The following is a 72,089-nucleotide window of genomic DNA, read 5'->3' as shown; positions in this document are numbered from 1 at the left end:
TTCACTAGTTGTCCCCCATGCCTGGGATGCTCTCCCTCCTGACTCCTCTGACTTCCTTCAAATTCCAGTTAAAATCTTATCTATAAGAAATCTTTCCTAATTTTACTTTAATGATAGTCCCTTTTCTCAGTTCATTATCTCCAATTTATTCTGTATATACCTTATTTGTAACTAGTTATTTGCAAGTTATCTCCCTTTGAGATTTATGATTTCTTGAAATATATTTCTGAAAAACCAGGCTTTGATAAAGTCCATTGAGATTCAAATAGAGTAATCAATCTGGCTCTCACTGATTAGCCAATAACAGGCCCCAGTCCAAGTCCCACTTGCTCATTGTTTAGGTTTTGATGGCTCATGGTAAATGCAGAATAGCTATCGTTTCTGTTCTGGCTAGAAACTCTGAGGGTCTTCCCCTACCTGGTTGAATTTTTTTTTGTAAAGGCAAAGTAGACCATCTTTTACCTCAATCTTTACCTAGCTTTAACTACTGAATGGGTGTTGCTTCAGACACTGAGACCTGGGAAAGACCTTAGCTTAAAAAGGCCAGGGTCTCCCACTGCATCCTGGGCCATCAACAGTCATCCTGAGCCATATCTTGGCACTGGACTCAGATGACTATGGAGGAGAGAGTGAGGTTACTGACCTTGAACAGCCCTGCCTCATTTAAATATAATTCACTTGCAAGTCAAGACATCACCCTCCAAAAGTCATTGGTCTTCTTTGAGAAAAAAGTATGAACAATAACAATCTTCCAGCCCCTTGAGAGCATGTGATGGAGGAAGCTAAAAAGGGTTAATAGACAACTTAAGATCTGAGCTCTAAGACCTGAGCTCTAAAAGGATAGCTAACCTATCGACTGTAACTAAACAGGGTTAACAGATAATGTAAGAGCAATAGTAGCTAAAATGGTTAACAGAGAAATGTAGGTTTGTGTTCTTACAGTAACCAAGAGGGTTTGAGTCCCTATCAACAAATACCATCAACAGAAACAGTAACCAGGGACCATTAACCATTATTAGCCATTAATATTCCTACATGACAAGACACATGGAAACCAGATCTTAAGTAAAGAGATATCAAAAACACAGAGACCAGCAGCAACACCAGACCCAAGATGGCAGCCAGCAGGAGGCTGATGAAGGAGCTGGAAGAAATCCGCAAGTGTGGGATGAAAAACTTGGTAACATCCAGGTTGATGAAGCTAATTTATTGACTTGGCAAGGGCTCATCGTTCCAGACAACCCTCCATATGACAAGGGAGCCTTCAGAATCTAAATCAACTTCCCAGCAGAGTATCCATTCAAACCACCTAAGATTACATTTAAAACAAAGATTTACCACCCTAACATCAATGAAAAAGGGCAGGCCTGTCTGCCAGTCATTAATGCTGAAAACTGTAAGCCAGCAACTAAAACTGACCAAGTCATCCAGTCCCTCATAGCACTGGTGAACAACCCCCAGCCTGAACACCCCCTTCAGGCTGACCCAGCTGAAGAGTACTCTAAGGACCGTAAAAAATTCTGTAAGAACACTGAAGAGTTTACAAAGAAATATGGGGAAAAGCGGCCCATGAACTAAATCTTCCAGGATTGATTCCAAGAAGGGAGAGCGGAGATCTGGAGCAGTGCATTTCCAACACCCTGCGACCAGGACTCTTTGGGAAATTGACAGGGGCCACCTCCTGGCGTTAACTTGTGGCAGTTACTAACTTCCTACCATTTTCTTAATCAAAAGTGGTCTAGGTAAACCTGTAAAGAAAGGATTAAAAATTTAAGATGTTCTAAAAAAAAAAAACATAGACACAGAGATCCTCTGGGTCTGACAAGTTTAAGCATGTCTTTAGGAACATGTGCAGAAAGGACCAAATGTATCCTTAGGTTCACCTTATGATGTCTTAACCCCAAAAACACACCTCCAAGGAAAAAGGTACCCACCTCAGGGATGTCTTCAGACCCTAGGAAGTCCAAATTAGGATAAAACCTCCCATGAACCTCCTACAAGGAGGAGACTAAGATAATGAAGAGAAAAACTACTTTTCTCACTAAAAATATAACCATTTCCATAACTCAAATTGAGACAACTCCCTGGTGTTCTCCCTGTGGTCATCAGTCTTTCAATAAAACTTGGGAAACGGAGTCACTGAATCTTGTAAGTCTTTGGGATTCCTTCACAATCAATTTGATCAATTAAATCATCTGTACTTCACGTGGACTGGTTTTTGTCTTTATTACTCAGTGCTTAGTACAATGTCTGGGACATAGTTGGTACTTGATAAATGCTTACGTATTGACTAACAGCATGTCAGGTACATCCCTTTTGTTGGAAAAGAGTGGCACAGAATAGGTGGTTATAGATAGATTAGGATGAATATCACTGGTCTATTTGTGTGTTTGAGTATACTCATACTAAATTCTTTTTGAAAGATAATTTTCAAGGAGCTGTTGTGAAAGAGTTACAGGAAAAAAGAAAAAAAAAAGAGTTACAGGAAAATTTGAATTAAGATTAGACTCATTGGATCCACAGGGAGAAAACTAAAAAGTTTTCTACTACAATTCTGAGAGGAAGCATGGAATAGCACAAAGAACATTGGTTTTGATGTCAGAGAACCATGTTTTTTAATCCCAGTGCTGCTAAATACTAGATATTTAACTTTGGGAACTCACTTAATCTCTCCAGGCTTCAGTTTCCTTATCTGTGAAATGAGGAGGCAGTATGAGATCAGACTGTTTATTCTCATGATGCAGTAATCTGGGATAACGCTAAGAAAGTGAATAAAATACTCAAACCCTTTGAAACAGAGCTCCTACTGTTTGCCAGATACCCCAAGTAGGTCAATGAATAAATAAAAGTCTATTGGTCACACAGACATACTATACAGACATATACACATGTATATATAACACACACACAAACACACACAAATATATATATATATATATATGTATATGTATATATATATATATATACTCACTTTTTTAAGTAGCAAAGAACATCTATCCATTTAGGGATGGCTAAATAAACTGCAGTACAAGAATGTAATGGAATATATTATTGCATTCTAAGAACTCATGAATACAAATAACAGAGTGAAGTATAAGAAGACTCATGTGAACTGATACAATATGAAGTATAATCAGAAAATAATATACACAATTATGACAGCAATGCAAATGGAAAGAACAACAAAAACAAATTTAAAACTGAATTCCAGGGTCATTTTAATAATGAAAATTGACACTAAAGAAGAGCTGTAATAATTTACCTCTTTTCTCTCTTTGTAGAAGCAGGCAGTTCCGTGGGTAGAACACAACATAAATAGTACTGTACAATTTGATTAATGTGTTAGTTAATGTTTTTTTGGTGAGGCAATTTGGGTTAAGTGACTTGCCTAGGGTCACACAGCTAGTAAGTGTTAAGTGTCTGAGGCCACCTACCTGCCCCTGGTTAATTTTACCAAACTGCCTTCTCTCCCTTTCCTTTTATTTGTTATAAAAGGTATCTCTGAGGTAGGAAATGGGAAGGGATATATTGGTAAGTGGTGATATTTAATAATCAATATTTAAAAAGACCTTCATTATTGACCAGTGAGGGCCAAGGCCACTGAAGTTATTAGTTTCCTATAACTTTCTTAGAGCCCAAAGTAGACAACTTGTCCTTTTTGCCATCTTATCTGAAGATGTGCATATATAGATGGCACAGTGAGTAGAGCACTGGGGCTGATTTCAGGAAGACCTGAGTTCAAATTGACTTCAGATATTTACTAGCTGTGCGACCCTGGGCAAGTCACTTAACCCTCTGCCTCCATTTCTTCAACTGCACCTACCTCACAGGATTGTTGTAAAGATTAAATGAGATAATATTTATGAAGAGCTTTGCCTAATGCCTGACATGTAGGAGTGCTTAATAAATACTTTTTCCCTACCTTCTTTCCTGTGTGGCATTTTAATGTTCTAATAAATCGATATTGAATGTTCTCTTAATCAACAAGTACTCATTAAATACTTACTATTTGTCAATCATTGTGATAGGTTCTAGAGATACAAATATTAAAAAAATGAAACAATTCCTGACCTCAGAGAATTAGTTCTGCTTCTCCCAAATTCCTGAATTTATTATCTTTCATCAAACCAAGAAATTTTTGTTGAGTGTCCACAGGGGGCCTATGCCCATATATATACTAGCAATATACTAGGCATTTAGAATACATGCTCAGGGGCAGCTAGATGGCATAGTGGATAGAGCACCGGCCCTAAAAGTCAGGAGTACCTGAGTTCAAATCTGGCCTCAGACACTTAACAGTTACTAGCTGTGTGACCCTGGGCAAGTCACTTAATCCCAGTTGCCTCACTAAAAAAAAAAAAAAAGAAGAAGAAGAGAATACATGCTCAGTCCAGTAGAGTTTGTGATCTAATAAAAAGAAATGATCAATAAAATATGCCTCTTAGGCATCATTTTTTGTGTGTGCCATATTGGACAATACACTACCTTTGATATTTGCAGTGACTACGATTTTTTCCCCTCCAAAAGCTCCATCTGTCAGTGGTAGTAGGTGTGGGAAAGTTCTTCCTTTCTGTTTACATCTCACTGTAGTAATATGGAGGGAGAAGAAAAGAGATTTGAATAACCATTCTTATCACTTCCTTTTGGCCTGGGTGCTAATGAAAGCTTCAGTTTCCAAAATTATTACTTTAAGAAAACTAGTAGTTTGTGAGAAGCACAGGAGTTAATGGACAAGAAACTATAGTACTTCTTAGTCTCCAAATAAGGGAGCTGTGAACATGCTAAGAATATTAACTGCCAAGGTCTATGCCATTATTAGAGCATTCGCATATCCTAGAAAAGGTATAATTAGGAACTTTTTTTAAGGTTAAGTTCTGATACCCTGGAGTTATGTTCTTAGGAGGTAAGTCTGATTCCTCTAGAGAGGAAGTTTCAACCTCCTTCCACCTGTGGAAAGATATGTATTTAGCAAACCAGACCTCTTTTTCCAGCATTCCTCTCCTGGGAACACACAGATAATAGTAGAAATCAATGTCTACCTATGTAACAATAAGTTATGGATGGGATACAATAAAATCTATTCCATAATTTGAAGAGAAATCAAATGTTGGGAAAAGAATGAAAATTATCTCAAATAGAAGAATACCCGCTAATACTGTATGGGTATTACTTCTGACAAATAGATTTCAATGTAAATAAATATGGAAAGTGCAATGGACCTGAATACTTTTAAGCAAACTGAAAAGTTGGCATCACATGATCCATACCTTCAAAACTAGTATCATTTAATCTAGTCAATAGACATTTACCGAAGAGAGAAACTAGGTGATATAATGGATAGAAAGCAAGTATTCAAATAAGAAAGATCTGAGTTCAAAGTTTGTCACAAATGTTTGATAGCAGGGCTGCCCTGGACAAGTTATTTGACTTCTGTAAGCCTCAGTTTCCTCATCCATAGAATGGGAATAATAATAGCATCTACCTCAAAGTGTTATTATAAGGATTAAATCACATAATACATATAGAAGCAGTTTCCAAATATTAAAACATTATGAGGGGGCAGCTAGGTGGTGCAATGGATAAAGCACCAACCCTGGATTCAGGAGTACCTGAGTTAACATCCAGCCTCAGACACTTGACACTTACTAGCTGTGTCACCCTGGGCAAGTCACTTAACCCTCTGCCACCAAAAAACAAACAAAATTATGTAAATGTTAGTTATATATTTATCAGTTGCTTGTGTTGTAGTAGTCTACATTTACCAAGTGACTTGCATTGGAATAGGATGCCTAAGGTTCTAGCGGTTACCACCCTCTGAGGTATGATGTAAAGCCCTGGCACAGCCCCACTCAAAGTGGATTTGCCTAGATTCCCATGGTGAATGGTATGCTGTACCATTAGCTACTTACTACCACCTTATCTTTCATTAACATTTCAGTCTGTGGGTAGTGGCCCATTCCTGTAATCCTAGCTAGTAGGGAGGGTTAGGCTCTTGGAGCCTCAGTACTTCCAGCCTGAGAGAGATAGGAAGACTCGGTTTTTTTTAAAGCAACAACAATAACTAAGATTATAGGACTATGGTGGGCATGCTGATTTTAGCAGAGAAGGCTGTTGACCAGAAGAGAAATCCATATATAATAATACCGGCATAACTCCCTCGACTTATGGTGTTAAAAATCTTGGTTGAATATACAGTGTAAATCTTTCCTTGGCTCTAGATTCAGGTTTTTCAGTTGATTTCAACAAGCATTTATTAAGCACCTGGCACATGCTAGGCATTGGATGAGGTGCTGCGGAAATAAAGAAAAAGAACAAATAGTCCCTTCCTTAAAGGAACTTCCATTCTACTGGGGGAATACAACATGTACAGGGACAAAGTGAAGACAAATTCATACAAAATAATTTGGGAGCAGAGGAGGCTCTGGTAACTGGGGGAATAAGTGGGGGATGTTCTGATAAGCATAGAGCACAGCTATTTAATCCCATTTTACAGATGAAACTAAAGTTGACAAAAATTATGATTTGCCCAAGACAATCCTGCTATCTAGCATCTGAGACAAATTTTGACTTAGGTCTTCCTTATTTCAAGTCTTTCTTTCTATCCATTAAGTCACCTAGTTCTTCAACTCAGTAATGATGAATCTTCATGCATGGAAGTAACACCTTTGTAGGCTGCAAGTAGTAAGACTACATGCAGCCAGTCAGTCAGTTTGACTGGAAGGTAGAATTTGTGAGGTAGCATTTCAACCTGAAAAGATATAATAGAATTTGACCATGAAGGGATTTAAATGCCAGTCAGAGAAATGTATATTCTATCCCTGAGGAATAGAGCTAAAGCTTCTTGAGCAGGAGAGTGAAATAGTCAGACCTGTAGTTTTGTCATTGTTGTGGAGCTATTTGTCAGTCATGTCTGAACTTTGTGATGCCATTTGTGGTTTTCTTAGGAAGGATACTGGAGTGGTTTGTTGTTTCCTTCTCCAGATCATTTTACAGATGAGGAACTAAGGCAAACAAGGTTAAGTGACTTGCCCAGGGTCACACAGCTTGTGTCTAAAACTGTATTTGAACTCAGGACTTCCTGATTTATAGGATAATTAGGTGGTGCAATGGATAAAGTACCAGACCTGGAGTCAGGAGTTCAAATCCAGCCTGAGACACATAAGCTGTGTGACCCTAGGCAAGTCACTTAACTCTGTTTGCCTCAGTTTCCTCAAGATGGAGAAGGATAGCAAGCCACTCCAGTATTTTTGCCAAGAAAACCCCAAATTGGGTCACAGAGTCTGACATGACGTAGGTGACTCAACAGCAACTTCCTGATTTCAGTCCTGGCACTAGCCTCTGCACCACCTAGCTACCCCAACCTATGCTTTGGGAATACCAATTCTGCAGCTACATAGAGAATGGATTGGGGAAGGGAGGGCCTGGAGGCATAGGCTAATTAGAAAACTAACACAATAGTCCATATAATAAGGAATGAGAGCCTAAACCAGATTGGTGGCCTTGGAATTAGAGAGAAGATGAAGGATACAGGGAATGTTGAAGTGACAGCATTTTTAAGACTTGTTACCTTAGTGAATATGGGTGGGAAGGGTGTGAGGGGAAGTGAAAAATCAAGAATTACTCCATGGAAACTAATCTGAGTAACTGAGTAACAGAAATAGAGAAGTTAAGAGGACAGATGGATTTAGGGCAATAGATAATGAGTTCTATTTGGGCATATTGAGTTTGAGATGCCTATGGGACATCCAGTGCCAGAGTTGGAATTTTTCCCTTCTCAGATAAGTAAGTCCATATGCTAACTTGGAAACATCAACATAGTTTAAAGGTGTATATGTACTACCATTTCCACTGCCATGCCATAAATCTGATCCCTGCAGCCATTTGTTGATTGATGTTAAATTAAGAATTTCCCTCATTCTTAAACATATCTCAGGACTGTTTTGTAACTTTAATATGGTCCACAATTAAATAAATCTCCGTCACCAACTTAAGGAGGAAAAAATAAGCTGCCTGAGATATTACTCACATCCCCTTAATGAGGGATAGTAACAAATACTAATGCCAGGTTGATCTCTTCTCAGAAACAGCAGAAATAGCAGCAGCATTATCTTCCTGAGGGAGGATGAAGGTTTTCAATGCTCCAAAGCTTCTCTATTTGCTAAAGAATTAAAAGAACCCCTTACAACCAAGCTCTGTGATTACTCCTGTTCCAAATTTCTCTCTCAAAATGTAAAATAAAGACTCTTTCACCAATCATAATCCATTGGCCTATGCTTTTGAGCATTTGGGACTCATCAAATGTTTCCTCCAAACTAATGAGTTAGCAAAAATACACACTGAGTTCTGGAAGATAAACAACATGATAGTACTCCCAAGACCTTTCAGAAACTAGCTCTGCAATCTATCTCACCTCAGCATCAATGAAAATGGTAATTTCCATCACAACATGAATCTAATGTTAATTATTCTGTGGTGTTCAGTTTAAATTTCATTTCTACCATGTCAGTAAATTTTAAATGTGGGGTTGAAGCAGAAAATGGCCTTTGTTTATATATGAAATACTGGTCATTATGTCCACTGATGAAATCAAATCATAACAAATTATAAGGTCAAGAGTTCCTGACAGAGCTTGTCAGAAACTCTAAAGTTATATTGTTGTACTTTCAAATCAAACTACCAAATCCTTTGTTGACTCTGAAAAAATTAAATAAGGCCATAAAGGGAAAAAAGATCATAGTTTTATCAAATCCTTATGTTACTTGTAATGTGTCTTATTCATCTTATATTCTCAGATATTCATCCACTAATAATTGATTTGGGGAGTGAGTTTGTTGTATTTCATGAATGTCCTCATTTCTTTTCAAAATTGGAGTTCTAGACTTTAAATGCTAACTTCCTTAGTAAAAGGGCTAAGTTTTAGAGAAATCAGTATATTTTTTCCAGTATTATTTGTAAAATATGTTTTATGTTTAATTTTCCAGATTATGGTTTCAGTTTCTCATTTCCCATAGCTAGCTATTTCTTAATGTTAAGACCTCAAATTATGGGAAAATATTAATCCACCCAAAGGTTGTATTACTAATGACAGTTCAGAGTTCATGATAGAAAAAAGACATCTGGAAAATAGTTATCAGTCTATCTCTGAATGAGTTATGTGCTCCATCTGAATGGAAGAATACAAAATAGGACGATGTTATAGGGCTCTGAAGCTTGCAGACTAATGAAGTTGGCATGCCAAAAGAACATGAAAGAGACAAAACAACAGCATGGAAGCATATGAAGATTCTATTAATCATAAAAGGAATGGCTAGAACTATACTTCAAAAATTCAGGTATTTGAGGGCTTATCAGTTGTCTCCATTGGTATAGATGACAATCAAGCCATAGTTTCTCATCTTGTATAATTCTTGTTCATGTTCTTCCATAGGTCTAGCATGAAGAATATACTACTGTGCTGAAGGACTCCATTCTTGTTTTAAATGTCAAAAATGCATCAGATGTCCAATCAATCACTAAACATTTATTAATCCCTGCTCTGTAGGGAAGGTGGCCTTTAAGGAAGCTTCCAGCTCTATTATGTAAGGAATGTCCATTTGCTACTCTCTCTCTCATTAGAGGGCTCACTCACCTTCCAGCTATAATTTTTCTGCCCTTTACATCTCTTTGTATAGAGACGATCTCAAGGTAAATATATGGTGGCCTACATGATCCCTTCATCCATTTCTGTTACACTTAAAGTTACCTGTATCTCTGATTCTTTAGAAATCGTGGAGTTCCAAGATGTACAACCATATAACATTACCAGTGGAACATTAGTGTTAAAAAAGATGGATCTTTGTGCTTGTGCATAGCTTGAGATCATTAAAACTATGGAACATTTCCCCTAAATTTCTCTACTCTTTCAATAACCCTGTCGGCTGTCATAGGTTTAAGTTTTATATCTATGTCAATGACTCCCAAGTCTATATATCCTGATGAATTCTCTCCCCTGACCTTATGTCGTACATAACTACTTACACATTGGACCTTTCAAACTAGATATCCAGGATGCATCTCAAATTCAATTTTTCCAAAACCCATCCTTTCCAACTTTCCATTTTCTATTTGCAGTACCACTATCTGTTTATTTTCCCATATTTGTAACTTTGTCATTTTCTTGAAATTTTGACCCCACATCCAGGACTCAGCAGCCCATCTATCCAATTGTTTTGCCAAATGTTGCTATTTTTACCTTCATAGCATCTCTCATATATGTCCCCTTCTCACTATTCACATAGCTACCACCTTAGTTCAGGCCCTTATTACCTCCTGCTTAGATTATTTATTTTTTTTAAATAATAAACTTTTTATTAATAGTTTTGCATTCCAATTTCTATCACTCTCTCCCTTCCTCCTCTCCCCCCTCCCTGAGGCAGCAAACAATCAGACATAGGTTATGCATGTATGACTATGTAAAACATTACCGTATTTGTCATTTTGTATAAGCAAATTTGATTAAAAGAAAAAAAAATGAAAGTGAAAAATAGCATGCTTCAGTCGGTTCCATAAATATCAGTTCTTTCTTTGGAGGTAGACAGTATGTTTCATCAATAGTCCCTTGAGATTGTTTTAGATGATTACATTGTTGAGAATAGTCAAGTCATTCACAGTTCTTCATCAAATAATATTTCAGTCTCTGTGTACAATGTTCTCTTGGTTCTGCTCACTTCACAATATATCATTTCATACATGTCTTTCCAGGTCTTTCTGAAATCATTCTGCTTGTCATTTCTTATAACACGATAATATTCTGTCACCATCATATACCACAGTTTGTTGAGCCATTCCCCAATTGATGGGCATTCCCTTGATTTCCAATTCTTAGCCACCACAAAAAGAGCTGCTATAAATATTTTTGTACAAATAGGTCTTTTTCTCTTTTCAGAGATATCTTTGGGATATACATTTAGCAGTGGTATTGCTGGATCAAAGGGTATGCAGAGTTCTATGGCCCTTTGCCCATAGCTCCAAATTGCTCTCCAGAAAGGTTGGATCTTTTCACAACTCCACCAACAGTGGATTAGCATCTCAGCTTTCCTCTAACATCAAATATTGTCCATTTTTATATATTTGTTACTCTGATTAGTGTAAGGTGATACCTCAGAGATGTTTTAATTTGCATTTCTCTGATCAGTAATGACCTAAGAGAATTTTTTCGTATGATTATAGATAGCTTTGATTTCTTTGTCTGAAAACTGCCTGTTCATATCCTCTGACCATTTATCAGTTGGGGAATGACTAGTATTTTTATAAATTTGACTGAGTTCTCTATATATTTGAGAAATGAGGCCTTTATCACAGATATTTGTTTCAAAAATTCTTTCCCAGTTTTCTATTTCCCTTGTAATCTTTGTTACATTAGTTTTGTTTATGCAAAAGCTTGTTAACTTTATATAATCAAAATTATCTATTTCACATTTAATTTTATTCTCTGTATCTTTTTTGGTCTTAAATTTTTCCCCTGCCCATAAATCTGACAGATAAACAATTCCATGTTCCCTTAATTTGCTTATGGTATCATGCTTTGTGTGTAAATTACGTACCCATTTTGACCTTATTTTAATATATGGTGTGAGATGTTGGTCTATACATAGTTTCTGCCATACTGTTTTCTAGTTTTCCCAGCAGTTTTTGTTAAACAATGAGTTTTTGTTCCAAAAGCTTGGATCTTTGGGTTTATCACATACTATATTACTATAGTCATTTACTATAGTGTAATTTCTATCTATTCTATTCCACTAATCTACTGCTTTACTTCTTAGCCAGTACCAGATTGTTTTGATAATTACTGCTTTATAATACATTTTGAGATCTAGTACTACTAGACCATCTAATTTCATATTGTTTTTCGTTGATTCCCATGATATCCTTGAACTTTTGTTTTTCCAAATGAATTTTGTTATTATTTTTTCTAGCTCTATAAAATTTTTTGATAGTTTGATTGGTATAGCACTAAATAAATAAATTGACTCAGGTAGGATTGCCATTTTTATTATATTGACTCTGCCTACCCATGAGCAATTAATATTTTTCCAATTGTTTAGGTCTGACTTTATTTCTGTGAAAAGCATTTTGTAGTTCCAATCATATAGTTGTTGTGTTTGAGGTAGATTCCCAAGTATTTTATATGGGCCAGCTATATCAAATGGAATTTCTCTTTCTATCTGTTGTTGCTGGACTTTATTAGTAATATATAGAAATGGTGATGATTTATGTCAGTTTATTTTGTATCCTGAAACTTTGCTAAGGTTGTTAATAAGTTCAAGTAGCCTTTAAGTTGATTCTTTAGGATTTCTTAAGTGTAACATCATATCATCTGCAAAGAGTGATAGTTTTGTTTCCTCATTACCTATTCCAATTCCTTTTATTTCTTTTTCTTCTCTTATTGCTATAGCCAAAATTTCTAATACAATATTAAATAATAGAGGTGATAATGGGCATCCTTGCTTCATTCCTGATTGTATTGGCTATTTAGCTTATACAGATAATGCTTGATGATGGTTTTTAGATAAATAGTACTGTTAAGGCTAAAATTTTAGCTAGTCTGTCTAAAATATCTAATGAGTGGTTGCCAATAAATTATAACCTTTAGCAAGAGTTAGACTTTTAAGCATTTATTAAGGAGAATAAGAATTTGGTAAAGAGAGAGAGAAAGGCCTACATTCATCTATCCATTAAAGGGAGAGCACATTTCTAGCTCCCTTCTCCACTAGAGTCTTCAGAAAAAGAGCCCAAGTCAGAGCGCCAGGCTCCCCCTTCTCCCTTCCACAAGCAAACATTACTTCCTGAGGCCAAAGAAAACACTCATGGTCTTGCCATCAGAGACCTTCACCTCATAGTGGAGCTTTTCTACAGTAAGTCTCCAGCAGGTAGCGTCATTCCAATCATTACAGTACTTATCATTTTAAGGTAAGTTCCTTTTATTCCTATACACTCAAGTGTTTTTAATAGGAATGTGTGCTGTATTTTGTCAAAGGCCTTTTCTGCATCTATTGAGATAATCATATGATTTCTGTTGCTGTTGTTATTGATATGGTCAGTTATGTTGATAGTTTTCCTAATATTGAACCAGCCCTGTATTCCTGGTATAAATCCCACCTGGTCATAATGAATATATATATATATATATATATATATATATGTGACATATTTCTGTAGTCTATTTGTTAGTATTTTATTTAAAATTGTTGCATCAAAATTCATAAGTGAGATTGGTCTATAATTTTCTTTTTCTGTTTTGATTCTTCCTGGTTTGTGTATCAGCACCATATTTGTCTCATAAAAGGAATTTGATAGAACTCCACTTATTTTTTCAAATAATTTATATAGTATTGGGAATAATTGTTCTTTAAATGTTTGGTGGAATTCACTTATGAATCCACTGCCTAGATTATTTCAACAGCCTTCTGACTGGTCTTCCTGCCTCAAGTATCTCCTAACTTTAGTCCATCCTCTAATGCCAAAATTATTTTCTTTAAGGACAGATCTGGGGGCAGCTAGATGGTGCAGTGGATAGAGCACCGGCCCTGGAGTCAGGAGTACCTGAGTTCAAATCCGGCCTCAGACACTTAACACTTACTAGCTGTGTGACCCTGGGCAAGTCACTTAACCCCAATTGCCTCACTAAAAAAACAAAAAACCTTCTTGATTGATTGACTAATTGCTTGAAATTCAATTCTTCAATCCAATTCTGAGTTTAGTTCATTGTAGATCTGTTGGTGTATTATGTGAATGAATTGGATATTTAGCTTCTTGTCTTAGTATGAACCTTGGTCTCATTGGAGAGGCCCTGCCATGCTGTGAAAACTGATGGAATCAGTACAATATTATCTACAAAATCAGTATCTGGAGTTACTCATTATATAGAAATAATCCATCTTCCATTTAAACCTCACACAGAATACTATATATGACAATGAAGAATAGTTTTGTTAAGCATATATCTCCTCATTTTATGCTATGCTAGCTACTAATAATATGATATGCTCCTTCTACCCTCCTCTTCCCTTTTTACTGATGAATTAGGTCCCCAAAGCAGATTGGAAGATGAAAAGCCAAAATTTGTCCAGATCCTCCATAGCTCAGAAGAGCCTTCTCCAGCCAAGGGAGTGTGTGTGTGTGTGTGTGTGTGTGTGTGTGTGTGTGTGTGTGTGTGTGTGTGTTCCAGTGCCCATGAAGAAAAGGTCAAAGTCAAGGTACTCCCCTTCCCAGCTCACAAATGACTCCTCAGGGGGTTGGTTATTCTGGCTCACCACTCACTAGAATGTAGAATCTATGATTGAAAGGATCTCTGATTTTATGCAAGCCCCAGAGGATATGTCCAAGTATCTCAGTCAATCCATACTTCTTATCTCACTTAGGGAGGTATCTAAGTCTTATTTATACTTAGTGAAGAATAAAAATATGAGATATGTTTTTACCAGGAAAAGAAAAAATTTATCAGGACATAGTATCTTTACTTTAAGTGATGGGGGTTAATTGTCTATGCTGACTCCAACCCACCCCCACCCTTTACAGTAATAAGAAGGTCATAGAACAGTTATTTCTGAGGTTACATTTATCAAGGAATATTGTAATATCTTAACACATGCATGAGCGATCTCTCAGATAAGAGTATTTAAAAGTGAATTTTGTGCTACCAAGTCTATCTGTTTTGTAATCAATTAATAAACGGTGGGTTTCTGTATTCTCTGTACCTTTCAAACGACCTGTCAACCATAAAGACTCAGCTTGCTGTATGTAGAGAATCATTTGAAAGGCCAATCCTTTCCCTTCTCATATTTTTATCATTGATGCCTTCACCATATATGTAGATCTGCCCTAATTATCTTTATTCTCCACATCATTGGCAAATTGATCTTTTTAACACAGGAGTTTCGCCATTTTCCCTTCCCTGCTCTGGAAATTTTAGTGGCTCCTTATTGCTTCTAGAATTAAATATCATGTGCTCTGTTTGGCATTGAAATTCTTTCATAATCTGACTCCAGTCTACTTTTTCAGTCAGATTATACATTCCTCTTCTTCATATGCTCTACATTCTATACAAATTACCTGTGCTTGCTGTTCTGTATGTATGACATCTTGCCTCTTACTGCCTATTATGGATGCTTAGAATGGTATTCCTCATCATTTCTGCCTCTTGGAATCCCTCACTCTCTCCGTAGGACCCACTATTGTTAGATGGTATCTATCCGAGGTTGCCCAACAGTTGTCCCATGTTCCCTGCCTTTCTGCACAACTATCTGATACTATCTCTCCACCTCCTGCTTCTGTTTCCAGTAGACCTTTGCAAATGGGAAGTGCCAAGCTCTTGGGGACTAGACATAGAGCACAGAGGCTGTCTGTGTTTTGGGAGCTGGGAATGAAGAGTGTGTGAATATATGTGGGTAACTATGACTGTCAGAGGGTATATCTGTTTGAGTATGTGACAAAGTTACCTCTCAATAAAGAAAACTTTCTAGATGAAAAATAAATAAAAAGAATAATATTTCACCAGTATTCATAGATGAATGTAATTAGAACTACTTCTGGCCAAATTACAATGGATAAGTCAGCCAACAATCATTTAATTAAGCATTTAATATGTTCTACATGTTGATCTTATATTACTATTAAACAGGTATTTTTTGAGTCCATAAGTCTCCTACCCCAATAATCTACACCATCACACACATACCATACACACACAGACTCAAACACATTTAATGGTAAAACAAAACAAAACAAATGGTAGCAAAAGTCAGCTCTAATTTTTGCTTTTGTGGTATGAGGAGAGTGAATAAATCTGAGGGAAATAACATCTGTGCTTAACTCAATCTAGTCATAAAACAAATTTGTTGCTTCTGTTCACATTCTCTTCTCACATTCTGTATGAATCTCATTTTACCTAGGTATCCTTTCCCTAAGAACATGGCCTTTACGAATTGGAGGAGGAAAAACATTAAAAGAAAGGTAAGAGGATTTTTTTCCCCCTCAAAGAAAGCAAGTCATGTTCTTTTATCTAATCTTTGTCATAGTGTCTCAGTAAATAGAACTTCTTACAAGCCAAGCTTAAAGGAGAGAAAGAGAGGGAGGGAGGGAGGAAGGAAGAAGAGAGAGAGAGAGAGAGAGAGAGAGAGAGAGAGAGAGAGAGAGAGAGAGAGAGAGACTAGGTGTTCACTGGTATTTTCTTTCAGAACACTCAAAATAACAAAGAGAACATCTTAGGCACATGACAAAATTGCTGCAATTATTTATGATAGGTTGAACCTATTCAAGAGACAGAAATTGTACCTGTTGTTTCAATGAAAATGAGGAAATATCTTTTCTGAAATTGATAGTCTTAAAGAATTACCTATAACATTGAGAGATTAAATGACCTAGCCAGGGTTAGATAGCCAGTATGTGTGTTAGGTGACACTTGAACCAAGGTCTTCCTGGCTTCAAGGCCAGCTTTCCACAACTCCATATTTTTTCTCTTGGCTTATTAACTTTATATTTAACAAAAATCATGTTCTTTGCTTATAAGGTCCTTTAAAACACTGAAAATATGTTTCTGTTTTGCTTTTATGTGTACTATGTCCTAATAAGCAAGTTAATCTGTATTAACATTTGAATTTTGCATTCTAAAAAACAGAAAGTAGAAATATGAAAAAAAAATGTCATCTCTTAGCTTCACCAGGATCACTCTGTCACACTGGTCAGGTTCCAGAAGCTTTAGATTCCATTTTCTCTCAGAAGGAGATAAATCAGCAGTGCCATACCAACATTATATTCAGGAAGTTGAAATTGAAATTCATCCATCTGAGTGTATGTGTTTTTATTTCTGCCTAAGGAGTCATCCTGATTACAGCCATTTCTCCCTCGAATGAATCCTGCCCAAATAATCTCCTTAAATATCAGTTTGTCTCAATGCATCCTACATGCAGATAGCTATGTCTAAGAACATAAGTATTTCATTCTAACAGTCAGCATGAATAATAATGGAGTTCTCCAAGTCCATGAGATGGTCTTATCAAGTCTCAAAGGTGGTTTTATTATGAGCAACATTTTCTCATAGAGTCAGGAGTTCTTCTCTGAATCAGACTACATGTAGAAAAAAAACATATGTGTATATATCATTAATATTATTATTATTATTAATATATATTTTTTAAGACTGCAGCATGGGGAAGAGTGCTAAGGTGTATGAGAAGATGGCCCCCATAGCAATCTTAAATATGTTGGTCTCCACAATAATTTTGTTTTGCAGATTCAGGCATCTTAGTATGGGATCTTAAACAAATCAGTTCTTTGAGTAAATTAGTATCTTCTGCCTCTGGTGTAGACTGTGTAAGGAAATAATTGTTAATAATGGATTTCTTAGGAGACCGATTTAGGACAAATGGACAAAAGGAATGGAGATAGATTCTTTTGTCTAAATCAGTGAAGGACTGATGAGATAATGGAATTTGCCTTGAGAAACTTCCGTGAAGGTCTTTTACATTCTTTTCCCTGATGTCATATCTAGAGTTCATTTTAATGCAGACCACCTTCAAGTCATGTCAACCAATGGAATTGAATGATGCTAACCAATTAGCTTTGATCAATATATAATGACCTGCCTCTATCAAAACCCTTGGAACATGCCAAGAAAGGACTTTTAGAACAGCATGGGTCTTTTAGAGGTCTTGGGAGTCTTGTAGGTCTTCTGAATTCTCTTGAGTCTCCTTCAGACCACGTATTACCACCCTGGGAAACAGCATGGGCCTTTTGGGGCTTTTCCCCTGTTTGCACTAACTGCTCTCCTGAAGCTCTCTCCCTGCTTTTGATGTGGGCAGAAATTTGGGGTCAAATTGATCGTGATTCATCCCAAAAGAATTACAAGCCTCAGTGACTCAGTTTCTCAAGTTTTATTGCAATACTGTGGTTGACCACAGGGAGAGAACCAGAATATTGGAAAGGTATATCTCGAATAGTGAAAGAAAAGACAGTTATATTTATAGTATGGATAAATTGATTTATCAGTCTCATTATAATAATCTCCACCTTGGGGATGTACAGGGGAGGGCTTATCCTAATTTGGAGTTCCAGGGGTCCTAAGCCAACCCCCAAGACAGGTATCTTTTTCAGTGGAGGTGTGTTTTGGGGGTTTACATGTCATAAAGTGAATTTGAGGACAGATTTGGCCTTTTCTGCACATGTCTCTTTCTGTTTCCCATGGTTAGTTTCAGAACATAATCGTTTTTCTATTATTTCTGGTCTAAGTTTCTATAGTCTGTAATTCCTTTATTGTCTTCAGGTCTCCACGGCCTAGCTCCCTAGCTCCCTCTGTTCCCGTTATGGGTACTGATTTATATGGTTACGAGAACCTAGCATTCTGACTTATAAGTTATCTATTAACTGGGGTCTGACTCCCTTTTCGAGCTAATATCTGAATTAAAGCTTGGGTCTTAGGTTTTTCTATTAACCTCTTTTTTGCCTCCTACATCACTTTCTCTACCACATGGCCTGAGACCATGAGAAATTGGGGAGACAGGTGGTCAATCCTTTACTGGTATAATATTAATAAATAATAGATGCTTACCCAAAACTGGCAATAGCAATAGCAATAGCAATTAATTTTTTAAAAAACAAATGGAAAATTTGGGGAGGTAATATTTCAGACAATTCATGGGAGGCACTATAAAGTTAGAGAACCCAGGGATGATAGTACTAGTATCTCACAGAGCTGGAGAACTACTTTAAGTCTTTCATTGAAAGTACAATACCTTATTGAAGTATGTCCTCCATCCTGTATTAATTCATATGAACTCTTTGATGACCTATTCTGTGACCCAAGAGTACTATGTCTTCAGATTTACATTTTTTCCAATTTGTAAATCTTGTCCTCATAAACAGAAGAATGATTTAGACCAATTCAGATATTGAAAAGCATCGCAGGATTAGATGATGATATCACCAAGACAAATTGGCCTCAAAACACTGACTTCAGAGGCAACTAGGTGGTGTAGTGGATAAAGCACCAGCCCTGGATTCAGGAGGACCTGAGTTCAAATCCGGCCTCAGACACTTGACACTTGCTAGCTGTGTGACCCTAGGCACAATATAAGCTCCTTGAGGGCAGTCTTTTATTTTGTGCCTAGAACAGTGACTATTAAAAATTTTTTTAAAAAAAGTATTTATATAGGGGGCAGCTAGGTGGTGCAGTAGATAGAGCATGGCTCTGGAATCAGGAGGACCTGAATTCAAATCCAGGCTCAGACACTTGACACTTACTAGCTGTGTGACCCTGGGCAAGTCACTTAACCCTCATTGCCCTGCAAAAAAACAAAAACAAAACAAAACAAAACAAACCACTGACTTCATGGACCACTAAAAAAAGTGACAGATTATTTATACTACTCATGGTATAATGTAGAATTTATAGATGATGAACCAGTTCTGGAGAGGCATCTTCCATATTTAACCTTCTTTTCACATATAGATCAGGAACTATTGTCCTGGTAAATCCAATGTTGCAAATTGGTTCCTAATAATTAATCTTTCAGATTGGTTATCACAAGTCTAAATATTCTTGGATTATGAAGGCATTCAGGGATCTACAGTAATGGTAGAACATTTGTACTCTAATTTTCTTTTAAGAAATAGCATGAGGGCCCCAATGAAATAGGTGAAGGGCATGATAAAAACATCCTTGTTCATTTCTTAAAACAAAAACCAAAACAAAAATAAAATAAAACAAAACAAAAAAACACCACAGGGCCTCTATCTTTATCTTGTTGAACCAGCGGATATAGCTAGTCAGGGAATAAAGTTAATCTCTAAATTGAATGGAGATAAGGGGAGTGGAATCTCTGCCCTGGACACTCTAAACAAAGTTTAGTAAGATTACTGAGTCCTGACCTAATATCTTTTGAGAGACTATGGCTAGAGGCACTAAGGAATGTGTCAGGCAGTAGTACTCAGATTAAAAGATGATTTTCCCTGAGAACTACTTATACAAGGTATAAGCATATATTAAATGCTTACCATGTGCCAGACACAACATTAGTCAATGGGTATGAAAAGACAAAGTGAAAAACACTCAATGACCTCAAAAGGTTTATATTCTACTGAGTAAATACAACATGTTAGATGTATATAAATGATCATTTGAAAAGAATACTAACAACTAGGGTAATCAGGCTGTAGTTCCTAGAAATGGAGGTAAATAAACTGATCTTTTAAAAAGTTTGGGATTCTAACACACAAAGGCAAAGGAGAAATGTGTGGATTCTGGGCTTGGAGCAATCTTTACAAAACCACAGACATGGGAGGTGGAATATCTCTTGAAAGAATGACAGTTTGGCAGAAATGTAAAGTGCAAGGAGAAATAATTTGAATTAAGCCTAAAAAAGGGAAAACTATACCAGATTTAAGCTAAATTTAAGAGTTTCTATTGTTATGTAAAAAGACATTGAGAACACCTACCTGTCCTTGATGAGTTCAAGGACCCAAGCACAGATGAGCTGCATTCCAAGTTATAGAATGAAGTTATGGAATATAATGAAGAATAGTTTGTTCCATAACCATCTCCTATGCAAAAATCTCCCTGTTACCTGCTTTATCCCTGCTTAAACATCTTTGTTAATCTGGATACATTATTTCCCCCCAGTAGAATATAAACTCTTTCAAGGTAGGGACTGCTTCACTTTTGTCTATAAAGATTATGGTAAAAATTATTTGTGGTAAAATTAATATTGCAATTTTTAGCTGACTCATTTGGGAGGGGCCACACCTGGCCCACCCTAAGGTTACGTATGCTACTGAGATAAGAAGAAGAACTCTCCATAGGCAGTTTTTGAAGGACCTCCCCTTTTGGGGGAGGAAAGATTAAACGCTCCCTGAAAGGAAGAGGAGGCTCTTCTGGAACACTAGGTCTCTTTCAGAATGTGGTCTCTCTCTCTCTCTCTCTCTCTCTCTCTCTCTCTCTCTCTCTCTCTCTCTCTCTCTCGGACTTCTCCCCTTGCAGTAGCACGAGTTTTCTCTGTCTTGGGCAGCTGCTTTTCCGGGTGGCACAAGCAACTGTAGACTTCCAGGTTTTGGTGAGTTAATTACGGAAAACCCTAAATTCCTTTGAACTAGCTTAATTGGAAACGGTCTGGGGAATTGCATAGGTTAAGTTTAGAGTTAAGAGTATTTATCTGTATTTCTTTTCTTTCCTTTATCCTTAGCTTTGATTTTTATTAGTTTCACCTGTGTTGTTTAATTAATTCCCAAGTAATAAAATCTGATCCTTTTGTGAATTAAAGCTGTAAAGCTCCTTTCTTATTGGCTTGGGAGAAATATCTAAAAAGTCAGTTCAGAGGGGAGGGTGAACCTAAAAGATCCCTCATTATTTCCAGGACCCCAATATTAAGGTGAATCACCCAAATAATGCTCCGTATATCAAATTTTGGCCCTCACAAGATCAATCACCAAAAATATTATTTTTAGTGCCTACCACAATGTATTGCACATAGTAGATTCTTAATAAATGTTTGTTGGATTGGATTTGAACTAAAAGGGTATTACTGGAAAAGGGAAAAAGTTCCTATTTTTAATAAAAGTAAATGGATTAGGGGGTAGCTGGGCACAAAGGATAGAGTGCAGGCCCTGGATTCAGGAGGACCTGAGTGGATCCGGCCTCAGACAATTGACACTTGCTGGTTGTGTGACCCTTGGCAAGTCACTTAACCCTCATTTCCCAGCAAAAAAAAAAAAAAAAGTAAATGGAATCTTCAAACTATAGGACACTGAACTTATAGAAAGTATAGAATATTGCAAAATGGATTATTAATGAAAAACTATTCTAGAAAAGAGTCACCACAAAGAGTGTTTATAACTTAATCAAAAACATGTCATAGCAGACTAACATAATTTCAATTTTTGAGATTTTCTAGCCTGACATATCTAGCAGGGAAAAGCCATAGATGTCTAGTTTACCTCTTTATTATTGGTGTCCCCAAAATACTTTCATTTAGCCTACAAAGGATAAGCTTACCTCCTAATACTTATATGCACCTATAAAAAGCAATCATTCAACACACCCGTTCAATGTTCTACTGAACATTAAACACAGGAGAACAATAGTAAGATAATGACTTGTCCCTTAATGATGTCTTTCCAAATTCCAAATATAAGATGATAATAATGAGAATAACATTTACATAGCACTTTATAGATTGCAAAGAACTTTGTAAATTTTCTTAATTTGTAGTAGAGTTAGGTAAATTCAGAACTGGCTCCATGGCCAGATCCATAGTTTAATATTAAATGGTTCAAAATTGTTTTGAAAGGAAATCTCTAGTGGAATTGCCTAGAAAACTATGCTTTTCTCTGTGCTGATTTTTTTTTAAGAATAGGCTTACATAAATGTGTAGATAGTATCCTTATCAAATTCTCAGCTGACTTAAAGGTAGGAGGGATAACTAAAATGCTGGGTGGCAGAGGCAGGTTGCCAAGATATCCAAACAATCTGGAATGAATTTGAATCTGACAAAATGAAATTTAATAGAAAAAAAAAATGTGAACTCTGATGTGGGGACTAAAAATCCCAACATTACTAGTACAAAATGTGAAGGGGCTTGAATGGATTATTTATCCAAAATGGAGCTGTAAAACTTAATGAATTTAAAGTTCAATTAAGATCAACCATATATTAAAGCATGTGTATCTCCATACCTATCAATCCATCTCTGAGTGTGTGTGTGTACATGTACACACACACAGATAAGAGTCATAGGACTCAGAACAAAGACATAAGAACTTATAGTTCACTGTCCTTCATCCTGTTTGAACTGCTACTGGAATAGTATATTCATTGTCTGAACAAAGGGCTACTAGATGACCTCTTAATGTCTCTGGGGGAATAGGGAAGAAGTTGGTTATGTCAAAGAGGATTGATGGAAGAACAAAAAAGAGGGAGAAAACTATATAGACCAATCTACCTAATGAATATCGATTCAAAAATTTTAAATAAAATACTAGCAAAGAGATTACAACAATATATCACAAAGATCATATATACTATAACCAAATGAAATGTATTCCAGGAATACAGACCTGGTTCAATACTAGGAAAACTATAATTGACTGTATCAATAACAAAAACAACAAAAATAATATTATCTCCATAGATACAGAAAAAGGGTTTTTTTGATGAAATACAATACCCATTCCTGTTAAAAACAATAGAAAACATAGGAATATTTTTTGACTCATTGATGGCAGAGGGAGGAGTAGGTTTTTCTATTCTTCCCTGCTCCTTCTAGTAATAACTACGGTGGTTATATATACTTGGCAGCAACTACATGTTTTTGTCTTGAGGAGCCTGAGATTAAAACTAAAATCCCTTGTCTCTTCTTTGTGTTTCTCTGAGTGCAATTCACAAAACAGAATTCCCAAATGGTGGACATTCCATACTGTCTGTATCACAAAGACATCAAAGGAAAGAGAAAGAACTATCTGTACAAAACTATAGCAGTTCTTTTTGTGGTGGCAAAGAATTGTACATTATGGGGTTGAACATCAATTGGGGAATGGCTAAACAAGTTGTGATACATGATTGTGATGGAATTATATTGTGCTATAAGAAATGACAAGCAGGATGATTTCTAAAAAATCTGGAAGTCTTATATTAACTGAAGCAAAGTGAAGTGAGCAAAACCAGGAGAACACAGCAACAGCATTATTGTAACAGTTGTAACTGATCAAGGCAATAATCCAAGATAGTTCCAAAGGAACCATGTAAAAAATGGTATCTACCTCCAGAGAAAAACCTAATGAACTCTATTTGCAGATTGAAGCATACTTTTTTGCACTATCTTTATCTTTCTTGATTTTTTCTGTTTTCTTTTATAATGTGGCTAATAGGGAAATATGTTTTGCATGAATTCACATGTATAATTGATATAATATTGTTTACCTTCTTAAGGGGTAGGTAAGGGGCAGGAGAAAGGGAAATCATTTGAAACGCATATTTTTTAAATGTTAAATATATGTACATATGTAATTGGGAAAATTTAATGAAATAAATTGAAATAATTTATTTCATTATATATATAAAGAAGATTGATGAGATCAAGAAGAATTGCCTATACATCATCATCAGTGATGAGGAAAGATGGGGAAATGGTATCCAGGTTGGTTTTGTGGCAGTCTCTTTATTGGGACACAGTGCCTGTTAGCTTTCCCTTAGACTTTCTTGATGAGGGTGGAAGAAGGAGTAGATTTCTCTCTTCTTCCTAGTAACAGCTATGATGGTTACATAAACATGGCAGTAGGTATATGTTTTTTCTTTAAAGTGCCTGAGATTGGAATTCAAATCTCTTGTGGTCTCTTCTTTATGTTTCTTTCTCTGAGTACAATTCATAAAATAAAATTGCCAGATGGTGAACATTCCCAGCCATTGTAGTAACTTCTTGAGTCTGAAAGTTTGGGGTATTTCTGGATATGGACTAGCAATGGGAGGTAATGTCTACAATTACAGTGTTGTTTTTTCAGGGTTATGTTTATCACCAAAGTTGAAAAAGATATCAGTCTGAATTGCTGTTTGGTGACCTCTATTCAGGGAAAGAAACCTAAAGCAGAAAAGGCAGACACTTACTAGTTGTGTGACCCTAGGCAAGTCATTTAACCCTATTTCTCTCAGTTTTCTCATCTGAAAAATGAGACAGAGAAGGAAATGGCAAACTACTACAGTGTCTGCCAAGAAAACCCCTCAAAAAAGGGGTCACAAAGAGTCAGACACAACCAAAATGATTGTGCAACAATAAGTTTGCATGTTTGTAGGTATATATTACATATTATACATGTATATTTGGTATATAGCTAGATATAGATATACATTCTCACATATAAGCTCCCTAATTCTAAGGCTTCAAGCATATAAAGTAAGTTGAAAACCAACCTTGATGCAAGAATTCCAGGGAAAGGGGAAGGAAACTCTCCTTGCTCAAGCAGTACTAGTTATAGAGAAAACATATTATTGTTTGTCCATTTTCAAAGAGAACCAATAATATCACAAGGTGATGTCTTTGTGAATCTATTAAGTGAGACAGAATTGCACAAAGTTGTCAGTATCACTTCTCTTCCAGACTCATCAAAGTCCAGTGACAAGACAAAAGTCATAATGATGACATCTTCAATGTTTGGCCAAGCTCTAAGTGCTCCACAGTGCCTGCTTCAGATGCCTTTATGGCTGTTGGAACAAATTGTTTTCATGTGCTTATTTTGCCAGAGGACGGCTTCACATGCTTGGGGTAAACACCCTCCTAACTCACCAATGGGTTTGAGGCCTGTGGGTTATCCTCAACCTCAACATGTTGTGCATGTTAAAGCTTCTTGGAGACATAGGTGAGAGTTGAGTGAGAGGTGGACAACAAAGGTGGATAAGCAGCCTTGAAAATGGCTTGTCAAACCCTCACACCAGAACTAGTTCCCCTTGAACACCCTATATACCACAGAGAGATACCATATAGAATATGTGTAAAAGAATGTTCTGAACAGAATATATAATTTAAGAGGAGAGACGTATGCCATCTTCTGAAAAAGACTTGCTCACCTAAGAATGAACTCAATAGATTTAGACATTGAGTACAATCTACTTACTTTATAAATTTTCCTAAGGCCAATGCTAATCCTAGCATCTAGCTTCTTATACCTAAATCCCCCAAACAGATATGTAATATATCAGCCATTCAACTGTGTAATATTGAATTGACAATTTCACAGTTCTGTGTCTATACCGAATCCTAGCCTGTATAGCACTTAGTATGGTACTGTTTCTTGAAACAGTATGAAAAAAGATGCTATTTCTTTTCCTTACCCTCCTCCTCCTCTTCTTCTTTCTTCTCCTTCTCCTTCTCCTCCTCCTTCTTCTCCTTTTTCTCTAAAGGGAACTCTAAATAATTCATTTCCACATACCTTGATTCTAGGAATACCTGCGTATAACTCAGACTGTAAGATCTGCTTAGTATGTGTCCTGGATTTGAAAAACTAATTTCAGAGGCTGCTGAGGTCTTTTTAGACCATTCCCAAGCAGGGTTTATTGAAGGATATATCAGGATAGTGGAGCACAACTACCTCTGCTTTACCAGGCCTGTAATGATTCTTCACATGTCCACACAGATAATACTCTCCCAATCTGTGAAAGGAAAAGAGAGATGACATGCAGTAGAACATTTTTGGCAACACTGCATCTGTATCAGCAGTGCTACTTGAGGACAAATTATTCTTGCTTTTACCTATACATACATATATATTATACACACACACACACACACACACACACACACACACACACACACACACACCTTTTTTTTCTGATGTACTTTGCCTTTGATCTGGGATTGAGAGTTTTAAGAGCACACATTGCCAGAATAAGGGTGGTGAACTAAGGGATACTCTTTCTGAACTAATGAATGATGTTTTCAGATAATTCAGCCTTGGATGGATTGACATATAACACTCTCAGAAACATTTCAATGAGAATTTGACAAACATTTTAATTAAATATCAACTATTTATTAGACACTGTGTTGGAACTCCAGAGATAGAAAGAAGAAAGAAAAGAAAAAAGGTAGGCAAGGGATGGATGTAAGAAGGGAGAGAGGGAGGGAGAAAGAAGGAAAAAAGGGAGAGGGGGAAAGAGGGAAAGAATAACTCTTGACTTTAAGCAGCTTATATACCATTGCAGGGGGAGAGGGGAACTGAATGTATATATGTAATATCTAGAGGAGGATACTAGTAGTTCTAGGGGGATCAAGAGAGGTTTCCTATATGAAGTTGAGCCTGAGAATCAGGGAAAGTCAGGGATTCCACAAGGTTGAGGTGAAGAAGGAGGGTATTCTGACATGAGAGATGGAATATCACCTATAGTGAATAGCAAGTAGGGTAGTTTGACTAAAATCTACAATGCATGAAGGAGAATGGCCTAGGAAAGAAGACTGAAACCAGTTTTTGAAGGACTTTAAAAGCCAAAGGAATTTGAATTTAATCCTAGGAAGAAGAGAGAGCCATTAAATTTTCTTGAGCATGGGAATATGAGTTTGGCAGTGGTATGAAGGATGGGTTGCAGAGGAGAGATACTAGAGTCAGGAAAACCAATTAGGCTACTATAAGAAGAACTGAATTATAGTGGTGACTATGTGAGTATAAAGAAGGAGCTGGATATATTGTGGAACTAGAATCGATAAAGTCTAAGGAACTGATTTGATACAGAGGATGAATGAAAGAGAAGAATGGAAAATAGATGATAGTTCCAAGTCTGAGAAGTTAGAGGAACTGATAGAGTGGCAGTATCATTAGCAGAAATAAGAAAATTAGGAAGAGAAGTGAGTTTAGGGAAAAGCAATGAATTCTTTTTTTGGACATGTAGACATGATATTGCTATGGAACGCCTGTTTGGAGATATGAAATTAGTATTTATCTAATAGATTTTGACACTGGAAACTATTATCTGGTTGGAAAGACTATCTTGTTTCTCATACTTGGACTTAGCATGAGAAACATTCAATGACCTTATAAAATGGCCATTTCTCAAGATGGGCAACCTGCCCAGAGCAAATTCTAGCAATTGTCCTAAGAACAACCTTGAAGCATCTACAGTTATATTAAAATAGAAGGCAAAGCCTGCATAGTAGCTTGCTCACAAAAGTTACAAAAGAGAAATAAAGGGGATAAAACTGTTGAACTTTTAATAACAAGATAATCAATCATGACATATGTCAAAGAAAACTGTTAGGTTTTAGCATTTTAGCAAAAAGGGCTACAATATCCTATACATATTTCATAAATATGGAAGGAAATCTCCAAAAATGGGGACTGAAGTGGCAACTTCAATATGAAATGAGCAATAAATGGATCCAAGCCCTTACATGAGGCTTGATTCATGATTAGCTTCACATCTACAAATATTATATAATGGTGGTACCTCAAATCATGAAGTAGACTACAATTCTTATATAAGGCACCAGCCATGAAATAGCATACCATAAACATTAGGAGAAAAATTATGTTACCATAAGAAAGGCATGGGGAAAATTAGAGCTTTAAAATATTCTGCATAAGGATTTATTCGCAAAAGACTTATTAAGAGTCTTAATATTTGTGATGTAGCACTGTGTCACAGTAGACAGAGAGCTGGTCTTGGACCCAGGAAGACCTGGGTTCAAATTCTGCCTCTGACACTAGTCAGACTCTGTGACTCTGGAAATGCTCAACTTGTCTAGAGAACAGGTCTAAGACTATAAATTGTAAAGTAGGTGCCAATCTGCATTAACTAAGAGAGTTTCCTTATTGGACATTACATATATCAATGAAATAAGAGCTAGGTAATATATATCCATCTCAGGATTACTGCTTACTCACCTACAGTTAGAAAAGAAACACAAGGCAGGAAAAGGTAGAAAGGGGCCCAAGGCACAGGCTCAACTCGCCTAGTGTTGCTCTGTGGAGAGTCAAAGGAAAACAGAGAAATGAAAGTTTTCTCTCCATTTTTAAACTCTAGCAGCACCTCCACTGTTCTCCAGCACAGGACTAAGGGGGCAATGAGGAGATAGCTTCACTATCTCAAAGTGTCCAAGTACTTTCAGCACTAAGCCAACACACACAGTTGGCAGGACAGCCTCAAGAATGCTCCATGGTAAGAAATCCCCATAATACTAATAAATGTGCTTCTGTTCTTTAAACGAAACCAAAAACAAACAAAAAATAAGAGAGAGAAATTCCTGCTGATACTGTCCAAAAATGTTGAACTGAAAGTTTTGTCCAAAATGTTGAACTGAGTATTGGTTTTATTTTTTAATTTTGATTTTATAAACTAATTTTTGAAATAATAAGTAGCTTTTAAAAGTCCCCCCCTCAGGGTGAAAAACAAAAAACAAAAGCAGTATAACAAGTATATATAGTCAAACAAACAAACAAAAAATCCCAAATTGTCAATGTCCAGAAATCTACATTTTTAACCATTTAAATTCCTAAAAAAGACTACACATGATAGCAACCTTTCATATCAGAGGATCTCTTTAACCAGTAAAGAAAACAAATGTAAATTTATCTACCTAAAGCCTAAAATCAATATTATTACCATATAAATCACCAGTTAAAATGAAAACAAAACAAGGACCACAAAACGAATGATAGATCTAAAAGATCATATATTCTCTCTCTTATCCATTCCTAAGTCATACAACTCTTTATTGTGGGAGAATTAATGCATATACTGTGTTCAGACACTTAGAATCTCTTAGCTTAGTGATTTGGCTACACTGAGTAAATATAGAAATGGCCAGTGGTACACAAGAGTATGGCAGTTTGTATAAAATGTTCATGGCTCTTAACAAGGCTGCCAGCTTAAACATGGGAATTCCCCTTCAAAAAGTAAATACTGAGGGGGCAGCTAGGTGGTGCAGTGGATACAGCACTGGCCCTGAATTCAGGAGGACCTGAGTTCAAATCTGACCTCAGACACTTGACATTAGCTGTGTGACCTTGGGCAAGTCACTTAACCCTCATTGCCCCACAAACAAAAAAACAAAACAAACAAACAAAAAAGTAAATACTGAAAAGTGTTTTTTTTCTTTTTCATTTTTAACCTGTTACACTAAAATCAAAGAAACCTACCCTAAATTTACCAGTACTAAGATTTAAATCAGAACAAACTAATGGAACAAGAAATTAAAATAATATAAGAAATCAGATATTTCAGTTCTTCTGAACTTCAATGGTTCTATAATGCAGTCTCTTAAATGTTCTAGTTCAAATAAACATGATTTTGTACTTTACCTCCTGCTGAAAAAACTTTAAAATGCTGCACGTAAAAAGCTGCTAAAAATTACAAATTGCCACCTAAGATTTCCTGCCTACACAGGATGGCAATTATTCCTATTTTTGAAGGACCACAAATTATCACCAAACAATTAGACACATCTCTAAGAAAACTCACCTCATTCTTATAATGGTTCATATATGAATATATATATATATATATATGCAAAAAGAAAGTAATTTGTCACTATTCAGAGGTGAGTTTAAGAATCTTCATTTCTAAAAGTGAAATGGTTAAAAGTTGTTAGATGGCAATAAATTTAATGCAGATAAAGGCAATTAAACGGATAAAAGATGAATTTTGTCAATAAAGGCACCTAAGTCTATACAAAGCTTTGTTTATTACCATCCTAACTCTACTTTCCTGTAGATTTCTTTTTTCATAGTTCACCAAAAACCTAAAAGAGAATCTGGAAAATGTTTAAATAACAAATAATAGGAACCATTTAAAAAATTATTCTAGTGTCAAGATATTAAAGTATATATGTATGTATGTCACCGAAACTGAAATCTTTCCATGTTGTCTTGATATCATATGGAAGTTAACTTGAGTACTTGAGGGCTATGATTACAGACCACAAGTGCTATCAATTGTAAAGTTGGCAAAAGCTGTAAAGCCTAGTGACCAAAAAAAAAAAAAAAAAAGAGTCAAAATGACTAACATATAACTTCAGGGGAGTTTAACATAGGAGAATTGGCCAGCAGCAGGTTGATGTTTACTTATTTATTTATTTTATTTTTGCCATAGTACTCAAGAAGACCATCTTCTAAGGCAAAGGTTGATATTGTTTATTTGTTTTTTCCCTCTCACTTGAGGTAAAGGGATGCTTTCAAAGATGAAATCAAAGACCATTAAAGTATTGAATTAAGAAGTGAAAAGCTATTTTTGTTAGTATCCAAGGTCTTCCACAATTTGGCTCCCATCTTCCATTCCAGCTTTTTGTAGTTTTGTTTCCATTCCAATAATCAATATTCTAGATAAATTGGATAATTCACTTTATTCCCCAGCCAGTTACCTTACCTCCCAGGAAAAAAAAAATAATAATGCCTTGGAGGACTTAACTCATTCAGCTCCTAGAACTTTCCAGAGCTTTCAGGGTTCTGACTGGCCAATTATACCCATCACACTGATGCAGCCATGCTTCACTTGACTTCCCTTCTTCTTCCTCTAATTTTTTCATATATATCTTCTCAGTGCCTGAGTGCCACCCATTTCCCTCCCACCCTCAATCCCTCCACCTCCAGCACTTTCAAGTATTGGATATATAATCAAATAAATCCTACTACTGCTACTTGAAAGGATGAGTCAATCTATTGAAACTAATTTCTCTGTTCATCTCTCTTTCTCTCTCCCTTTCCCTCTGGCAAAAAGACACTGGCTAGTCAGTAAACCTGGGCTCTGTGCCCAGATCATCCAATAACTAGTAAACTGAATGAACTTCAATTTCATCTGCATAGTTCTAAGTTTCCATATTTGTAAATTATGAGAATTAAGCTAAATGACTTCTAAGATTCCTTCCAGTTTTAAATTTTGATTATTTATAATCTAACATCCAAAGAAAGAAAAGGACAGACACACGTCACCCAGACATGTAAAAGATTCACTACTCCCAACTTCTCAGAGAAGCATGGATACAGAAACCCATGATAAATTATAAGAAGAAAATATCCAAATGAGACTTGATGCTCATAACATTCATAAGTTGGCCATTCAGTAGCATTATCAAACATTTGCTACATGGGAATCCATGTGTATACCCTTAATACAGAGCAAGTAATAATAACAACAACAACAAACAATGGCCTCTGTCCTCCAAATAGTTTACAAGTTAATGAGGATGGGGCAGCTAGGTGGTGCAGTGGATAAAGCACTGGCTGTGGATTCAGGAGGACCTGAGTTCAAATGTAGCCTCAGACACTTGACACTTACTAGCTATGTGACCCTAGGCAAGTCACTTAACCCCTATTGCCCTGCAAAAAAACAAAAAACAAAAAAAAGTTAATGAGGAAAGAAAACACTCCTCTGACAAACTCCTTTTATATGATGAATATAGTTCCAATACTTAAACCAGGGAAGCAGGGAGGTATAGAGTAAGTACAGAGAACTATAGCCTAATACCAATGATATTGGGCTATTCCAAATTTTCAGCAAAAAGATTGCAGTAATATTTGCATTTATTTGTATATATGTGTATATGCATGACTACATAGATACATATATATATATATATATATCAATTATGATCAGATTGGATTTATATCAAAGGTGAAAGGATGAGTTAACATCAGGAAAATAATCCTACATTGGTTCTTTTCACAACTGATCCATAGTTGGATTATTTTTCTACCCCATCTGATTTTTGACCCAGTCCTATAAATCCTCCACAAAGGATCCACCAAATGTCTTGGAGGCTTTACTCTTTGACATTTAATATTTCATGGACACCAGCACATTACTCAATGCATCCATAATCCCTCACTCTTTATTATATGATCAAGCTGCTTTTTCCAATTATTCACTTTCTTAAGGATATTTGTATGCTACTTCTTGCACATGTCTTTATTGATAATATGCAGCAGTCTCACTGCATCCACCACACATCTCTCAATTGGCCTTTGGGTCAACTTGTTATTCTTATTCTTCAAAGATCATTGGAATCAATAACTTGAAACCATACAGAATTCCAGGAGAATATTGGTGTTAAGAAAGATAGATTATTATGTCAGGGAACAGCTTGTGTCATTGGAAGGACTATATAATTTCCCAAAGGCAATGCGATCCACCTTTTTCCTATTATTTCATTGTGGGCCCAGTTTATTGCTCATCTGCAGTTCTTGTTCAATATATATGTACTAATGGACTACCAATTCAAATGGACCTTATAATTTGAACAATAAATATTCTACATCTACTTTTTTGTCCTGTATAGATTATTAGTCCAGCACTTTTGAGTAGTTATAAATTCAGTTGAAGAGACCTTAAAATATTCTAGTTTTTGACATAATCAGTACAATGTTATCTATAAACACGAGCATTTGGAAGACTTTCAAAATCGTGTCATTTAAGTACAAAATGGGTATGAACAGTTTGCACTACATTACAAATAAAGAATTATACAGAAGTGAAGGAAGAATGTTTTCAGATAAATGTATGCTTCTAAATAAAAATGGGCTAGTTAGGTATTGAGAGCAAAGGAAAAACAGTACATAGCAGATGTGCTCCATTGGCTGTTCCTGAAATGTCAATATTACTCAGTGAAGGGCCACAGCATAATGAGTAGTTCCCTTACAGTTAATTTATATGAGGCCATTGATGAGAATTAGAGCTAATCAGGATGGACAGGTATAAATGGGTTGCAAGATGCATCATTGTTGGAGATAACATTGGTCTACCTATTCCTTCAAACTTATCTTTAATACATTTTCTTCTTCATACAGGACACTGGGTTTAGAGATATTATTTTCAAAATGGGTACAGTAAGGATCCAATATTAGTTATAAAAGTTCCCTCTTCACATTAGAAATTGTAGAAAATCTGATTCATTTTGCATCCATTTGTTGTCCTTAAAATTTCATTCATAAATGTATATTGGGATGATCTGGCATAGATGGGTTTCACATCAAGTTTTTTGGTGGATTGTTTTTCCCTTTGTTGGTTTATTTTGCTATTTTGTGAGGCAACAGTGCTCTCCCTGGCGCACATTTTTCTTTATTCTGATGACCTATAAGCTGGCTCAACCAGGGTGCCCTTCCCTAGATCACCTCAGAACCCATCTAGGGGTACTTGGAGGGACCTAGCCATAGTTGACACAAAGAAGGGACCTCATACATCACCCTGGACCATCCTGGCAATGACTCTTTCACTTTTTTCCTTTTCTGGTCAGATACTGTCTCTCCAATCCCCATGCCTACAGAATGGCATTTATGTTGTACCCTGACCTTTATGCCCACTGTCCTCTTTCAAAAAGAGTTGGTCACTTCCAGGCTCCCCTGTAGGCCAGACACCCTAATGCACTCTAAGGTTTCCCAGGCCTTGCCATCGGGCTCATTGCTACAAGAACCTGCAGCCTTTCTATCTATGATGCAACTGAACTTTGCTACATGCATCATCCCTCCCAATTAAAATGTCAGCTCTTTTAGAATAAGGATTATCTTCTTTTTTGATATGCATACTCTATTTTTTAGCTCAGTTCTTGGAACATAATATGCATTTAATAAGTGCTTTTTTACATATTCATTTATAATTTAATGCCATTTTCCTACTTAAAGCTTTAGAAATGAGCTTCCACCCAAAAAACCTTTTATTACCCTTGACTAACAGGTGAGGACATCAAGTTTTCATTACTAATTAAAGCAGTTTCTGTGCTGTGTTGGCTTCCCCACTGTGGTTACTATTTTATATGATCTAAACTTCTACATGAATTGTTGATAAAATCAAGGTAATTTTATCCACTTGCCATTTTTTTCAGTCATCAATTTGTTTAAATATGTTAAATCGGTACATAGTCTATGTGCCCTAATTAGTATCCACCCAATATAAAGTGAACTAGAGAAAGCTTCTGAACCTTCTTTGATTTATTTACCAATGGACATGAAAAGATTTGCATAGAATGAGTAGAAATGTATGAGTTAGAGATGCATGAGTGGAGAAAGTATCCACATTAATAAGCCCACAGACTTGGAATCTTGGATAATGATTTTTATTTTTAATAATTACAAATAATAAAACAATAAATATTAAACTAATATTTAATAATAAATATTAAATAAAATTAATAATTATAAGTAATAAATGTTTGATTTTTTAATATTTCAAATATGTGTTTATCATGCAGCAATTGCTAAATTTTGTTTTATAATCTATTCTGCAATTCTTTTTTCATTTCATGGTGAGAATAGCTTCCAAATATCTAAGATCATAATTGAGTGTATTTTCCATCTATCAAATCTTATTATATTTTTAATTTAAAAAGTCAAGAGTAATACCTTCAATTTGTTTTGTTTGAAATAATTTCCTATAGACACTCTTCCTATCTTCCATACACTGCTCTTATCAGATCAGAAAGAAATCATGGGATCTTGACCTTTTGGAGAGTATGGAATAAATCAGTAGTAGGTAGTTATGGCATGTTTCTCTTGAAGTAATCCTCTGGTTTGGTCCACCATTTAAGAAATGAGCATCTATTGTCCCTTCCTTGCCCAAACCAGTTCCAGAAAACTTCATTCCATTTTATCTCCTTTTTATATCATGTAACACTTCATCATTACTTAGCCATTTCAAACTAAGTGAACTTGTTTATCTTTTTCTCAGAATGAATGCTTGAAATCTATTAAATCTGTTGAAAAAAACATCTTTTTCTTATAAGAATGTTGAATTATGTAGGATGCTATCTTTAGGTATGAGGCCTTTTCTTTTTTGACATATATTCCAGATCTGCTTCATTTTTAATCTTTTTCTGAACAGTGTTGAATGATTATCCCTGACATCCAATAAGTGAGCTGTCTTGAGCTGGCTGCCTACAAGATTTTCTGTTTGACCTCCCAGCTCTGAGGATTGGGAAGTTTCTGGCTGTAAGGCCAATCTGTATGGGCTTAAAATTCTAGCTATGATGTCTAAAATCTAATGACTGGTCACCTTAAATTTGAAGCTTTAGCAAGAGGTTAGACTTTTAGGTATGTATTAAAGAGCATCAGAAGTTTGTGAGGAGAGGCAAAAAGCAAACTTCACCTCACTATCTAAGAGAGCCCAGAATCTGTGTTCCTCACCAAGCCACAGTCCTCAAAACAAAAGAGCTGCTCCTCAGCGCCTTCTCCCAGAACCTCTTGTGAAACAGGAAACAGGGCCATACACATACACACAGCTCCAAGCTAATTGGCTGGTAACTTTGATTGACAGGACCCACGAGCAAATATCACTTCCTGACAATGAACTGACCTTCAAAACCCCAGAAAAGGTCACTTCCAGATGCTAAAGTCACATGGTTTCTTTTCAGGCCAGAGCTCACTATATCCCCGCCAGCAGGGGGTATCATTCCAATTCTCATATGGCTGAGTTAAGCTGGTGCTTCTCTTTGCTATTGTCCTGTAGATGCTATTGAACTGCATTTTTCCTTGTAAATCCAATATTTTAAGGACATTTTCATACTTAATTTTCAGAAATACATTTAGCTTTTATATTTCATCAAGTTTTGCATTTGTTGTGTATGTTTTTCTCTAAGAGATCAGTGATTCTTAAAATATCTCACTGAGCTCTGCCTTCAATGTCAATTGTTCTGCTTTGTAGAAATTTCATGGGTCCTTCCAAATAAGCTATCTCTAACAAAGCTAGACTTTGTTAGACTATTTCTCATAAAATTTCTGCATTTAAAATTTTCTCTTCCATTCACTTTTCAGTGTGTCCACTGTTTATAAAAATCATTCTTCTGTTCTAAGTTACTAATTCTCTTGGCAGCTAGGTGGCACAGTGGATAGAGCCCTAAAGTTGGGAGGACTTGAGTTTAAATCTCACCTCAGACACTTACTTACTAGATGTGTAACCCTGGGCAAGTTATTTAATTCCAATTACCTTAAACACCTGGGGCCATCTCCAGTAATCCTGATGTATATTTTGCCCCTGGACCCAGAGAGCTCTGGAGGAGAAAGTGAGGTTGTTGACCTTGCACAGTCTTCCCTCACTTAAATCCAATTCACTGCAAACCATGATATCATCTCCCTATGTCATGGTCCTCTTCAAGAATGAAAGACAAACAACAACAACAACAACAATAATGATAACTGATTCTCTTGCAAATACTTCTTTAGGAACTCTCATTTCATTAGTCATTCAACAAGCATTTATTAAGGACTTACTATGTGCCAGGCAATCTACTAAACATGGGATTACAATGAATAAACTAAAAGTCTTTGCTTTTAAGGAGCTAACATTTTAATGGGGAAGACAACACACACACACACACACACACACACACACACACACACACTTGTATAAGGCAAGTGGAAGGTGATAGCTGAAGGAAGACACTTCCTATATAAGGTGGGATTTGACAGACTCTTGAGAGGACCCAGGAAAGGAGAAGAGAGAGAACATTCTAGGCATAGTGAGCAGCCAACTGAAAAGTCAAGAAATGGAGTTCTCTATATATGGAATAACAAGAAGGTCAGTGTCACTGGATTGTAGAGTATATGGAAAGAAGTAAAATTTGGAAAGAAAGGGACGAGACAGGTTGCAAAAGACTTTAAAAGACAAATAGGATTTCAAATTTGATGAAGTCTGCCCAAGGCAGAGTGAGGTGTGGGAGATATGGTCAGATATACATGTTAAAAAAAATCACTTTGGCAACTGAATAGAAGTTGGATTGAGTATGCAGAGACTTGATGCATGGGAAGCAATAAGAAGGCTACTGCAATAGATCAGGGGTAAAGTAATGGGACCTATGTCAGGGTAACAGATATATGAAAGTAAGGGACTTATGTGAGAGATGCAGCCTTCTCACCTGAAGGATCACTTCACCTTTATGGTCCATTCCTTGGATTTTTCAGTTCCATTAGAACCTCCATTTAAAAAAAAAAAAAAAAGTTCCCAGCTCTGATATGTTCACTCCATTTCCTCTCTGGGATCCACTCTCTTTTTTTTTTTTGTGGGGCAATTGGGGTTAAGTGACTTGCCCAGGGTCACACAGCTAGTAAGTGTTAAGTGTCTGAGGCCAGATTTGAACTCAGGTACTCCTGAATCCAGGGCCGGTGCTCTATCCACTGCGCCATCCAGCTGCCCCTGGGATCCACTCTTGACTCTCTAGGCTTCCTTCTCCACAATATCCCCATGTGACTCTTCTCTATCCTTCCTTAACCCCATTTTTAAGTTTTTGGGTTTTTTTAATGTGCTGTCTTTACCCGTTAGAATTTAAGGCTCTTGAGAGCAGGAATGTTCCTTCTTCTTTTTCTTTTTTTGCTTGCACTTGTATTCCCAGTGTTTAGAATAATACCTAGCATATAATAAGAATCTAATAAATTCTTGCAAATTTGATGTTGGAAATATAGAAGTGACTACTTATATCTCCATTTTTATTGTTTCATTAATTTTTAAACCATTTTTGGAAATTCTCATAGTGGTTCCATTTTCTTGTCTGGGGTTTTAACAGTATCAAGACCTTCTTTTTCTGGAGATCTTTCTTCATAACCTTTTTCCTCAGCATTTGTTCACTATATAACTTAAGAGTTTCTGTTTCTCTCTCATTTTTTTTAAATGGGATTTTTATTATAATTTTTTCTAGCTTCATTAGTGCATTACAATATATACCTTAACATGGTTAAAATGACTTCACTGGTCTTTTTGAAAAATACTTATTGTACATAAAGAAAAATTACCAAAAAAAAAAAAAGGTGGGGATTTGGAGCTAAATCCTATTAGGAGGTGAACCTAGAATAAATATATCCTGTTTAGTACTTTTTTATTAATTTCTCTACTCAATGTAGTGAGTGAAATACAATGTGAATCATTAATAAACAGCAAAAGCTGAATCCAACAAGAGTTTATTCACTGAAAACTTATCAGTTTAGCATTCTTTTAATTCAAAAGTTTTATAATTAAGGTAAGAAAGAAAAAAGGAATCCAGCTATGCTCTTTTGCCAGTTTTTCCATTTCAGGACCCTATTGCAATGAAGGATATGTTGCTAAGCCTTTGAGTTCACTTTATATGGCCAACCTGGAACACCTATCACAAAAACAAAAATATAATTACTCTTTTTTTTCTAATAACTTTTAAATCACTCTTCCTCCCACCTCTGTACCTTTCTTTTTTCATAAAATTGAACCACTTCCATTTAATTGTCTTAGGAAGATTGTAAAGATTACCTTGCAAGATAAAGCACCAGACACTAAGGTCCTCTCTCAAGTCGAACTGCCAAGCATTCAAACTTGGCTCCAATGGGCAGGCCACATAGTCATGATAAACGTACGTTTACCTAAAAGACTATTTTACATAGAATTCACACAAGGCAAGCACTCATATGGAGGTCAGAAGAAGTGATACAAGAACATTTTCAAGGTCTCTCTGAAAAATATTATTATTGAAAGACATGGGGAAACACTGGAATAGGACCACCTGCATGGTGTGCCCATATCAAAGAAGGTGCTGTGCTTTATGAACAAGGCACAATTGCAGTAGCACAAAGGAAATGTAAGATGTGCAAATCTAGAGACATCTCCAGCCCAAGATGTATACAGCCTTCTGAGCTCCTATTGGACGAATCAGCTACAGTCAAACACACTGTACCTTGACCCCAGCAGCATGATATCATCAATCTTTTTTCAGTACAAAGGACAAACAACAACAATTAACTTTACTGTCACATTAAGAACAACAACAACAAAAAAAAAACAACTTTCTATTATCTATACAACTTTGGTTAATCTTGACCTGATTCTGAACTCTGGTTACCTGACATTTCATTCTCATCAAAAGTGATGGGGGAAGCTAGTTGGCACAGTGGATAAAGCACCGGCCCTGGATTCAGGAGGACCTGAGTTCAAATCCGGCTTCAGACACTTGACACTTACTAACTGGGTGACCCTGGGCAAGTCACTTAACCCTCACTGCCCTGCCCCCCCCCAAAAAAAGCAATGATGACCTTTCAACACAATGTATTATTTCCTTATAGGTCCAGAAAAGTAGTACCTAAAAAATACCCAAGTACTTAACAATTCACAATTTAAGACCTTTGTATGACCTTCTTGGAGATTTTAAAATCTAAGTGTTCACAGATACTTGTTTACTTGGTCTAGTGATGACAGAAAGAGAATAATAAAGGTGAATGAATTTGGGAGAAATGAAAAAGTCTAATGTAGATTTTATGAGTTAGTAAAACAAATAATCATGAACTCTAAAGATTACTTCAACTTAGCTAGAAGAGAATAAATTACAAGAATAATAATGTAGTTCTACATTATCTATGAGTTTCAGGATTTCTTGAATTCTACTTTGTTGTTTTTTGTTTTTTTTTGGTGGGGCAGTTGAAGGTTAAGTGACTTGCCCAACAGGATTTCATTACATGTCATTTGTGGGCTTTAAATGCCAAACAGAAGAATATGTATAGTAGTTGATCCTAGAGAAAATGGGTGGCACTGAAACTTTGGGGGCAAGGGAGTTTAATGGTCAGGCCTATGCTTCAGGAATATGATTTTGGTAGTTATGGGGAAGATGAAAGGCTAAAAACTAGAGAAAAAGAGACCAATTGGGAAACTATTTTAATCATCCATGTGAGAGGTGATGAGGGCCTAAACTGGGGTGTGGCAATTTGAATAGAAAAAAAAATAGATAGGTATGATATGTTGTAGAGGGAAAATCAATAAACCTTAATATTGATTGGTTATGATGGATAAGGGAGAATGATATTAAGAATGAATTAAAGAATGATATTAAGCCTAAAAACCTAGACATCTGAAATGCATTCCAAACTTTCCTTGAACACTTCTCTAAAGGGAGAACCTCATGAAGCTATTTCAGTTGGTTTTTTTGTTATTTAGTCATTTCAGTCATGCCCAATTCTTTGTGACTCCATTTAGGGTTTTCTTGGCAGAGATACTGGAGTGGTTTGCCATTTCCTTCTCCAATTTCAATTTTAGATGGCTATAATTTTTTTTTCCTTCCATCAAGCTGAAATTTGCCTCAGCAATTTGCACATATTGCTCTTAGTTCAGCCCTGTAGGGCCAAACAGGACCAGTTTAAGACATATGAGACTTCCAAATACTTAAAGGAAGCTATCATATTTTCCCCATCTTCTTTTCTTCAGGCTAAAACTGCCAGTTTGGGGCAGCTAGGTGGCACAGTGGATAGGGCACTGGCCTTGACATTGGGAAGACTTGAATTCAAATCTCACCTCAGACACTGGACAAGTCACTTAACTCCAATTGCCTTAAACATCTGGGGCCATTTCCAGGCATCTTGATGTATATCTTGCCACTGGACCCAGATGGATCTGGAGGAGAGAGTGAGGTCGGTCACCTTGCACAGCCCTCCCTTACTTAAATCCAATTCAGTGCAGGTCATGACATCACCTCTGGAAGTCAAGGTCCTCTTAGAGAATGAAAGACAAACAACAATGCCAGTTTATTTGCCCATTCTTCAACAATACAATGCTGTAATCAACAGAACTAACAGGACAACATTTGTAGTCAGCATAATCTAATGTTTTAGCATATCGAAGCCATTTCAAAATTTTACTTTTATAGAATAATTAAATTAGTACTATAATAAATCCTAAAATTTCATAAAAACTCCATTGCTATCATATTGCTTTATGTTAGAGTCCTATAACTTGTATCAACTTATGACCTCTCCCTTTCTGAATAGTGTTTTTTTGTTTTGTTTTGTTTTGTTTTGGTGAGGCAATTGGGGTTAAGTGACTTGCCCAGGGTCACACAGCAAGTAAGTGTAAGTGTCTGAGGCTGGATTTGAACTCACATCCTCCTGAATCCAGGGCCAGTGCTTTATCTACTGCGCCATCTAGCTGCCCTTCTGAATAATCTTTCTCACAAAACTTCTTATTTTATTATTGCTCTGCTTCTGTGTGTATACCCTTTCTGCTCTTTTTCCCCCTACTATGTTGTTTTAAGCAACTTATAAAGGAATACAAAGAAAAAATGAAGAGTAGGTACATTAAAAAGATTAATATAGGGAGTTAAGACTAATTTTCAATTATCATTTTATTAGTATTCAGTATTATTTTATTTAGGCAAGCCATATTCTTTAGTCACATATTCACTAGCATATACCCTTTAGTAAAATTAAAAAAAAACAACTCCATAAATATAAGTTATCAAACCACAAAAAAGAATGGATAGTTACAAAGAGTAGTAATCAACAAAATGATGAATGCTTGATCAACTATAATTTAAAATAATCTGCAATTATAATTAAAAATAGTATAAAAAGAAAAAAAAGAGCTTGTTCACTGAAGAAAGACTCAAGTAAACTGGTACAAACTAAGCTGGTTTTAGTTCAAGAACAATTTAAGAACTCTCCTGACATTGCATAATCCAAAAAGATGATTGTGGGACAATGCTTCCTTTAAAGAGAAATGTTTAATGATTTAAATTATGTTTCAAAAAAGTAACAGAATTAAAAAAAATATATTGTATCAACACTAAGCTGATTACATAGCCTTTTTCCCTTTCTATATTTTCATCCTAATTTAACAGTTATACATAGCATTGAAAAAAGAAGTTGGAAAAAAGACTAATCAGATACTAAACAGTTACTGAATATAGGTTGTTTTGTTTTCATTAAAAAGAAAAATTTGGAATTCAAAAATGGTGGCATGAGAAAATATTTCCATATGCAAAAGTATTCTTTTTTTCAAACATGTAAAATTATGCAAAGGAATCTTAAAGTTTTTCACAGATTCACTAGGATTAAAAAAAAAATTAATCAAAGCCAACTACCATATTCAACGGTAAATTACAAAAATGAAGTCAAGGATAACTCTAAGTACTCACATTTAATTTCCTTAGGAGAATGATAATCAAATTCTGTCTTGGAAAGAAAGCCTTTAGTCTTCAACCTTAGTGTCCAAGCTGAGAAAAGTTAAATGATTTGTCCAAAGTTACATTGGGTAGTATCTGATGTAGGATTCAAGCCCAGGTATTTTGATTTCAAATATAGCATTCTTTCTGCTATACCTAAGAATCCCAATTGTACTTGAAAAGCATTTAAGTTATTTTCAGAGTACTTCTATGTATATAATATGCAGTTAATTATTGAATGTTTGCTCCAATACAAAGACGGCATTATCTAAACATTATAGTTTACTTTGGAATACTTTCTATGTTCACATTTGAATATGAATGTGTCTGAATATCCCAAAATTCACATAAAATAAACACCAGACTGCAAAAACTAAAAATACTGGAGTAGAAATATAGTTTCTCTTTCTTATTTACTCTCCTTCTCAACTCTCTTCTGTCATGTCATCCATGCTGGGAATAAAATGTTCATGCCATAAATATGAGTCAGAGCATGAAGATAAAATACAAGTGTGCAGAACATGCAGATAAAATACAAGTGTGTTCTTTAACTTGTATACCTGATGTATGAAAGGTATCGTTTTTTTGGTTGTTTTTTTTTTTTATGAGAAAAAATGGAGTTACAAAGCTCATTTTTAATTAAGTTTGTACCACTTATCAAGGTTTGCCAAAGTCTGTTTGCCAAATTCTCCAGGAGATTCTCTAATTTATATAAGCAGTCTTGTTATCTGGAAGCAAAATCGCCATTTCTACATCAGAAGAAAAGAAAAAGAATTTTTTTATCCTTTGTATTATTATTTCATGAGTGCATTATAATGGCAGTAGCCATAGGCAATTAGCAAAGAAATATCTTTTATATTTAGGGCTAATAAGATACTAGAAAATAATGGACTAGAATTTGTTGGAAATCTACTTTTAATGGTTAACTAGCCACAAGGTATCATTACTAAGCATCAGTGATTTACTTGGCAATCTTGTAATGTTCTAAAAACAACTAGGCACAACATCTGTGATTCCTATTACAAGGAATGTTGAAATAGATAGATTACTTAAGTTGAGGAGTTTTGTGTGGTCGCCATGGGCTAAACTAGTTAACCTTCAGTACTAAGCCAGGAACTGGGGGTAGGAGGTGGGTACCAGCTTGTCTAAGGAGGCCCCAGTCTGTCTAGTTCCAAAACAGAGCAGGTTAAAGTATTCAGTGATCAGTAGGATCAGGCATGGTAGTTAGAAAATGCTGTTAATCAATGTCACTATTTTTTCTTTTATGTTCCATACATATCATGGTTTTTAATAATAGCCTTTTTTCCATTTGATATCTGAGTTCATCTGAAATGATAAACATTAAAAGCATAAAAAGTGTCATAACTTGCAGTTATGTAGTAACTTGTTTTCCACTTTAGATGGTATAGATATATTTTTACAATAAAACATTACCATATTTAACCCATTTTTAGCAAACTTAAAAGTTTAAATACACATTGTTTGCAAATTTATTTTATTTTAGCTTTTAGTGATCTTTTTTAAAAAAATTCTTTTCATATACCATGCTTGGGAGCCTTTTGGGACACATTTTACAAAATAACTTTATCACCAGGTAGGTTTGCTGCTAGCAATCACTATTACTTATACTGTAAAAATCTTTTGGAAACAGAAGTATCAGTATTTGGATGACTAGGTGTGTTTTTTTTTTCTGCAATTATTAGTCTTTTGTTATATTTCCATTATTTGTCACATTTTAACATGAACTTTGACGTTAAATGAATTACTTAACACATTTCTCCACCTGTACAAAAGTAAAAATACATTAATAAGGTAATATCCAAGAGTCCCTGAGAAGATACTAGTTTAATGAAAAGTTAAGTAATACTTTATACTAGCCTAAAAAGCAACTTGTTTTTTCAAGATTTATTTCTTCTAGTCTTCAAGATATGACTATTCTTATCATGGGTATACAAATGTGATATATAACTTCTCTGAAAATCATTTAGGCTAATTCCCTAATTTTTCAGGTGAGAAAACTGAGGCCTAAAACGACTGACTTGCCCCAGGATTACACAAGTAGTCTCCATTCCAATCCAAGTTTTTTAAAACCAAATCTAGAGTTCTTTCAACATAAGCTGCTTCTTTTTATATGCTATATATGGCAAAAAAAATTGTTACTATGTTTGATTCTTATGAAACTTAAGCAGAAGGATGAAAATTATCCTTGTTTTTATCTCCTTGCCAATTTCTTTTTAATACTTTATCAGAAAGGAAAGGTGATTTGAACAAGAATAGTTATGGACAATGTATTGAACTATTTATAATAAAGGGCTATTATGCATAAAATGTACATTCATGGAGATACCATAAAGTCTATACTACATAAACTTTGAGATACAATAATTACATATTCTCCCTATGTCATCATAAAGTTATCTACTCAGGAAATTTCTTGATTTGAATTGTTAGTTCAACCACTTTAAGAAGTTGTTGCTATTACATACTATAAAAATATATGGAGGAAATAATTTTCACTAAGTGGTTTAAGCTTCTCAAATATACCTCACTATTTTAATTGTTCAGTTATACTTCGTGGTCAATTTATGACATCTAGTTAAAAATTTCAAAAGTTCTTGAATAATAGTAAAAAATAAACTACCCTGGCTGCTAAAGTATGAATGTTATAAAAATTGCCTGACAAATATTTTTTAAAGCAAACTTATTGATAAAAAATACTTTACATCTAAAATAAAGTGCTACAAAATGTAATCTACAAATAAGAGTCATGGAAACTTTTACTAGTAAGTGTACCAAAATTTTATTTCATTTAACTTGTTTTACTTATTCAGATGCCCCATTGGCAAAAATGGGTAAATAAATCAGTACCTAGCAGATAGAAGGCTGAACCAAAACATAACCTAAGAATGGATTACTTTCCATTAAGATGGTTTTTAAAGAAAACAAACCTCTAAGTTTAAATCACCTATTTAATCCTTGCCTATATTCAAAAGAAATGGCTGGGCCCTAGACCCCTTAGAAAAAAATCTGTCAATGACCAGGTTAACTCATTCCAAAAAAAATGGTTACTTCAAGTCTCAAAGAACCAAAATGAGGCAAAACAGAAGTCCTCAACAAAACTAGGGAGGGGCGGGCAGTAGGAGGCACAACTTGGCATCCAGTTCTCTCTTAGCTGGTTTTGTGTTTGCTTTTTTTTTTTCTTTTTTTGGGAAATAACTTCCCCTAAACACCACAAGTGGCATGACGCTCTCACACAGAAAGCTGGCACTGGCACATGGCAGAGGCCAAACAATCTCCAGCCCCTGTGTTGCTCCTGCCAGGGCCTCCAGGCCTGCTTGGTCCTACCTAAGACTTAAGGCTGGAACCTTCCTGACCCAGTGCAGGAGGCGGGGCGGGGCGGGGTGGGAAGCCTGAGGACGTGTCCTTTGGCTTAGCTCTCCTGCATTTCAGGAGGCATCCCAGTGTCCTGACATTCGGACCACTACGAGAGTGAGGGGCCTGAGAGGCGGGGAAGGAAGGGGTGGGGTGGGCCCCTCTCCATTGCAGTCAGAAGCGCAGCCCCGCCTCTAGTGCTCCCAGGGCGCGTAGCTACAGGAGGGCTGCGGGATCCGGTGCGCTGATCTCCAGCTGAAGCCGCCGCTCTTCCTCCTCCTCCTTCGCCTCCGCTTTCTGGGCCTGGGCCCGGCGGTGCTGCCATTGCTGTTCGTGGTGTAGCTGCAGCAGGGCCCGGCGGTACATGGCCTCCAGCCTCTCGAGGCGGGCCCTGAGGGCCCGGGGGCTGCCGGGCTCTGCCGGGCCGTCCGCAGCTCTCCGTTCCTTGGAGTCGGCCGCGACGCCCCGGGAGTGGCCGCGGGCCTCCTCGGCACCTCCTCCTTCCCCCTCGAGGCCGGGCTCATGGGGCTCCCCTCCCCCAGCCGCGGCCGGCGAGGCCCGCACGGGCGGCTCCTCGTCCTGCCGCTGCAGCGCCTGCCGGAAGAGGCTGCGGTTCTCGCGCTTCAGCCGCCGGTTCTCGAGCCGCAGGCGCCCGTTCTCCTCGCGCAGTCGCGCGTTCTGCCGGTCCCGCTCGTCCCGAGCGCGGATCGCCTCCTGGTGGCTCGCGGCCAGGTCCGCGAACCGCTCTTCCAGCTGCTGGCGGGCGCCGCCCGCGCGGCCTCTCCAACCGCCGCGGCAGCAGCACCCGCCGCCGCCGGCCCCTCCGAGCGCCCGGCCCAAACGCTCCTGGCCGCGACCACAGCTACCCCCGCCGTCGCCATCGCCGCCGTCGCCGCCACAGCCCCAGCGCCTGGCGGCGGCACCACGCATGCGCCACATCGGTCCGGTCCCCGGCTGCCTCGCCCGCCAGCCCTGCTGGTCCGCGGCGCGTGCAGCCGCCGGACACCCGGGGAAAAGCCCGAGCGGCGGAGGAAGAGGCGGCGGCGGCCGCGGCTTCTGGCCTCTGGCCGAGGGAGGCCGAGAATTTGCTTGGTCTAAGGCGCGTCCCGCCTCTTGTGGGGCGGCTACCCCCTTGGGCCGTCTGCGAGTTTGGGGACCGGCTCTCGGACAATAGACACCCAAAGTTGCCTGATGATCCCCAGCCGCGCATCCCCCAGGCAATGCTGCTGTTGGAGGAGGCGGCTGCCCTGGAAGGATTGGTTAAGCCAGCCCGCCAAGGGAGTGAGGCCCTGGCATCACAGGAAGCCACCCGGACGAGCGCTTGCAACTAAGTTGCAAATACGCGGGATAGAGCAAGTACAAAAAAAAAAAATTAAAAAGCAAAACACATAGAACGGGCAGGCCGATTAGGCACTGTATCAAGGGGGCGGGGCAGCTAGGAGGCGCAGTGGAGCCTGGAGGGTAAGACTCAGCTTCCTGGGTTTGAATGTGGCCTCAGATACTTAGCTGTGTGAACCTGGGCAAGTCACTTCACCCTGTTTGCCTCACTTTCCTCTTCTGTCAAATGAGCTGGAGAAGGAAATGGCAAACCTCTCCAGTATCTTTGCCAAGAAAACCTCAAATGGGATCATGAAGAGTCAGACACTTGAAAAAGATTGAACAATTTCAAGGATGGGGTTCATTTAACTCCCATTTAAAGTAGTTGAGGTGCCTTTACCATCCCTTTTGAGTGAACACAGAATGGCTTCTAGATAGGTTTGTGAGGTAGTTTGCTTTTAAAGTGATAAAGATCTTCCATTTTCTAAACCAATGGTGTTCCAAAGGTTCATTGAAAAATAAGATTTTCAGCACTGGAATTGTACGTAAATTTGCCAGGCAGTTTGACTTTAAGATTACAAGCAGTCCCTAAGAGATATTCCAAAGTCAAGTCAAGAATTTGTTAAGCTCCTACTGAGAGACAATAAACAAATAAGAGAGAAGTTGAGGATAAGAAGGAAGGAACTAAAATTAAAGCGGTCTTTTAAAGGCTTGGAAAACCTGAGATTTTAGTTGAGACTTGAAGGTAGACAGGAGGTATAGACGAAAAGGGAGAAAATTCTAGTCATGGGTGACAACTAGTGGAAATTCCACAATATCAGATGTCAGAGATGTTTGTATTTCTCTAGCCAACACGCAAAAGCCACCGTATATGTAAGCCTTGAGTCAAAGTTTTTCTGAACTTTCCCTGATTCACATTAGGGGATTTCTTGCTTTTCTGACTCAGCCCCAAAAATCTAAGAAATCCTTCTTAGATACCACATGTTCTTACTTGCTCCCTTGTAAATTTGCATTTCATAAGATGAAAGAAGGAAAGTTATATTGAAAGGATGAAGGTAAATGGAAGAATCCTTAAATGTGTGCACATATGTATACACTCCAGTCACTTCTAATTCAAAACAGTTATGTTTTTCTCTTCTGTTCCCTTGACTTGGTTCCTTCTGAAATTTCAAATTGACCTCATTAGGTATCTTAGATATTACATTCCACCAAGCTTCTGCTAGGAGGATCTGGGAGCACCCAGTATTGTTCTAAGACCAGGCTGAAATGTTTTGATGAGACTTTTTTTGGTCCTTAGTTACTGCTTTTACCAGTCAGTTAATTGGCAATTATTATCTACTGTGTGTCAGACACTGTATTAAACACAGGGGTTAAAAAATAAAATTTTTAAAAAGAAAAAAAAAACAGCAAAGCAAACAAAAAATCCAGCCCCAATTCCCAAGGAACTTACAGTATAATGGGAGTAGACAATATTCAAGCAATTTTTAAAAAACAAGATATATACAGGCTAAATTGGGTATAGTCTCACAGTGAAGGCAAAGAGGACAGGAAAATGCTTCTTGAAGAAGGTGGAACTTTAGCTAAAATTGAGGTAGCCAAAGAAGCTAGGAGACAGGTGAGGAAGGGGACTATTCTGGGCATAGGGGAGGACCAGTAAAAATACTAGAGTGGGGGTGGCTAGGTGGCGCAGTGGATAAAGAACCGGCCTTGGATTCAGGAGTACCTGAGTTCAAATCCGGCCTCAGACACTTGACTTACTAGCTGTGTGACCCTGGGCAAGTCACTTAACTCCCATTGCCCAGCAAAAAAAAAAATACTAGAGTGGCAAGGAGGCCAATGACACTGACTCACAGAGTAGGGTGTAAGGAAACTAGAAATTTAGAAAGGGGTCAGGTTACAAAGGATTTTAAAAGCCAAAGAAATGATTTTATATTTGATCCTGGAAGCAACAGATAGCTATTGAAGTTTACAGGATAGCAGTTTATTGGTCAGACATAACTTTGGGAAGATCAGTTTGAAAGCTGTGTGAAGGATAGACTAGAGAAGAGAGATTTGAGGCAGGTTAGACCAACCAGCAGACCATTGTGTGGTAAAGAAAAAATATGAAAGTTTTTAACAGTCCGTTAGGATAATCTCACAATTGTAATGGTCCATGCCTGAAGTAAGAGGGCCTGGACCAGGGTAGTTGCAGTATCAAAAGAGAGAAAGGGCTTATCCAATTTATCCAAGAGATATTAATGTAGTAACACAGGATTTAACAACTGATTGGATATGGGGAGTTAGACTTGCCACTGGGGAAATAATATACTCTTGCATGCAGTCCAATTGGAATAAAATGGTTTTTTATTTGTGTGCTAGAAAAGGTTACCTGAGAGGGAAGTTAAAGACTCCTTATTGGGTGTGGGGTGGGAAAAGCTTGAATGAGGGGTGGTGGTCCTGACTTCTGGAGTTATCTCTTTCCCAGGGTGGTGCTGCTCAAGTAGTAGCCACACCTAATAGACATCTCCCCTTACTTCTTAGGTGTGTCCTTTAGTTTTGCTTCTCTAGAAAAAAAAAAAAACTTCTGAGTTATCCTAATTTCCCAATTTATCCTAATAGCCTAATTTAGCCCCATGTCAGACTGAAGAGTCAAGAATGACACCTAGATTGGGAACTTGGGTGCCTGGTAGGATGGTGGTACACCTTACAGTACTAAGAAAGTTAGGTAGAGGTGAGGGTTTGGGAGGAAAGATGAGTTTAGTTTTAGATACAGTGAGGTTAAAATGCCTATCCAAGATGATCCTCCAGTATCTAATACAAAATCCTCTGTTTAGCATTTAGAGCCCTTCATAACCTCCCTTCCCCCCAGCACATTTCCAGTCTTAAACCTCATACTTTACCCCACCCACATCCTATTCAGTGGCACTATCCTCCTTGCTGCTCCATGAAGAAGATAAACCTCTCAGGGCATTTTCTATGGCTTCTGTCTTCCCTGGCTTCCTTCAAATCCCAGCTAAAATCTCACCTTCTACAGCAAGCCTTTCTCAAGCTATTTTAATCCTAGTGCCTTCCCTCACTTAATTATTCCCTATTTATCCTATATAAGATTGTACATATTTGCTTGTTGTCTACCTCATTAGATTGTGAGCTTCTTGAGGGCAGGGACTGTCTTTTTGCCTTTTTTTTTTTTAATATCCACAGAACTTAGCGCAGTGCCTGGCAAATATTAGACATTTAATAAATGCTTTGTGATAGATTCACTGACTACAGTACAGCCTGTTCAAGATGACAGGTATTTGGAGATAGCCTTTTCAGTTTTTTCCCATCTAAAAGATGATCTACTTCACTTTGCAATTTATTAAGAAAGACACTGACACCATTCCCCTTTGCCACTATTTCTTTTGACTTCTGGTCTCATAAAAGTTTGTCTAGAGCAGGTGGATGTTTGTTTCAAAGCTTCAAGAGAGTTCTGGCAACTTCATACACAAATAGGGTGACTACAAATATTGATGTATTTTGTTCCTCTGATGCCAAGTAAGGGTAATGTAGGGATGGATTTAATTGATCAAATTGATTGTGAGGCTTCCCAAAGAATTACAAGACTCAGTGACTCAGTTTCCAGTTTTATTAAAAGACTGACGGCCACAGGGAGAACACTCAAAGGAGAAAGGTGTCATTAGTAAGGAGATGAAAATGGTTATATTTATAGTGAAAAATGTAGGTTATTTACTCATCCTAATCTCCTCCTTGTGGGAGGCTCATATCCTATTTTGGAATTCTTGGGATGCTAAAATATCCCCCAAGCAGGTACCTTTCTCACTAGGGGTGTGTTTTCGGGGTTTAAATGTCATAAGGTGAACTTAAAGATACTTTTGGTCTTTCTGGGCATGTTCCTAAGACATGTTTAAATTTGTCAGACCCCAGGGTCTCTCTGTTTAGGATATTTCTTTACTTTATGATCTGGTTTCTAGGGACAATTTCTGTTTCCTGTCATCCAGGATTATTAATCCCTGGCTACTGTTTAAACTTCTGTTGATAGTGTTTGATGATAAAGACTCCAACCCTCTGGTTGATAAGAACTCAAACCTTAGTTTCTCTATTTACCCTTCTGGCCTCCTCCATCAAGGGGATCCCTTGACATAGGGGTACCGCTACTTGTTAAGAAGCCAATAAATAGGGAGCTAGGTGGCACAGTGGATAAAACACCAGCCCTGGATTCAGGAGGACCTGAGTTCAAATCAGGTCTCAGACACTCATCACTTACTAGCTATGTGACCCTGGGCAAGTCACTTAACCCTAACTGCCCAGCAAACAAAAACAAAAAAAAAGAATCTTTAGGTAACTCTTTAGGTTTTTTCATATGACCCTAGGCTGTAAGTAATCCCTATTATTCACCAGAAGCTTTTAAAGTGGAGGAAGCAGAGATACTTTGTTTTCTCTAAATACTTCTGGTCCCACCCCTTTCAGAAAAACCATTCACTTGGAAAAAAGGAAGGGGGAATAGGAAATGTATTACCTACATTTGCTTGAAATATAACAATAACAATAACAACTACAACAACACCCTTTCAGGCTGACTACTTATACTGTAATTTCCTATAAGAAAATGCAACCATCATCACAGTTTGGGATATGAGGAATATATATCCATCCTTCCTTGATCCTCCCAACTCTAAATCAAAGAAAAAGTTATTCTCATATTCCACATTTGATAGAAGTAGAAGGTCTCAGGCCACTTTCTCACTCTTAATCCTCAAAAAAAAATATTGTTAGGGGTTGTAGAAAAAAAGTTTTATTTGATGAAACAAGATCCAGTAAAGATCCTCAAGTTGTTCAATGCATTAATTGCACCATTTATCCATGATTAACCTTCAACCTATATTTGCTGTTCACCTTAGAGGTAGAGAAGGGGCAAAGGTCATTAATCTTTCTTCACTCTCTCCCTCCCCACTTTGCAAACTGAAAGTTACAACCCATTTTACTGTTCAACTAATATATTCTTTCAATAAACATTATGCATCTTAACAGGTGAACCAAGAGAATATAGTGTCACTGAAATCGAGAGGATAGATTTATGAAGGAGTCAAAAACTGTGTAGCATGTCCAGGAGAATAAAGACCTTTGAAGCACTCTTGGATTTGTTGATCAGTGATCGTTCAGAGAGAACTTCAGTAAGAGTGTTGGTTAGAAGGGGCAGCTAGGTGGTGCAGTGGATAACGCACCAGCCCTGGAGTCAGGAGTACCTGAGTTCAAATCTGGCCTCAGACACTTCACACTTACTAGCTGTGTGACCCTGGGTAAGTCACTTAACCCCCATTGTCCTGCAAAAAACAAAAAAAAATGTCATGGGGCGCAGAGCACCCCAGAATTTCTCTGGGGCACACCGAGGAATCTTCTTGAGAAACTAAACCAGAGAACAGATAACGCCTAGAGAGATAAGCTGAACCAAACCGGACTGAGCTAGCTTCGGATTCCTACCCTTCATTCTGGTCTCCCTTACTCTGGAGAGATAAGTTTGGGTGTGGCTTCGGCCTTTGTGTTCTGAAGAGGGATCCGTAGCCACCCCTCACCCAATTCCTTTAGTCACTACCAGTGGGGGATGGTCCTCCACTGCTCACCCAATTCCCCCAGCTACCACCAGTGGGGGATGGTCCTCTCTCACTAAAGGAACTTTTCACGGGCAGATGGTCCACCCCCATCAGTCCTCTATAAAAGTACCTTCCAGTCTCCTGTTCGAGGAGATTTGGTACCTCTGAGCCATGTGCTTTATGCCAAATCTCCCCATGAAAAGTCCAAGGATTTCTTTCATGGTTTCCCTCCCCCCACCCTTCCCTTCCCTTGCTCCTAAATAAACTATCACCTTGTTCTAACTAAGTTTTGTGTGCAAGAGGGTGTAATTCTTTAAAGAGGAATTCCTAAGAACCCCAACCCCAACCCGTACCCGATTTCCCCCATATCAAAAACAAAAAACAAGAGTATTGGTTAGAGGGAGCCATATTGTAAGTGACTGAGTTGAGAGTGGGCAGGGGAAAAAATCATCAGGTATTTATAGTCTCTTCAAGTAATTTGGCTATAATGAAAAAAAAGAGCTTGAAGAAATCTGACTTATGGAAGACAACATCATTGGTCCATTTTTTCAATTATTTGTGTATCAAAAATGACATACTGACTTAGTTGCCAAATCCATAGAAATACTAGTAGATGAAGTCCCCAAAATGAGGCTGATTAATCCTCCCCTCAGAATTCTAAGGATGCAGAGTTCTTCTCATGATTATGCTTTAAGCCTCTGTTAAAATGTTCACTCATCAATTTCAATCACGAGGAATTACTGCCCCAATATAATTTGCTTACTATCTCCCAATGATATTCCAATAATATCAGTAATCAAGCAACATCATTATCTTAGCCAAAGGAATAGTCACTGAAATATTTAGCAAAAATACAAAAACTAAAACATTCATTAAAGAAAATGCAATATACAAAAATATCCACCAGAACTGAAGCACATACCCCTCTACTACTTCCATTCTTGGGGAGAGTGAGTTCCAAATTGAAGTGTTGCTTCGAAAAATTAATTTATATTTATAATTTGTTTTTTAAATTGAGTTCCAAATTCTCTGCCTCCTTTCACCACCCATAGAGAAGGCAAGCAATATGTTATCAATTATACATGTGAAGTCTTGCAAAACATTTCCATATTAGTTGCAAAAAAAACCCCCAAGGATAGTATAAAAATAGCTAAAACACCAGGTGACAGAATTCTAAAAGATCTTGACAGGTAAGAATATTTGACCCAATACAATAAGGTTAAATATAAAAGGGATAAATTTTAAAGGTCTTACTGTTAAATTCAAAATCATTAGACCAGGTGTTATTTATTCAGTTGACTTTTTTATTATTATCTCCCATTGCTTCCTTGTGAGAACCTTCTACCATGAGATCTTTGACCTTAGACTTTCCTGCTTTTTTTTGTTTAGATGTAGTGGGTTTGGAGTCAGAAGACCACTTAATTTTGTGTAATGTAGGCCAAGTCACTTAATCTCTTTGGGTATTGGTAGTCTTATCTACCAAATGAGACCTGAGAAGTAAGGTCCCTCTGAATTCTAAATCTGTCTTCATTTGATCCTATACTTCACACTTTTGTTTCTATATGGGGACATAGTTTTTTTTTCTTTTTTTTTTCCTATCTGAACTCTAACTATCCTTCAAGGCTCAAACCTTATTTCTTTTGTGAAGCCTTCAGTTTCAAGGGGTTTCTTCTTCCTCTGACTTCCTCTACCACTTATAATCTGCCACTCATGGGGCACTGCCTTATTTTTCAATTGTTTTATATTTCATCTTATCTGTCCAAGCAGATTGTCAGTTCCTTAAAGCAGGGGTTGTATCTTGTATTTTGTCATTTTAACAGTACCTTCAATACTATCTCCTGCAGAGTGTATACACTATTGTATCTTTGAGAGGCAATCTTGGAATGACAGCTTAACTGTCATTCTAGGAAGAAGTAGTGAAGAAAATGAGAGTTTAACTGTCATTCTGGATTGACTGTTAACTATGATAGCTGAAGAGAAGACAGAAGGCCTAACAGAACTTATTTCCTGAGAGAACTGAGTTTAACCTTTATCATGTGAAGAAATACAAAGATAATTTTTTGAGAAAACATTGTAATTGGTATTTTGAATGATAGGATTGTATTTTCAGAATTGAGAATTCTGCAACTATAGTGATGATTAAAGATGACTGACTATGATCTTTCTCACAGTATTTATATTATAAAAAAAGTATGGGGGTAGCTAGGTGGCGCAGTGGATAGAGCACTGGCCCTGGAGTCAGAAGGACCTGAGTTCAAATCCAGCCTCAGACACTTAACACTTACTAGCTGTGTGACCCTAGGGAAGTCACTTAACCTCAATTGCCTCACCAAAAAAAAAAAAAGTATGGATGCTTGTTTTATTGTTTGTTACTTTGTTAATAAATAGTATAGCTGACCTAGGAGATTAGGAAATTTGAGAAGGAGGGGGAGAGGAGAGGAGACAGAGACAGAGACAGAGACAGACAAACAGATAGACAGGCAGACATAAGACAGAGAGACAGAAAGAGATGAGACAGAGAAGAAGTAGAAGAAAGAGGAGGAAGAGAAGAAATGGTAGAAGAGGGGAGGAGACATGGTGAGGGAGAAGGGTAGAGGAGCAAACATTTATGGGAAAAGAGATTTATCTTACCAGTTTAATAAACAGGGGTGAAGACTCATCTAATTATTTATGAAGAACATGTGGCAATTTTAGTAATTAATGTGAAAATATCAGAAAATAGAGAATTATTGCCTTAGCACATGGATAAGTATAAGGCAAATTAGCTAGTAACAGGTAGAGAGAGATGATCACACTACATAAGCTATGGGGGTTATGAACTATGAACTCCTGCTACATCATATAAGAACACTCTTGTGCAGTGATGTAGAAGAGATTCAGTCAGGTATGTTTGGAAGAAAAAAACAGTCTATTCTTATGTTTTAGCCAAATATGTCAGACTTTATTAATCAGTTCTGCTATATTGACATATTTGTCCTCCCCCCTGAAAAAAATATAGGAACCAATATGAATGGTAGTGTAGTGTTATACAATGTTAATCGTTAATAAATAAATACCACAGTAAATAGCAACCAAGTCTGAGATTTTAGATTGCTGCTCACCTCGAAACCTAGGCTTACATGAGTATGTGGGGCAGGCTTAATTTAGGGATTAGAAGGGGAGGGCATGGGGGTGAGGACGGGGATGGTTTGAAGCAGTGCTTCTTTGCTCACAGCTCCTATTGCACCAGAATATATACAATAATTTGGCACTTTACCTTGAAAAAGACTTGATGTTTGCTTGTGGAAGTGGGTGTCCGAAGGATTGCATCTTGTGAATTATTCTAAAATTTATTGTTTCTTGTGAGAGAATTTTAGTAGAAGCAAACTCCAGATTTTGTGTTATGCTTAAAATGTTCCCTAATCCATCAATCACGTGGAATAAATCTATAAATAAACATTTTCAAAATATATTATAGCAGAACTGCCCATACAAGAATTGTGCTCAGAAAGGGATTTGAAGCAGCAGAATTTCTCTAGCTAAATAATAAAGCCTTCTTCCCTCAAACAAATCCCAATTTACATTTTATAGTAATTGTGAAACAAAAAAAAATATTTCACAGCAATGGTAAAAACAAAAGCATGTCGTTTTAGTAAGGAGTTTTAGAATTATCAAATCATTGATGTTAATGTCAGAACACACCTTTGAGATTGATTTATCTTCTTAGTAAAGGAATACTTTCCTTCAAGGACATTAGCTCCTATTCCACTTTTACTTTCCTGCCCTATCCAATATTTCTTGGATTTACTTAAATTACCTAAATTAAGAGTTAAAAATACTCCTTTTCTCTTTTGTTTATTTTCCTTTCCTTCTTTCCATCCCCCCCCCCCCTTTTTCCCTTTTGTTCCATATTTTTTTGGTCCAGTTGAGGGCAGTTCAGAAGTCTCCTTTTTGTTATACTCCGATCCATCTTCTAAAATTAAGTAATATTCATCTCTGGTTTCCTTTACCAAAAAGTGTCCATTTTCTTCTTTTTTTTTCTCTTTCTAAACTATATTGTAACATAGTCTCCCATTCTTTTACAATAACTTGATTTGTCCTTTCTCTATTCTCTCTTTATAACTCATATAAGATAGAATTTTGGAGAGTATAAAACCGTTGTTGTGTTTTGTTTCCCATTTATGTTTTTATCAGAATTGTAGATCATGTCCACATCTCCTCTTCACATTTTTCTATTCTTTGAGAGATCTTTTACTGATAAATTTCACTTCCTGAGGTCTCAGGGCTTGAATGATATAGTTTCCTTAGTGGTGAGATCAGACTCCCTGTTCTTATAGCTTTAAAAATGTATGGGGGCAGCTAGGTGGCACAGTGGATAAAGCACTGGCCCTGGATTCAGGAGGACCTGAGTTCAAATCCAGCCTCAGACACTTGACACTTACTAGCTGTGTGACCCTGAGCAAATCACTTAACCCTCATTGCCCCGCAAAAAAAAAAATAATAATAATAATTATAATGTATGAAACAGGATGGAAGATGGTGGTGCTGATCACAGAGGGAATAAGTTTGGGGATCACAGTGAATGTTATGAGATTTATAATGTAGTAGCAAAAATGTAAATGAGAGGGAGGTTATACTTCTAACATCAGGGGGAGGATCCAGAAACTTCCCCAAAGGTGGTTCTTGTTGGCAAGATATACATCAGGACAACTGGAGATGGCCCTGGAATTTTTTAAGACAATTAGGGTTGTGACTTGCCCAGAGTCACACAGGTAGTAAGTGTTTGAGGTGAGATTTGAACTCAGGTCCTTCCATCTTCAGGACCAGTGCTCTATCTGTTGCACTACCCTAGTCACTTACTGCCAATTGCCTTAAACATCCAGGGCCATCACCAGTAGTCCTGATATATATCTAGCCACTGGACCCAGATGGCTCTGAGGGAGAGAGTAAAGCTGGTGACCTTGCACAGCCCTCCCTCACTTAAATCCAATTCAGTGCAAGTCATGACATCATCCTGATTTAATGGTCCTCTTTGAGAACAAAGGACAAACAACAATGCTTGAGTTCAGCAATTGGATATTCTACCACTGGTATCAATAAGTTATAACTTGGATGGGTTTTTAAATATTTATTATATTTTCACATATACATAATATGAACTATATACATACATACATATATGCATACATGTGTATGTATAGATGTGCGTATAGTGTATACACACACACACATACATATACACATATATATAATGTGACAAAATAATGGAATTTGGCAGATGCCCAGGGGTCCCACCTGACTGATTTAGTATAGTCTGAGAAACCGACTAAGTACCTACCTGGGGTGATTAGATATAGGCCATGCCTGGCCTGGCCTGCCCTGAGTGACATATACTACTGATGTCACCAGGGGGATCACTCTCTGCCAAGCAACTTGAAGGACCTCCCTTTTGGGGGAGGGAGAGAAAAGGTAGAAATGAGAATGCTGAGGCTGGGAGCTCTCTCTTTCCTGTTGGTGAGCTTCTGAGAGCGGACTGGAGAGGAGCTGCACGGCTGACTCCCATAGAAACTACGGACCCCAGGTTTTGAGTTAATAGAAACAAGGCCAGCTCTTCAAATTAGCTGAGCTGGAAGCAAGTTTGGAGATTGAGTGAGTCTTTGCTAGAGCCAGGGAGCTTATCTATTTCTCTCTTCCCCTATTCCATTGTCCCTGCCTTTATTAACTTCACCTTTGTTACATATTTTATTCCCACTAATAAAACCTGATTTGTTTGTGGAAAAGAGGCTGTTAATCTCCTTTCTTATTAGCCTGGGAGAAATAATTTAAAAAGGCAGTTTGGAAGAGAGAAAATTTTGGACCTAGAGGTCCCTCATTATTTTCTAAACCCCAGTATTATGGCAAGCCACCCAATTAACTCTCCCCATATTAAACTTGGCCCCTACAATATGTGTATATATGTATATATATGTATATAGGCAGCTAGTTGGTGCAATGGAGCGGTGGAGTCTGGAATGGTCCTGGAGTCAGGAAGACTCATCTTCCTGAGTTCATATGTGACTTCAGATACTACCTGTGTGATCTTGGGTAAGTCACTTAAGCCTATTTGCTTCAGTTTCTTCCTTTGGAAAATGAGTTGGAAAAGGAAATGACAAACCAGTCCAATATCTTTGACAAAGAAAACCCCAAATGGGGGTTCAGACAGAAAACAATAACAAAAGTATATAGTACAAAAGTATAACTAAGGGAATTCCAGTATTGGATTCAGATACAGGTTAGTATGTCAGAAACAGACCTTTTGTTTAACTTAATTCTACATAAATTTCTGCAACATTCCTTGTCGAGTAGGTAGAGGACATAGGACAGTACATCAACAAGAATTACTTTGTAGTAATTAAAATTACAGCAAGATAAGAAAAAAAATGGCAAAAAATGTTTTGAGAATGTACAGCCTGATGATGAGTGAAATGAGCAGAACCAGGAGAACATTGTGCACAATTTCATCAACATTGTGTGTTGATCAACTGTGATAGACTAGATTCTTCTCACCAAACCAATGGTACAAGAAAGTTCCAAAGGACTCATGATGGAAAAGGCTCTCCAAATCCAGGGGAAAAAAAAAAAAGGAAACTGAAATATGGACGCTGATTGAACCATACTATCTCTTTTGGTTTTGGTGCTGTTTTTCTTTTTGGAGGTTTTTCCTTCTTGCTCTGATTCTTCTTGTATCACATGACTAATGCAGAAATATGTTTAACGTTATATATCAGATTACCTGCTGTCCTGGGAAGGGGGGAGGGAGGGAAGGGAGGGAGAAAAATTGGAAATTGGAAATCTTATCTAAACAAAGGTTGCTTTGGGGCAGCTAGGTGGTACAGTGAATAAAGCAGGATTCAGGAGGACCTGAGTTCAAATCCAACCTCAGACACTTGCCACTTAGCTAGCTGTGTGACCCCTGGGCAAGTCACTTAACCCTCATTGCCTCAGGAAAAAAAAAAAAAAAAGAGAATGTACAGCCTTTTGAAGTAGCATTGATTATTTCCCCTTCTTCATCCTAGGCACTGGGTGATCTGGGGCCCATAAATACTCTCTCCTGGATTAAAATGTGTTCCTAGGAAGCATAAACCTTATCCAGAGGGTTGTTCCTGAAAGAAACATATTATGGGACCCCATTATCCTCTGCTACCTCACCATCATATAAATGCATTTTGATGTCCTGGTATCTAGGACTAGGCTCACCTTCTATTCCCTTACCGCAGCTGCCGCCTTTCTACCTATTCATCAACAGGGACAATAAAATGAATGAAGAACCCATACAAGGTGGCCTTTTCTCTCAAAGCCAACATAGGCAGAAGTGCATCTTGATCTTTCTCCTATCTTTTGCTTCCCTTCTCCCCACCTGAATAATTGCACTCTCAGTCTATTAGATTGTGAGTGTAGAAAATGTCTTTTTGCCTCTTTTTGACACATATTGTAGGTATTTAATAAATGCTTATTGACTAAATGGTAGTTCCTTTTTCTATGCCATCTCTTCTACCCCTACCCCTACCCCCAACTTCCACCAGTGATTCTTTTATGAAGTAATGGGGCTTAGTCCATGAAATTCTAATTAAATTCTTTCTCCTTCCATTCTAATCATTACCTTTTAAAATCACTAGTTCCTTAGATCCCTTGATAACCTGTCCCTTTGTTACTTAATCAGTAAGAAGAATTTTTAAACAATAATCTTCCTTAGCCCTATAAGCATGAGAGAGTTGATTTCATTATTAAGACTTTTTCTTGTTAATCCTTTTTTATTTGGAAGATCACATTTCAATTTCCTCTTTGTTTTTAAACAAGAAGTAACATGAACTACTGAATTAATTTTTGGTGACAGGTAAAGGACTTTCCCTCATTTGTTTGAAATATTTACTGTTTCACATTGAGATTCTGAAGTTTAAGTACTATGTGTCTTGGTGATTACAAGTTGAGGTTTCTTTTGGTAATCTGTTGGTTTTATTAATATATATTTTGTTCTCTGTTTTTAATACTTCTAATCAATTTTCCTGTATTATTTCTTATATAGTGGTATTTAGACTTTTCACTTCATCTCATTTTGGGGGGATACTCATGCTCTTATAATATCTCTGAACAGTCTATCCTCAAAGTCATGTACATTTATTTGTATATGTTACAGAATTAGGACTATTAAAGTTTAACCTGGCCAGTTTACATTGGTCTCCTTTAGACACAACTTGAAGCAAGAGAGGTAAGCCCATTAGGCATTGCTGCTGCCTGAGTGGTGTGAGGGGGACTGAAATGGCTCTGAAGATTGGAGTCATCTCTTGACTCTTCCCCCAGCCACCACCAGTGGGGATCGGTCCTCCCTTTGGTGATCACCACCAATAAGGCAACTTTCCACAGTCAGATGTTCATTCCATCCAGTCCCTACACCATCAGTCCTCTATAAAAAAAAGTATTTGCCTTTCTCTTGCTCAAGGAGATAGTTATCTCAGAGAACCAAGTCTCTGTACCATGCTATCTCCCCATGAGAAAAGTTTGACTTCTCTCTTGGTTTCCTTTCTCTAATGCCTAAATAAAATATTATTATATTCTAATTGTATTTGTGTACAAGGGTGTAATTCTTTAAAGAGGACTTCTTAAGGACCCCAACACTCCCAGCAATTTCCCCCATAACAGTATAGAACATGTGCTCTTGTCATTTTAATTTTTGATTATGTTTTGGTGAGTTTTCAACTGTATCTATATTTTTGAATTTCACATTTAATATTATATTTTTCTGAAGCTCTTGCTATCTTGGAGATATTCTCTGTTGTGTGTTCTATCATGCAATTGGTAAGCATTTAGTGTCCACAGTATGCACTGATCATACAGATAAATTTCATATTCTCTTGTTCATCAAAATAATTTCTTCTTTGAAAGGCATGAATTATGCACTGATTTCTATCCTAACTTCCATCCTTTAATTTTTTTTACTATTTCTTTTCTTATGATGATAGATGGTTTACTTCTAATCTAGTATTATTGTAGGCCCTACAGAATTTGTTGACCTTTATGTTTTCTGAAAATTTTGAGGCCATTTTACATCATAGGAAGACATTTCATCTTGGTGCTGTGGCCTTTCCTCATCTCTCTGTTGATTCTTCTCTTTTGAAGAATTTCCATTTTAATTTTTCTGTTTGGAATCTTGGCTCATCCCCAAAAATTCTGTTGGCATACTTGCCCTCTGTACCTTTGCCTTTCATAAAATAGAGTTGTAGCAGATGTCAGCACTGGTTGACCCTTTCCCCAACAATTGTCTCAGCATTTTTTCCTTTTCAGACTTCCACACCTTTTGTATTTTCAGCCTCAGACCAATGTTTGGCAGAGAAAGAGAAGGCAAAGTCTGATTTGCTAACTATAATATGAAAACTCCACAGATTTGTATTCCCTTATTTTATTCATGTGAATAATCATCTTTTTATTTCTACATCTCCTTCCCAAACAGACTTGTTCTTCTGGGGATCTAGGTGAGTTCAATGTTCTTCTGTCCCTCATTAAGGCATGGGCTTAGGGTAAGGGCATTAGTATTAGATTGGGTTAATGCTAAAAGGGAAGGAATAGAAGTGATCCCGTTAAAGCTCCAAATTAAGGCTTGTTTGGGTTTTATGGGGTCAGAGCTGACAAGGGTAAAGTTGAAGCATGAGTTCTTAACTTATCCCGCACGGTTATTTCAGATGACTGTACTGTGTGAAGACATTTACCATAATTTTATCTACATATATAGAGGATGAATTATTGATTCACTGTGCTGGATCCTGGGAATTATGTTTAGACCTGCCTTATAGAGGCAGCTAGATTCAGAGTTTTAGATTTGTAGTCAGGGAAACATAAGTTTGAATCCAGCTTTAGACACTTATCCTTGTGGTCCTATAATACAGACTTTCTCCCTGAAAGTCATTCCCTCAGCCTCAGTTTCTTTTTACCGGTAAAATGGGTATAATAATAGCACCCATCTCATGTGTTTTTTTGTTTGTTTGTTTTGTTTTTTTTTGGCGGGGCAATGAGGGTTAAGTGACTTGCCTAGGGTTCACACAGCTAGTAAATGTCAAGTGTCTGAGGCCACATTTGAACTCAGGTCCTCCTGAATCCAGGGCATGTGCTTTATCCATTGCAGCCCTTAGCAGCCCCAATGGGTTGTTGTAAAGATTAAATGGGACAGTAAAATTCCAAAGAACAATATAAATATTAGTTATTATTTTTATTCCACCATCTTACAGTATTTATCTTGTAGATTTTTAAGGAAAGTGTCCCCAAAACAAATGATAATCTAGAATTTGGCACTCTCTTATTAGTTTTATGTGCATTGACCTGGCCTGGCATCTCTAAACATGAAGAGAATAAAAAGAGCTATGTGTTAGAATTAATATTTAAAGAAATTTGATGTCACTAGTTAAGTGGCAGTTTGCTGAGAGGTGCATATCAAATTTAACATGGAGAGCTTTTTTGGGTGTGTGGTTCCTTGAGGCTTTTAATCCCTGGCTTTATTATCACTGCGTGTTGAAGGGTTTAGTGAATTACATCCTGAGCTTTGTGTGTGTTAATATTCTTTCTAATGATCTAGCTGAAGATGGTTTATTACTGGGGAACAGACTTATTAGTAGCTCTGAAGAGTACTTATTGAGGCTCAGCAGCATGAATATCACTTTATTGAAATAATCACTGAAAAGTTAGAATTAGGTAATATTGATTGCATTTATTTATTCTTTTGATATGGACAAAATATTAAAAGCCATCAAACACCAGAATTGTTATTTGACAGTATCATTTAATTCTAGCTACAAGGAGAATGCAATATAAATAAAAGCCTCATGAGTTACCAGTCTTAATTAGGATGCATTTAGCAATAGTAAAACTTTCTACATTAAAAGAGGATACTAAATGTATGGTACCTCAAGTTAAATGAATAAAGATGGAATATTTCATTAAATATCAGAACACATTGTAATTTTTTGCCTGTTTTTTTTTTGTTTTTATTTTTGTTATTTTGTTTTGTTTTATAAAGTAGCCTGTGGCCATTATGATATTCATTGCTAGTGTGGTCCTCTGAAGTACATTACCCTATGTACTAAGGACTAGGAGATGTCTTTGCCAACTCCTAGGATATTTAGGTGTTCTGCTCATTCTCCAAATATCTCTTAGGCATAGGGCTTCCTTTTTCCAGGATTTTTCCACTGTTTTTCGCATTCCTGTCTGTTCTTAAAAAACATAGAGCATAGAGCTCCAGGATCAAGCTATTGTTGCTTACTGGGAAGCAACTTACTGGGAATGACTCTGCCTTACATAGCCGTTGAACAGAAAATCTTGTGCTTATTACTAGAGCTCTACCCAGACCCATAGACTCAGCCATGATAGAATACAAAAAAATCAACAAGTAATATAACTGTATTACCACTTAACTGCCACTGCTTCCTGAAAGGCTAAAAAATTCAAGTAAGCCATAGCCATCTAACACCATGATTTTTGCCACTTGGACCAGAACTTAAGATACCAGAACCCTTGTTACCACCACCTTGTTCAAGATCAGAGCCTTAGACCCAAGCCTTGACCACGAGTCAAGTGAATGTTCCATATGCAGAATTTCTTCTAACTAAGAATTGTAATGGGGGGAAATGGGGTACAGGTTGGATCAGGGTTGGGGTTCTTAGGAATTCCTCTTTAAAGAATTACACCCTCTTGCACACAAAACGTAGTTAGAATAAGGTGATAGTTTATTTAGGAGCAAGGGAAGGGAAGGGTGGGGGGAGGGAAACCATGAAAGAAATCCTTGGACTTTTCATGGGGAGATTTGGCATAAAGCACATGGCTCAGAGGTACCAAATCTCCTCGAACAGGAGACTGGAAGGTACTTTTATAGAGGCCTGACGGGGGTGGACCATCTGCCCGTGAAAAGTTCCTTTAGTGAGAGAGGACCATCCCCCACTGGTGGTAGCTGGGGGAATTGGGTGAGGAGTGGAGGACCATCCCCCACTGGTAGTGACTAGAGGAATTGGGTGAGGGGTGGCTACTGATCCCTCTTCAGGACACAAAGGCCGCAGCCACACCCAAATTTATCTCCCCAGGGTAAGGGAGACCAGAATGAAGGGTAGGAATCCCAAGCTAGCTCAGTCCGATTTGGTTCAGCTTATTTTATCTGTCCTCTGGTTTAGTTTCTCAAGGAGAAGCTTCCTTGATGTGCCCCAGAGAACTTCTGGGGTGCTCTGCGCCCCATGACATTCCCCACTTCTCTATATATAAGGAAAGGGGACGAAGATTCTTCTGAAACTGCTTCATGCTGCCCGGGGGTCGAAGAAATCACGGCGCAAGGGAGGGAGAAGGGAGAGAAGTGGAGAAGGCCTGGGGTGCGCAGAGCTGTGAGGGGCCCAGAGAGTCCAGAGTCGACACATAGGCACAATGGGTATCTGCCATGAATCCTTGAGCCTAGATGGAACAGACTTAAACAAAAAAATTAAAACTGACCAGAGCAAAAAGGAAAAGGGACTTTATCAGATCAGGAGTCAAGTTCCCACTTTTTGCAGGACAGGGTGTGGCCTGCTTTACAGGAGGGAGTTCAAGCCTAATTCTGTGATAGGCAGTGTCTGTCTACATTTAGGGTCCCTTTATCCCATCCCCATTTTGTGCCTTGATTGCATGCTAGGACCTGAACCAGAGAGTAAGACAGAGGTCGCCCCAAAACCATTCCTAGATTTGCCTCCTATGTCCAGCTTGGTCATGGGCCTGACAAGGTGCTGACCAGGAGAGCAAGCTGCAGAGCCCTGGATTTTTGCTAAGCTGATCTCTTGGGTGCTGCCCTGGGGACAAAGAGGTAGGAGGGCAGGCCTCACCTTCGTAGGGCGTCCCCCACTTCTGTGTCCCGGTTTACTGCAGCTGCCAGAATCTCGGCCAGCCAGAGTTCTGCTGGTAGCAGATGTGGTGATGGCTGCTGCTATTATAGAATCTTGGTCTATGGAGCGGGCACGAGCCATCTTTTCTCTCTCTTTGGCTACTGCAAGGTCCCTGTTATTAAAAATCTTAAAAGCAATGTCAAGGAGTTGTGAGGATGGGATCTGGGGACCCCAGTCTAACTTCTGGAGCTCTCTCCTAATGTCAGGAGCAGACTGGCTGATAAAATGAATATTGAGGACAGGTATTCCTACATCTCTTTGGGGGTCTAGGTTAGTATATTTCTTCAGAGAGTCTGCTAAGCAGCTCATGAAGACAGCAGGATTTTCATTAGACCTCTGTGTTATCTCCCTCACCTTTCCATAATTGACTTGTTTCTTAACCCCCCTTCTCATTCCCTCAACTAGGCAGGTGGCCATGAGATTTCTATGAGCTCGGTCTTCCCTGTTATCATAGTTCCATCTCGGTTCTATGACCGGGACAGCTGTAAATCCAGGGATCCCAACCCAATTTCCAACCTGCGAGTGTTCATCCCCAACTTGTACTGCCAGGTCCCAAATCTGTTTTTTCTCGTCAGGGGTACAACAGCTGGCAAGAATAATTTGCAAATCGGTTCAGGAAAGGTCAAACTCCAGTGTCACAGACTTAAAGCCATCTATGAACTTTGTGGGGTTCTCTGAGTAGCTCCCCAATTTATGCCAAATCTCCCCATGAAAAGTCCAAGGATTTCTTTCATGGTTTCCCTCCCCCCACCCTTCCCTTCCCTTGCTCCTAAATAAACTATCACCTTATTCTAACTAAGTTTTGTGTGCAAGAGGGTGTAATTCTTTAAAGAGGAATTCCCAAGAACCCCAACTCCTACCCCAACCCCGTAACCCATTTCCCACCATTACAGAATCAATCATTATTTGACACCTTGGGATAAAGGAAGGAAATTGATATTGATGATGAGTTCTATCAGGTCCTTTAGGGTTCCCATTAGTATATATATATATATATATATTTTTTTCCAATTTTTTTTTTTAGTGAGACAATTGGGGTTAAGTAACTTGCCCAGGGTCACACAGCTAGTAAATGTTAAGTGTTTGAGGGCAAATTTGAACTCAGGTCCTCCTGAATTCAGGGCCAGTGCTCTATCCACTGCGCCACCTAGCTGCCCCAATCAGTATATTATTTTAAGGAACATCATCATGACCCTAGAACTGTGAATTGCTCTTCCAGGAACAGAAGTGGTTAGAGAGTCATAAGAAACTCTCTATTTTAGCTCTGCCTTTGTCCTAGAGATAACACTGACTCATTGTCTTGTGAGTAAGAATCATGGAGCTTTTACCCTGTGGCATCCTCTAACAAAGGGTTTAGAGTAACTTAAATGAAGCCTGGTGATTGGGAGAGAAAATTTTAGGTTTTTTGATCTATTGACTAAAGAGAACTCAGCCTTAAGGAGGAAATATTTCCTTCCCTTTTCACTAGTGGAGGAGTTTGGGGATGAAGGAAAGAAGGAAGGAAGGAAGAAAGGAAGGAAAGGAGAAAGAGAGGGAGGGAGGGAAAGAGAAAGAAGGAGAGGAAAAAGGAAGATAATGTAGTGGGACCCTAAGAAATCCAAAAGATTCAAACCCCCAAGCCAAGGGGAAAACAGCTCTCTCCCATCTCAGGAATGAGGTGTGATAGGGCATGGCCCCAGTATGCTGGTAAGCAAAGCTAAAGTCTGCAAGATGATATGCCAAGATCTGGATGGATGCTGCATACTCTACTGATATCCCATTATCCACACTTAGTTATCTGGCCCCAGTTAATTTGTGCTTCTTCTTGCTTTGTAATTCCCTCCCAGTTCTTTGTAATGCCCTTCCCTCCCTTTTGTCTAGTAAAAATGCAAAAGATAAGTCTTCTCTTACTCCAGAGGGACAGTCACCAATGTTATCTGTTCCCTGGTCATACTTTCTTCTCTCCTAATAAAATCTCTTCTTATTTTACAAGATTTGTGATGAGCCTCCAATTCTTTGGGTGAGCTAGCCCCTCAATCCAGGTCACAAGTCTCCCCCAAACAATAGGAAAATTCTCACTTGATCCATCCATCCCTAATAAATATCTTCCTACATCTCTTTTCCTTTTCATGGCTAAACACCTTGAGAAGGCTATCTATATACCAATGCCTCCACTCCCCTTCCCCTCACACTCTTGCAAACCTTCTGCAGTTCGGCTTACAACCTCATTATTCAAATGAAAATATTCACTCCAAATTTAGCAATGGTCTCTTAATTACCAAAGGTAAAGACCTTTTTTTTCCAATCTTTATCCTTCTTGATCTGTCTACAGGCTTTTACATTGTCAATCACTATCTTGTCCTAGATTCTGACTCTTCTCTAGATTTGTGACACTATTCTCTCCTGCTTTTCCTTCTGCCCTATACAACAGCTTTCTCATTCTCCTTCATCTTCACAATTTTTCCTCTTATTCCTTTTCTAGTTTTCTAACACATTACTCCCTTCCATACTGTGATTCAGCAATCAGATTCCCTCACTTGCTTTCTTACTATTCCTTGTACACAATACTCCATTTTCCCAACTCTTTGCCTTTTGATTAGTGATACCCATTCTTGTGATGTTTTCTCTTCTCCCTTGTGCCCCCTGCTTTTCCCAAGACAATTCAAATGCCACTTTCTGTCAAACATCTTTCCTCATTCTCCCTCAATGCTACTGCCTTGATTTTTATCTGAGTTATTTGTTAAAAACACTTTCCTCCCACTTAACTGCTTCTCTTCAAATTCTATCAGCTTTGGTTTTGTCTTCTATGTATACAAAAGCCTTTTAATTTTATGTGATTGACATTATTCATTTTATCTTCTATTATCACTTCTATCACCCTTTTAGTTAAAATTCTTCTCCATTAATAATTGTGTAAAGTACCTCCTTCTATCCTTCTTTTAAATGTTATCACATATATTTAGATCTTAATATGCGTTTTAAGCTTATATACTGTAAATTGTTGGTCTTGACTTAATTTCTGCCAGCCTGCATTGCAGGTTTCCCAGCAGTCATTGAAAACATTGACTAGGGAATCTAAACCCAGTATCTGGTATCCTTAGATTTAACAAACACTAGACTACTATGTTTGACAGTATCTGGATGTTGCTAACCCATTATGTCCCATTAATCTGCTTTTCTGTTTTTTAATTAGTGCCAAATAAATTTGACGATTATTGTCCTACAGTATAGTTTCAGTTCTGGTCTCCTACAGTATAGTTTCAGATCTGGTCTATCTCAAACTAGGACTATCTCATTTCTACTTAATTTTTATTATTATTATTTCTCTTGAGATTTTTTGATCTTTTGTTCCTCCAGATGAATTTTGGTATTATTTTGCCTACTTCTAGAAAGTAACCCCTTGGCAATTTGACTGCTATGGCTTCAAAACTATAATTTAATTTTAGCAGTATCAGCATTTAAATCATATTGGACTATGCCTTAATATTTACTATCTTTTTAATGACTAAAGTCTTTCCTGTTTTTTTGTAAATAGTATTTTATAGTTATAGTCATGTAAGATTTGGGTATGCTTTGGTATTTTATATTTTTTACATATTTTATAATTATTTTGAATTTAATATACCTCCCTATCTAGTCCTCCTAAATCTGTTCATTAATATATAGAATGAACAATGATTTTTGTGTATTTACTTTATAACTTAGACAATATGGAATAGTAGATGAAGAGCCATCCCTAATTCAAGTTCCACATCTGATACATGCTGCTTGTATAGCCCCAGGAAAGTTATTTAACCTCTCAGTACCCTCCAAACAACAGTCTAAGACAATTTTCAGAATATTTGCTAGTCTTCATTGGTACAGGGCATTTTCTCACTGGAAATTCTGGACCTACCTAAAGGTAAATTAAATCATTATAGTGGCAATGGAGATACTTGTTTCACTTAACTTCATCTAATTAGAAAGGTTTTTTTTTCCTCTTTTTTTTTTCCCAGAGAAAGTTATTTATATAATATAGGAGTTAATTCATCTTTGAATGTTTGATAGAATTCATTGAAAGGTCCAACAAGGCTTGAATATTTTTATTTGTTTCCTCACCTTTGAGAGTTCATTTATGACTTGTTCAATTTCTATTTCTGAGATTCAACAATTCCCAGAGGTCTATCATATCTTTTTTTCTAATGTTTTCTTCAGGTCTTTAACTTCTTTCATGAATAAGCTGTTAGATTTATTTAAGTATGAAAGAGGCACATTACAGTCCCCAACAGTTATTTTACTGTCAATAGTTTGGTGATTATTTCCTATTTCAGACACTTTGGAGGAATCCAAATTTTGAAACACCTCTATCTTAAAAACATAGTTGTCAGATTCACATAATTTATAAAGAGAAATGTCTAGATTTAGAGTTAAGACAAGCATTAAAAACGGAATACAAGCAGTATATTATTTAAGGAAGATCATTAACATTTTTGACTATTTAGAATTATATTTTTTCCAAATTACATGTAAAAACAATTTTAACATCGATTTTTAAAACTTTGTGTTCCAAATTCTCTTCCTTCGTCCCTCCCCAACTCTGATTAAGAACTTAAGCAATTCAATATATGTTATACATGTCTAGTCATGCAAAGCATTTCCACATTAGTCATGTTATGAAAGAAAATAGACAAATAACTTTAGAAAAAGGAACAAAAAAATATACTTCCATCTGTATTCAGATACCATCAGTTCTTTCTCTGTAAATGGATTGTATTTTTCATAAGTGCTTCAGAGTTATCTTGGATCACTGTATTGCTGAAAATAACTAAGTCATCCACCGCAGATCATCTTGCAGTATTCTGTTATTTTGTATACAGTACTTTTCACTTTGCATCAGCTCTTCTAAGTCTTTCCAGATTTTTCTTATAGCATCCTGCTTATCATTTTTTATAGCACAATAATGTTCTATCATAATTTCATCCCACAATTTGTTCAGCCATTCCCCAATTGATGGGCATCTCCCCAATTTCAATTTCACCTTTTATTTTTTTTTCTCTTTTTGGATACCAACTTAGTAGTGGTATTACTAGGTCAAATACTATGCATGGCCGTATAGCCCTTTGGCCATAGTTCCAAACAGTATGTTTGAATCAGTTTACAACTTTACCAAGAATGTATTAATATCTCATTTTCCCCATATCCCCTACAACATTTGTCACTTTCCTCTGCTGTGTTATTAATCCAATCCAGTGGGTATTAGGTAGTACTCAGAATCATTTTGACCTGAATCTCTCAAATCAATAGTGAGTTAGAGCATTTTTTTTTATATGGCCATAGGTAACTTTAATTATTTCATCTGGAAACTTCATGTCTTTTGATCATCTATCAGTTAGGGAATGGCTCTTATTTTAACAAATTTGACTCAGTTTTCTATGTGTTTGAGAACTGAGGCCTGTCAAACAAACTTGCTTCAAATACTTTTTTTCACAGTTACTATTGCTAACTGTATTTCTCTCCATCCTATTCTCTCCTTATAATATTTACTCTATTTTCTATCTTCTTTCACCCTTTACCTCCTCAAAAGTGTTTTGCTTCTGACTACCCCCTCCCCAAATATGCCTTCCCTTCTATCACCCCACCCCCTAATCCCCTTCCCCTCCTTTCCTGCAGGGTAAAATAGATTACTATACCCAATTGAGTATGTATGTTATTCCCTCATTGAGCCAATTCTGATGAAAGAAAGGCTCACTCACTCCCCTGTACCTCTCCCATCTTGCCCTCTACTCCTTAAGCTTTTTCTTGCTTCTTTTATGTGAGATACTTTACCTAATTCCACTTCTCCTTTCCCTTTCTCCCAGTACATTCCTCTCACCCCTTACTTTAATTTTTTTAAAGATATCATCCCTTTATATTCAACATACACATGTGTGCTTCCTATGAGTTACAAGTATCATCTTCCCATATAGGAATGTAAACAATTTAACCTTTTAATATCCCTTATGATTTCTTTTTCCTGTTTACCTTTTTATGCTTCTCTAGGGACTTGTATTTGAAAGTCAAATTTTCTATTCTGTTCAGGTATTTTCATCAAGAATGCCTGAAAGTCCTGTCTTTCATTGAATTCCCATTTTTCCCCTGAAGGATTATACTCAGTTTTGCTGGGTAGGTGATTCTTGGTTGTAATCCCAGTTCTTTTGCCCTCTGGAATATCATATTCCAAGCCCTCTGATCCTTTAATGTAGAAGCTGTTAGATCTTATATTATCCTGACTCTGGCTCCACAATACTTGAATTGTTTCTTTCTGGCTGCTTGCAACATTTTCTTCTTGACCTAAGAGTTCTGGAATTTGGCTGTAATATTCCTGGAAATTTTCATTTTGGGATCTCTTTCAGGAGGGGATTGGTGGATTATTTCAATTTCTATTTTACCTTCTGCTTCTAGAATATCAGGGCAACTTTCCTTGACAATTTCATGGAATATGATGTCTAGGCTCTACTTTTGAGCATGGCTTAGAGGTAGTCCAATAATTTTCAAATTATCTCTCCTGGATCTTTTTTCCAAGGTGATATTTCACATTACCTTCTAGTTTTTCATTCTTTTGGTTTTGC

The 72,089-nt window shown here is 37.3% G+C and overlaps 1 protein-coding gene and 1 pseudogene across 1 annotated transcript; one reads left to right on the top strand and one right to left on the bottom strand.

Moving 5' to 3' along the window:
- Positions 1-1,114: 1,114 nt before the first annotated feature.
- On the top strand, positions 1,115-1,578 carry LOC122737404 (annotated as a pseudogene).
- Positions 1,579-38,462: 36,884 nt separating this feature from the next.
- On the bottom strand, positions 38,463-46,715 carry TUSC1 (tumor suppressor candidate 1). The gene is made up of 2 exons (XM_043979776.1): positions 42,342-46,715; positions 38,463-38,558 (listed from the first exon to the last, which is right to left on the bottom strand). Exon 1 carries the CDS (start codon positions 46,677-46,679, stop codon positions 45,957-45,959), a length of 723 nt encoding a protein of 240 aa, XP_043835711.1. The 5' UTR covers positions 46,680-46,715; the 3' UTR covers positions 38,463-38,558; positions 42,342-45,956.
- Between the last annotated feature and the right edge of the window lie 25,374 nt (positions 46,716-72,089).

The sequence above is a fragment of the Dromiciops gliroides genome, chromosome 1, assembly GCF_019393635.1.
Source record: "Dromiciops gliroides isolate mDroGli1 chromosome 1, mDroGli1.pri, whole genome shotgun sequence".
In the NCBI taxonomy this organism is placed as follows: Eukaryota; Metazoa; Chordata; class Mammalia; order Microbiotheria; family Microbiotheriidae; genus Dromiciops; species Dromiciops gliroides.
The sequence above is the reverse complement of the archived record's forward strand: the minus strand, read 5'-3'. Positions and strand labels throughout refer to the sequence as shown.

Coding starts and splice junctions, on each gene's coding strand:
- TUSC1 (XM_043979776.1), bottom strand. CDS start 46,679: ATGTGGCGCATGCGTGGTGCCGCCGCCAGGCGCTGGGGCTGTGGCGGC.